The following is a 64,894-nucleotide window of genomic DNA, read 5'->3' on the forward strand; positions in this document are numbered from 1 at the left end:
TTGAGTCTGTGCAGGTTCCTCCAGGTTTCCAGAAGAGAGAGGAAGAGCAACCAAGAGGCATGGGTGAGGTGCAGTCTAGCACAGACAACGTAATTAAGTGCTTGCCTTCAGCGCACTAAGGGCAGATCCCATGCAGAACTTTTGTTCAGCATGACTCCTCAGATGACCACTAATACCTCTTGCACTAGATGACCACTAGTCACTCTTGCACTAGATGACCACTAGTCACTCTTGCACAACACTGCATAGAGCTGGTGAGTTTACCACAACCCACAGCCTGGCTGTCAGCATCAGCCAGTGCAGACATACACTGCTGGAGAGCCTGAGTTTAATCTCCACTGGTTCTCAACCTGGAGCAGTCAGTGTAAAGCAGTAATAACAAGGGGACACAGCCTCAAGATGTGCCAGGGGAAGTCTAGGCTGGATGTTAGGAGGAAGTTGTTGGCAGAGAGAGTGATTGGCATTGGAATGGGCTGCCCAGGGAGGTGGTGGAGTCACCATGCCTGGAGGTGTTCAAGCAAAGCCTGGCTGAGGCACTTAGTGCCATGGTCTAGATGACTGCACAGGCCTGGGTGCTAGGTTGGACTGGATGATCTTGGAGGTCTCTTCCAGCCCGGTTGATTCTATGGTTCTATGACTCTATGAATAACAATGTACAGGCTGTCAGGCTTCTAGCTAGTCCTCCTCAGGCCTGGGGCTGCCCCTGCCTTCTGGCAATCCAGCAGAAGAACTGAGTGGAGGCTTACCCAGAGGAGGCTGGATGGATCTCCTTGGCAGCTCTCACACCACTCACACTGTTCAGTGGACACCTAAGCTTATTCTTTGCACTCATGGATAACTATTTCTTCATGAAAACTCTGAAAGCCACGGAAAAGAGACTGCAACTTGGCAAAGTTCAACCTCCTCTGCCTACTGGAAATCCTTTTCCAAGGACATATGTCACAAGCAGCTGCTGCCCAGAGGAAAGGGTAATGTATTTCTGTTTCACTCAGGACTCTCTTAGCTAATTACTTCTAGCTCAGCATTCCTCTGAGCAGTTCAGGGTAGCCCTGAGACTGTCACTCTTCCAAAGATCTTCTTCCATATCTCAATAAGGAAAAAGTACAGGCACAATTTGTAGATGATTTTGAGTAATGATCCCTTTCAGTATCAGCTGATATTCTAAAAGATGTTATCAGCTCTGAAAAGGCCTCACTGCATTATTATTTTATGTTAGCTTATTGTTTAATTATTCATTTTTATTGCTGTAGTTTCCAGAGACCTCTCTGTGAGTCAGAAGTGTAGCATAGAAGGTGTGGTGGCATCTAGCTGTGTTTGTAGCCGACTCTCATTGCCAAAATCATAGAATCATATCATAGAATCATAGGATCAACCAGGTTGGAAGAGACCTCCAAGATCATCCAGTCCAACCTAGCACCCAGCCCTAGCCACTCAACCAGACCATGGCATCCAGGCTTTGCTTGAACACCTCCAGGGACAGTGCCTCCTGTCTGATGGGGATATGAATGAGCCTAATGTTTCTGTGGAAGATTCATTTCTCCAAGCTGAGGGAGGGACTCACATCTAACCTTAATCCTGACTCCTTAATCTCTAGAACTGGTGGCATCCAGTTCTGTGGTACAGTGACTTACCACAGTGTACTAGCAGAGACCCAAACTGATCCCTGTGAGTGTATCTAGTGAAAAGCAGAAGCAAAGACACAGGACTTGCCTGTACCCACCCTGTGCACTGGCACCAGGGGGGCTCACAGACCCTCGGTGAAGCCTCGCTGTCTCATGCCCTCAAAACACCCCAGCCTAAAAGTCAATGTTAGTAGACTTTGAGAGGAGAGTCTTAAAAGTCACCAAAGGCCAAGCCAGTTGCCTGACAGCTGTTATCTTCAAAGGTTGAAGCTGGGATTGTAAGAGGAAGGAATTATCTATGTAGGTTGCACTTGAGACTCTGGCTTCACCCTGAAGAGGTAGATGTAGCACTCTAGCTGCAGTCAGCTGGCCAGGCAGTCCAGTCTGAGAAGCAAGAGCCTTTCCAGATCTGTTTCATATGTGAAGGTGTTTGCTTCACTTTTTAAAGCAGTTTCCCTTGGTAGAGAAAAGAAGAATATCTGAGTTTCTCTTGAACTCAAGCCAGTGAGGAGTGACTGGCAGCAAAATGACTCTTGCTAGGCAGACATCCAGTCTGCAGCAGTAAGGAAAAGGTTTGTAAGATCACCTGAAAACTCTGCCCCACATCCCACGTTTGCATTTGAATGAGTTTATTTCTTTGTCTGAAAGTGCTGATTTTCCAGTCTGCACCACATGGATGTTGAAGCAGTTCATCACTGCTGTCATCAAAGTTCAAAGCCATTTATCTTCAATAAGGTTACTTGATGCGGTTTCTAACAGCAAGAACCCCTCAGTCCTGGAGCTTCCCACAAGATTAAGTGATCTATTCAGATAAGCAATGTCTCTGGAGGGTTTTCAGTACCTGGAAGATAGGAAGCTCATTTTAGTCCAAGGACAGCAGGCTTTGCAATTGGTATTTCCTATCTATCTCCCACGAAGGCTTGTTAGGCTGGTTGTTGGAGCCTGGCAGCCCTTCATGAAGGTACTGTGAGCGCAGCCATCTCTGCAATGCATGCTAGTCCTCCCCCTTCTCTCCAAGGTGAGCACTGACTGCTAATGCTTCTCTCAGGTGGCCAGCACCAGAACGAGAGGACACAGCCTCAGGCTGTGCCAGGGGAGATTTAGGCTGGAGGTGAGGAGAAAGTTCTTCACTGAGAGAGTCATTGGACACTGGAATGGGCTGCCCGGGGAGGTGGTGGAGTCGCCGTCCCTGGAGCTGTTCAAGGCAGGATTGGACGTGGCACTTGGTGCCATGGTCTGGCCTTGAGCTCTGTGGTAAAGGGTTGGACTTGATGATCTGTGAGGTCTCTTCCAACCCTGATGATACTGTGATACACATATTCTGGAGAGGCAGAGTTCAATCAAGGACAAAAAAGCCTTTGTGGAGAGAGAACAAATCAATCATCGTAGCTCTGACCAAGGATATGAGATACAGGTTGAATGTGATGCCCTGCTGAAGATTTTTTTTGGGGGGGAGGTTTTCAGTAAACTTTTCCTGCCTTGGTAGGAGAAGAAGAGGCTCAGGGGGGACCTCATTGCTGCCTACAACTACCTGAAGGGAGGTTGCAGCCAGGTGGGGTTGGTCTCTTCTGCCAGGCAACCAGCAACAGAACAAGGGGACACAGTCTCAAGCTGTGCCAAGGGAAGTCTAGGCTGGATGTTAGGAGGAAGTTGTTGGCAGAGAGAGTGATTGGCATTGGAACGGGCTGCCCAGGGAGGTGGTGGAGGCACCATCCCTGGAGGTGTTCAAGCAAAGCCTGGCTGAGGCACTTAGTGCTGTGGTTTAGTTGATGGCTAGGGCTGGGTGCTAGGTTGGAGTGGATGATCTTGGAGGTCTCTTCCAACCTGGCTGATTCTATGATTCTACGCAAGTGAAAGACACCAAAACTGCCAGGTTCTATGGCTTGAAGGAAGAGCTGGTAGCTGCTGGTGTATGAGAACCCAGCACAGCCAGAGAAGCTGTGAAACAGCAATGGGGCTAGGTGTCTGCAGTTACTATGCAGCATCAGGGCTATCAATACACAGACCCACAGTGCTAAGGGCTGAGCCTCTCATCTGCACTATGAGAACGAGAGCAGACTGGAGAGTGTTGTGCTGGTGGAAGGTGCTGGTGTAAGGAGACACATCACTGTGCAGACTCTCAGCTCCCCATTGGTTTGATGCTCTCATGAGGTTAAATAATTTTCCTGACAACCCCAGTGTGACCTCTCTCTGAGTGTTTCTTGTTGAGTAATGTTTCTGTCCAGAGAGTGAGCTCTGCCCTCAGTAGCGTATGTACATCTCTGGCGCCTGCAGGCACTGCCCTGCAGTCAAGCCCTCTCCTTTTATGCAGGGTCATCTCTGCAGAAGATGAATCATTTTTTTGTCTGAATGGTTCTGATGATGATGATGCATGTGGCAGTCTTTGTTTTCTGCCCTTCACTTATACAGTGTGAGCATGCAGAGTTAATTGGATTTAAAAAAACAAAAGAAAAGGGGAAAAAAAAGAAGAAAATACCAAAAGCCATAGGAAAAAAAAAAACCAGAAGACAATATTAAAAGCCATGCTTGGCTCTAAACAGTTCAGAAGAGGCAGCTCCTCCATATAAGAAGGTGTTTCTGATTCAGTTAGACTGTAAGTGCTTCTCTGAGTCTCTTCTGATGGACTCTTCTCTGATCAAAGTGTTTTTCAGACGTGCTTTGGTCTAGAAAAGCAGATAAATCACCTATACTCCAGTATTATCAACTGAGCTTCATTCCTCAGCTGTCCAAAAAGGAGAACCATGCATCAGTGCCTGGCAGTTTATTGTAAACCATTCATTTTGTTGTAACCCTTTCATTGCCCAGAGTTTACCGTTCCACCTTCTATCAGTGGCTTACTGTCCTGCATTCATAAAGGATATCTGGGCCCCTCAGTTCAAGAGAGATGTTGAGGTGCTGGAAGGTGTCCAGAGAAGAGCAACAAAGCTGGTGAGGGGCCTGGAACACAAAGCCCATGAGGAGAGGCTGAGGGAGCTGGGGGTGTGCAGCCTGCAGAAGAGAAGGCTCAGGGGGGACCTCATTGCTGTCTACAACTACCTGAAGGGAGGCTGTAGTCAGGTGGGGTTGGTCTCTTCTGCCAGGCAACCAGCAACAGAACAAGGGGACACAGTCTCAAGTTGTGCTGGGGGAAGTCTAGGCTGGATGTTAGGAGGAAGTTGTTGTCAGAGTGATTGGCATTGGAATGGGCTGCCCAGGGAGGTGGTGGAGTCACCATGCCTGGAGGTGTTCAAGCAAAGCCTGGCTGGGGCACTTAGTGCCATGGTCTAGATGACTGCACAGGGCTGGGTGCTAGGTTGGACTGGATGATCTTGGAGGTCTCTTCCAACCTGCTTGATTCTATGATATGAAATGGAGGATGCAAAATCAGAGTCCAGTGGGAAGAAGACTACTGCCCTACTTCTCAGCAAGCCCTCTGGCTGCTGCTGGCCCTGTTATAGCAAGATCCTTTATCACCTTTAAAATGATGAGGTTTGGGATGTTTCAGCTGATTTACAAGGAGTCATGGATGTATGATGTGAGCTTAATTCATAATGGGATTGAGTGGCAAGCACTAATTCTATTTTACTGAAGATCTAACATTAGCATTCACACTGTGTCTGCTGGATAGTGCAGAGGAACCAAAGGAGGTTTGCTAGTGAGTCTGGTAGCAATCCATCTGGCTCAGCCTGATTAAACTGCTGTTGCAGCTTATGAATCTAGGCACAAGAAAATCCATCCATGAACAGAGATATGCTAAAAATGGCAACCAAAAAACCCAAAAACCAACCACCAACCCCCCACCATTTTTTCCTGTGTATGTGTGTATACAGCAAGAACTCTGCTCTCAGGTAGATAGGAGAGTTTTGCAACAGCTGTGCAAGACCTCATTTTCTCCTGCACCAAATAAACGGTGCCTCCTTACTGCAAAGGCTATGTTCATGCTTTTCAGGCAATCTGGAATGAGTTGGTGTAAAACATTATGAAGGTTTCAGTTATTAGAGTATGACATGGATTTTAGAATCCCAAATTTCAACCCAACTTTGGGAAGATGAGCTACAGCTGCTTTTCAAACAGAAGCAGGGAGCTGTAAGAAGTGCTACATTAAGGAAAGAGAGTAAGCAAACTACATTTCACTGCTGAACACTCTTGCCAACATTTTAGGGTTTGTGTCCCACCATGCACAATATTTACTTCACCTTTGCTTTGTGGAAGTGAAGGATTGCTCATAGGCTTTGAATTATGGCAGAATTAGAATGTCTGTCCTGGTAGAAAGTCCTTAAACATACCCTCAAATAATTGAGTTTTATGCTGAGGTCCTTAAATATACCCTTAAATAGTTGAGGTTTATGTTGAGGTCCTTAAATACACCCCTAAATAGTTGAGGTTTATGTTGAGGTCCTTAAAAATACCCTTAAATAGTTGAGACTTATGTTGAGGTCCTTAAAAATACCCTTAAATAGTTGAGGTTTATGTTGAGGTCCTTAAATACACCCCTAAATAGTTGAGGTTTATGTTGAGGTCCTTAAAAATACCCTTAAATAGTTGAGGTTTATGTTGAGGTCCTTAAATACACCCCTAAATAGTTGAGGTTTATGTTGAGGTCCTTAAAAATACCCTTAAATAGTTGAGACTTATGTTGAGGTCCTTAAAAATACCCTTAAATAGTTGAGGTTTATGTTGAGGTCCTTAAAAATACCCTTAAATAGTTGAGGTTTATGTTGAGGTCCTTAAAAATACCCTTAAATAGTTGAGGTTTATGTTGAGGTCCTTAAAAATACCCTTTAATAGTTGAGTTTTATGTTGAGGTCCTTAAATACACCCTTAAATAGTTGAGGTTTATGTTGAGGTCCTTAAATACACCCTTAAATAGTTAAGGTTTATGTTGAGATGCTTATGAAGGCTGGATTTAGGCACCCATATCTCATTTCTCCCCAACTTGTGGGGTTTTTTTTCTGTGCTGGGAGTCTTTCTGGGCAGATTTTCATTGGTACTCCAATTTATCTGGATTTCTGAAATCCCTGACAGAACTGAGGAGAGTTTGCTGTGGAGAGACAGAGCAAGAAGCTGGCTGGTGGTGAAGAGCAGCAAGACCAATTTCAGAAGTGGGATCCAAGGGTCAAGAGTGGGAGGACACAGGCAGTGCCATGCAAGCCAAAAGGTGAACCCCTGGCTGAGAACTGGAGAACGTGCTGGGAAGGATGGTCACCAGACAAGGGAAAGAACTTGAAAGACTAAACTTTTGGCATGCTCTGGGAGAAGGACACAAAGTCACATGTCAGAAGGTCACATTTCCACTGTGCCTCCTGCTCCACTGAAACCAGAATGCTGGAAAGGAATGAAGATGCCCATCCCAGGGAACTCTTGGGACACACTCATCCTGCCAGAAATACACTGTTCTTTGGCAGGGGGCATGCCCTGAAATGCCAGTGGTGCATCTTCATTCCAGCTGATGTCTCAATTAAAAATGGTGCCAGCTAGGAAGACATACATAGCCTGGAACAAGAGAATATCCAAGGAGTATTTCTCTCCCCAGTACTGGTTATGATCAGGTAACAGAAGCAGCATTACAGTAGATCTTTACTGTGGTGTACAAAACGCTCAGGAATATTGAGCCAGAAGAACTGCTTTTATTGGGGTTTCATTGCTTTTGCTTTGTTTCAATTCCTCAGCAGAATATTTACTGAAGGAACTGGGGGAGCCAGTTGCAGTTAACAAAAATGCCAATGGTTTATTTATTGCCATCATTCAGGGAAAGGGCAGCAGTTCTGAATATTTAACATTGAAGGCAGCCGCTCTGAAGCCTGCGTGTTCCAGTGAAACACTGCAAGCCAGCATGCTCCCCCAGTCCCCCAGATTCAGAGCTGGGAGAGCTGGGAAGGTAGGCCACTGCATATTCCTATAGGGACTGAGTCATCTTCAGACCTCAGCTTGTCTGGTCATGAACAGCCTGTTGAAGAGACCTTAGCTTCTGTCTGAGCAGTGACCTGTTGTGAAAGCCCAAGTAAGCAGATGTGAGGTGCATCTGCAGCTCAGAGGGCATTTTCTGTGTAGCATTAATCTCAGGAGAACTACAATTTGTTTTACTTCATGCATCATTTATACTTGCTCCCAGGAGAGCAGCAGGCAGCAGAGGTGAGCAGTACAGGCTGGATGTTAGGAGGAAGTTGTTGGCAGAGAGAGTGATTGGCATTGGAATGGGCTGCCCAGGGAGGTGGTGGAGTCACCATGCCTGGAGGTGTTCAAGCAAAGCCTGGCTGAGGCACTTAGTGCCATGGTCTGGTTGAGTGGCTAGGGCTGGGTGCTAGGTTGGACTGGATGATCTTGGAGGTCTCTTCCAACCTGCTTGATTCTATGATTCTATGATCAGTGTTTTTCTCTACCCAAAGCTGACAACAGTGAGATGCCTTTTGAAACACTGAAGCACTGTTGTTAGCTCACTTCTTCTGCTTCCATGGCTTTCTGAGGAACCCCAGCAATGATCCTCAGTCTACCTTGGGCTAAATGACCCAAGTCCCCAGAGCTCTCTTGAAAAAAAGAGGTTCAGGAGCAGCCAGGCTGCAAACATAGACAGGTAGAAGAAAAACAGGTAAAGACCATTTGTGCCACACTGTGGAGTCCCCTTCCTCCAACACATCATCTGCTGTGGTGGGATTTCACCGTTGTTGTTGTTGGCTAAGGAGGAAATGCACCCTATTGCAGATGAGACTGTCAGGAGACTGCCTGCACTTGTCTCTGACTCTCCTTAAGGAGTCATCCAAGGGAGAAACCCTTAGAGAAGCCTCTGTGTTCTTGTGACCATTTTCATCCTTGAAAAATTTCCTTGGCAGAAGGAAAATTCCATCAGCATCATCACTCTCCAAGCATTTGGAAGGAGGCTGTTTAAAGTCTTGTAGCCAGTTCACAAACAGATATTCAGGCTGCATTGTTTAAAGTCAATATTTAGCATCACACTTTTTGGTCTAAGAGGCACAGAATTCAATACTAAGATCAGTACACAACTTAAGACTGTCCTGATACTTCATTTTCTGAAAATCTGGTTTTGAATGCTTAAGAAAATAGCATCTAGGAAGTTGAATAGCCTGATGACTGGCCACAGTTGTATCCATCCCAGAGTCAAACCAGCTAGCTAACATGCCCCTCACTGCCCTTCATGATACAAGAGTGGGATTTAACCATGCTCACACTGACCACCCACTGCTTAGAATCATAGAATTATAGAATCAACCAGCTGGAAGAGACCTCCAAGATCATCCAGTCCAACCTAGCACCCAGCCCTAGCCACTCAACTAGACCATGGCACTAAGTGCCTCAGCCAGGCTTTTCTTGGACACCTCCAGGGATGATGACTCCACCACCTCCCTGGGCAGCCCATTCCAATGCCAATCACTCTCTCTGCCAACAACTTCCTCCTAACATCCAGCCCATACTTCCCCTGGCACAACTTGAGACTGTGTCCCCTTGTTCTGTTGCTGGTTGTCTGGGAGAAGAGACCAACCCCCAGCTGGATGAGGCTTCCCAGGCCCCAGCTCAGCAGAGACAGTAGCTTTCTTCTGAAGCTTCCATTGTCTGGGTGGTAAAGGTTGTCTCTCAGAAGCTTGAAGGGAGCTCTGAAACTGCAGTGTCCTTGAGGCTTGGTTGTGACCACAGTGTAAGAGTTAAATCCCTGTCCCTAGTATGGAAAACTGGGCACTCCTTGCCATTGGTCAAATGCTTTGCCTTTTACCAGACATGGGGGCCTTCATTGGCAATTAGGCAATGAAGGAAACACATTTGCACAGCATGCTCAGACCAAAGCTTTCTGGAGGTCACCTTGGGTGCACATTCCAGGAGGAAAGTGTTGTTTCCATTGTTGTTGGAGGGTGAGTAATAAATCCATTAGCCTCTTTAAAATTTCTCATAAAATTGTATTAACAAAACAGTAAATACATTACACAGAGACTGTAACCACAGGATGTGTACATAATGCCCACTGTGGATGAGTACTAAATACCATAAAAGACCTGAGACCCCCCCAGGAAAGTCCACGAGTTCTGGCTCTCACGAGGCAGCTAGAGCACCATTTTTGTTCCCCCTCTTTCCCCTCACATTTCAGCTTCTGCACTGTGAGCTTTGCTGGTGGTTATTGCAATTCCTATTGCTAGGCTTCCGTTGTCAGCAAAGAGCTGAGCCAGGGAAGTGTTCAGCACAAGGCAATCCCCATCTGAAATGACAGAGTCAACGCACTCCAGCACCGACCTAGGGGTTGCCTCCCACTTAAGGCGCCTCTGGTTCCTGTTGAGCTCCAGCCGGTAGGTGAAGTTGTTGGCTTGGGTTGGTGTGCCAATCAGCATCATCGTGGCAAAGAACTGGGGGTGGCCTTCATATTTCTCCTGCTTCCTGAGAACCAGCAAAAACTGGTGGCCAAGGCAGGAGTGCATGATGATCCAGTCTGTGGGTGCGGGTAGGTGCATGTCTGTGGCCAGGAAGACAATCTCTGCTCCCTGAAGTATGTTGATGCGGTGGGTCTGTCTCAGGTGGGACACCACCACCTCCAGGTGCCCTTCCCATGAGCAGGAGAAGAGTGGGCATGTGCAGGGAACAAGCTGGGAGTCATGCACTGTCTCATGGTGATGGCAGGGAGGAAGGATGCCTTGCTCCGTGGAAGTCTGGGCAGCTGCACAACGGCTCGGTGCATACTACAAGAAGAGAGAAATTAGATGTAACAGCAGGTAAACCAGGGAGTCATGCAGATGTTCCAGTTGCAGGCTCCACAGACATCAGCCATCTAATACCCCACCTAAAACAGCGTGAGGAGGAATGGAGATCAAGGCAATCCAGACCTGGATCTGCATAGCAAGAAGTGGTGGCATTTACCTTGTTCTCCGAAAGGAGAAAGAGACTGCTTGAGCCATGATAAGCCACTTCGAATGAAAGTGATGTATCTGTTTAAAGAGCAATTTCATTACTTTGGTAGGAAAAATGTGATTAAAAAAGAAAAAGCCTAACAAAGCAAGGGCAGCATGGGGCATTTTATATAGTTAAGGCTCTTGCAGCTCAGAACAAGGAAATGAAATATGTATGGTTTTATTATTCTTTAATGAAACAAACTGGCAAATGCAGGCGTTCCTCCTCAAACAATGTGCTTTATAACACCCCTAAGTTGTGAAGTAAGTTGGGGTTTATTGTATACAGTGCTTTCCTCTTCTGTGTCTGCCTGTCAATGTATTTTGGCTTAATTGATGTGCTTACCTCCATAAATCTTAAACTGGTCTCAACTGCAGATGGATGACAAATATAGGGCACTTTTATACCTAAGTAAATTTGAATTGAAGCAGGGCAGCTGGTTAAAAAAGTAGCAGCTCTTGCAGAAGGGTTCTGCATGAGGACTAGGAAGCAAACCACTCTGCCTCTGTCAAGTGGATGTTGTTGAAGAGAAATGAGTCTTATTCAAGCAAAAGTATATTTACATGCAATGCTGTTCAGGAAGAGTAATGGCTCTCCACAATAACTCTGTGCATAGGCGAACCCTAAGGCACAGGCATGCTGGTCATGTTTCATCCTATCCAATTTTAAGTGTTTGCTTCACCCAATGAGATAAAAACCTGGTTACCTTGGGCTGCTTCTGTAGGCAATGAAAGGAGGCAGAACTTCCCAGTGGAAGCCTCAGATCTTAGCTGGAATAATTAATCGCATAGAGGTGCCACTGGCTGCCACCAGAGTGACTAAGGCTGAGAGGCAATCTGGCTAGTACTTAAATTTTAAATGCTTCAATGCAGGACAACATTGTTTCTGAGCTCATTTGGAGATGCTCGTAGGGAGTAGAAGAATTAAGGCTAGGTACATCTGTACATACACTTTGCATTAGCATATGTTTTAGGGAGATGCATGTAGTTCCCCAAATACTGGCCCTGATCTACTCATTTTAATGTATGGACCCAAAAGTACAGGAACAGTATGGTTCTAACAGGTTTTCTTCTCCATGTCACATCCCAGTCAGCTATTTTTTGAGCAGAGATTTGTTCTAACCAGACATGAGCATAATCCTGTACAGCAGGTGCCAGACAGGTTGCAAATGATGCATTGTCTCATCTGGTGAAGGGCTGGTGAAGAGCCTGGAACACAAAACCTATGAGGAGAGGCTGAGGGAGCTGGGGCTGTGCAGCCTGGAGAAGAGGAGGCTCAGGGGGGACCTCATTGCTGTCTACAACTACCTGAAGGGAGGCTGTAGCCAGGTGGGGGTTGGTCTCTTCTCCCAGGCAACCAGCAACAGAACGAGGGGACACAGTCTCAGCTGTGTGGCTGTGTGGCAACCAGCTGGGGGAAGTCTAGGCTGGATGTTAGGAGGAAGTTGTTGTCAGAGTGATTGGCATTGGAATGGGCTGCCGAGGGAGGTGGTGGAGTCACCGTCCCTGGGGCTGTTGAAGCCAAGCCTGGCTGAGGCACTTAGTGCCATGGTCTGGTTGAGTGTCTAGGGCTGGGTGCTAGGTTGGAGTGGATGATCTTGGAGGTCTCTTCCAACCTGGTTGATTCTCTGATTCTCTGATCTCTCTGTGGATAACCTAATGCCTTTCAGTACAGCCTTGACATGAGTCAGTGTTCTTACTGCGACTGCTTTTTCTCACTAGAACATGCACTTTTGCTTTCCAGGTTGTTTTGGAAGGCAATCTCTTGGGTCACCTGTCCTGATCAGAACTTCCTTGCCAACCAGAATGAAAAAATCCTAGATGTCCATCCTCATTTTGTCAGCAGCTGCTAAGGGATGTGATAGGCAGAGCAGAGCCGTGGTTTGGACTGCTGTGAAATGCATGATTGTTCCCAAAGCACCGGGTGTCAGAAGAAGCTGTTTCTTCCCCCTCTGACATTTAACATGAAGAATAATTGACTATTTAAGCCCTATTATTGAACCTTGCAGCTTTTTTCTATGGAGAATTATTATCACAGAATCATAGAATCAACCAGGTTGGAAGAGACCTCGAAGATCATCCAGTCCAACCTAGCACCCAGCCCTTTTCAGTAGTGCTGTACTGCTTCTTCTTTCCTCATTATTTTATTTGTTTTGCTGTATAAAATTCAAGGATAGAAACTCTCCAAGAAGATAATGAATTGAGGACAGAGAAATGACTACCATTGTCTGGGAAATAAAGCAGGTCATTATAATCTAATAGAGGTTTGTGGCTTTAGCAGCCTTCTTATCGTGCTGGGATTGCTGGTTCACACTTAATTCTACATTAATTTTTGCATCCCATTAGGATGAAAGTTATGGTTAATTTAAGCCCTTTTTGGTGAAGGAGGATGCTGCAATGGCAGATCATAAAAGCCTTTAAAAAAAAAAAGCCCTGAAATGCTAATTGCCTCATAAAATGAATTTTAATCTCCCAATCTAATACAGTGGGTGTGAGCAATTACTTTCTCTCACCAAACTGTTAATGCAACATTAGTGATTATACTAATTAAAACTAATGAACTCATACTCACGTGCTGATAAACCTCTCAACCACTTGACAAGTTCCAGCCTTCTATCAGTTTTTATTTAACTCCTCTTTAGGAAGATGAATCTTAAATTAACCTCTTGAATAACATTCAAAATCAGGTTTGGGAATGTGAAGCTTTATAGACTGTGCATAATTCTTCTCCAACGATTGCCAAAGTCAGAGAAACCACTTCCACTGAGGATGTAATTGAATTTAGACATTCATTCCCCTAATTCAATGAGCACTGGGAACAATGGGAGATCATCCATCTAAACTGCACCCAAGAAAATGCAAGTATCTCTGAAAATCACTTTCTAACAGACGTGTTTCTATGGCTGGCTAACTGGAAAAACAAATTACAATGACCCAACTCTTTGGTGCACCTTTCTTTTTTTTCACAGTATCACACAGTATCATCAGGGTTGGGAGAGACCTCACAGATCATCAAGTCCAACCCTTTACCACAAAGCTCAAGGCCAGACCATGGCACCAAGTGCCACGTCCAGTCCTGCCTTGAACAGCTCCAGGGACGGCGACTCCACCACCTCCCCGGGCAGCCCATTCCAGTGTCCAATGACTCTCTCAGTGAAGAACTTTCTCCTCTCCTCAAGCCTAAATCTCCCCTGGCATAGCTTGAGGCTGTGTCCTCTTGTTCTGGTGCTGGCCACCTGAGAGAAGAGAGCAACCTCCTCCTGGCCACAACCTCCCCTCAGGTAGTTGCAGACAGCAATAAGGTCTCCCCTGAGCCTCCTCTTCTCCAGGCTAACCAATCCCAGCTCCCTCAGCCTCTCCTCGTAGGGCTGTGCTCAAGGCCTCTCCCCAGCCTCGTCGCCCTTCTCTGGACATGCTCAAGCATCTCAATGTCCCTCCTAAACTGGGGGGCCCAGAACTGAACACAGCACTCAAGGTGTGGTCTAACCAGTGCAGAGTACAGGGGCAGAACGACCTCCCTGCTCCTGCTGGCCACACCATTCCTGATGCAGGCCAGGATGCCACTGGCTCTCTTGGCCACCTGGGCACACTGCTGGCTCATGTTCAGGCGGGTATCAATCAGCACCCCCAGATCCCTCTACTGTCTGGCTGCTCTCCAGCCACTCTGACCCCAGCCTGTATCTCTGCATGGGGTTGTTGTAGCCAAAGTGCAGCACCCTGCACTTGGAGCTATTATTTCCTTCAGTTGTGGCTCTGTGTGTAGAAATAATTGAGAATTCTCTTTCCCATCTCACATTTTCACAACGTTTCCATGAACCACTTCAAAAACAAGAAAGGAGTTTTTGTTCTGACTTTCTTCAGTTCAAGTTTACTGGAAATTCTGGAAATGCAGCACGAACCACATGATCTATTTTTAATCTCCCACTAGGTAAGAATCACCTTTAAAATCTGTGCTTTTTTTTTTTTAATTACTGAACATTTCTTTCCTTAAATTCTAATTTTTCCTATGTTCTGAAGGAATAGCTTTAACATTCTCTCTCTCTCTCGTCAACCAGAAAGAAGCAGTCAGAAAACATCTCACTGAAAGCTGCTGCTTTCAGTGACTTTTGAGGTCTGAGTGCAACTGTTGGGATTCCTGTTCCTTTCTTGGTCTTTCATGTGGCTGTGGATAGAACTTCTACAATGAAAATGCACAATGGGAATAAAATGGTCACCTTGACCACCTTTAAATACAATTTGAGTCTATTTAGATAGTTGGATAAATGCTTATGCATGTTCTAGTTTTTCCCCATGTTTAAGCTGGTATTTGCTTTCCGCCATTTATTGTCCAATTATCTAATAAAATGAGATCTGTGGTGTTGTTGAGTCAGTCTGGCATTATTCTCACTTATCTTTTAGCCTGTTGACCATTTTCAGTTAAATTTAACTGTATGACAGAAGGCTCAAAGGCTTCAATTCCTCTGTGAGAAGAGGGAGCAGGGCAGAGTGTGACCCTTTGGTGTCTCCAGGGAGGCTCAGCTTGCCACGTGGGCAATATTACATTGTCAGATAGGAGGGAATATAAACAATGCCAGTTTGATCCCAAAGGTATTACGGACACCAGAGAAGCCACATGAGACAGAGTCTTTATGAACAGGAGAGCAGGCTTCAGCCAGAGTGCTCCTCGTTAGACGCGAGCTAATCCCACCGCGAGACACTGAACCACAGGAACCCAGGTTCTGCTGCTCACAGAGAAATTACCTTTTAATGATGTAGCTTATTATAGCATCTAAGTCTTTTGAAGAGCAAGTCATCTGGCAAAGAGCAATTTATAAACACATGGTGCTGTTCTTAGGAAGAGAAAAAAGAAAGAGGGGGAAAAATAAAAGGAAAGGTTACATTTGAAGATGGAAGACAGGGCTTAGAGTCCTGCTCCGGGCTTTCTACAGCCTTGGTGCTGAAAATGCAACGAACCCCTCTAGGTGTGGTTAATCTGTTCTGCCTTTGATATCTGAAGAGTAGGTAGCTAACTCTGGAGAACATCAGCTCGTGTTATGGTCTACACAGAGCCCCAAGTGTGATTCGCTTCATCTCAAGAGATGCTAAAGAACTAAAGGCCTGGCTCAGGAGCAGTGTGGCCAGCAGGATGAGGGAGGTTATTCTGCCCCTGTACTCAACACTGGTCAAGCCACATCTTGAGTGCTGTGTCCAGTTCTGGGCTCCTCAATTCAGGAGAGATGTTGAGGTGCTGGAAGGTGTCCAGAGAAGGACAACAAGGATGGTGAGGGGCCTGGAGCACAAAGCCTATGAGGAGAGGCTGAGGGAGCTGGGGGTGTGCAGCCTGCAGAAGAGAAGGCTCAGGGGGGACCTCATTGCTGTCTACAACTACCTGAAGGGAGGCTGTAGCCAGGTGGGGGTTGGTCTCTTCTCCCAGGCAAGCAGCAACAGAACAAGGGGACACAGTCTCAAGTTGTGCTGGAGGAGGTCTAGGCTGGATGTTAGGAGGAAGTTGTTGGCAGAGAGAGTGATTGGCCCACTGCTCAGCTTCACAGAAGGGCTGAAGCCATTACAGTTTTGGAAGAAGCCAGACTGGAAGGTGGGATGTGCTTCTGGAATCTGATTTGCAACTCTATTTCTTTTTGCTGCATTTTTAGGACCAGGCGCAGCAAAGTGACAGCAAACTGTAGTGAGAAGTATTTGAGCTTGCATTGCAGCTGCTGATGCACTGGAGCATGGTGATGCCTACCCTCTCCTCTTTGGACTAGAACAATATTTCATACCTTGCTCTAAGCAAGGGTAATGCCTTTAAATGCCATCCCTTTTGACTGCATAAACCAAGTATCAGGAGTCAAAGCTATCAGCTGTTGCTGCAAAAGGGCAGAATACAAACACGTTTTATCACCAAATCACAGTATCACAGTATCACCAAGGTTGGAAGAGACCTCACAGATCATCAAGTCCAACCCTTTACCACAGAGCTCAAGGCTAGACCATGGCACCAAGTGCCACGTCCAATCCTGCCTTGAACAGCTCCAGGGACGGCGACTCCACCACCTCCCCGGGCAGCCCATTCCAGTGTCCAATGACTCTCTCGGCAGACAAATTGCCTACAAGGCAATGCTGTTTGTGGCTCTGGGCCCATATATGTAAACAGAGATAATCCAGAAAGTAAAACTATTTGAAGTTTCACCTCATCCTTTACCTTCTTTGTCTTTTGGATAAAGCCTTTTAACAGAGTGTAAAATCACTACTGGCCTTCATTAAAAGCAAAGTGGTTGTTCCATGCTGCATCTGCTCTCTCTGATAGAGCAGGCAGAGTTCACAAGAGCCCTGTATCTGCCCTGCTGATTTGGTGCATTACATTCACAGTGGAAAAGAAATTAATAAGGAAAAGAATTAAGGAAAAAAAAATAAAACAAGAGAAAGAGGAAAAAAAGGGCAAAGGAAGAAATTCTTTCTCCCTGTGCTCATAAACTTGCCACTTCAGACTGGCTCTAATAACTCATCATCCAATATTCATTTTCGAGTTACTACAGTAACAGCATGTCTCCAAGAGGAGTAGATTTGCTGGTGTCACCTGAGAGAATTAGACCAAATGCACCCTGAGACAATTGAAGTGCTACCCTTCCATCAGGCATCCTCCAGCTATCACAACTGCATGACATTTAAATCCACTCACTGCTCCTTCAGAAATGCACCCCAGGAGTGCCAAAGGACAGCACAAGCATTACTGGGCTGGTGGAAGGAGAGAAGGGAAGAGATGATGGTTGTTGTGCCAGCCTGCAACCTCTTTTGGTAGGACCAATATCTCCATTCCTGTCCACACACACCCCCTGGCTAAGAACTGGTCTGTGGTCTGTGACCTGGTGGTTTAAGGCTCATTGGAAAATTCCAATAAGAGATTTGCCATTGGAATGGGCTGCCCAGGGAGGTGGTGGAGTCACCGTGCCTGGAGGTGTTCAAGCAAAGCCTGGCTGAGGCACTTAGTGCCATGGTCTGGTTGAGTGTCTAGGGCTGGGTGCTAGGTTGGAGTGGATGATCTTGGAGGTCTCTTCCTCTATGATTCTATGATTCTAATTGTGACTTGCCTGAAAGTTCAATGCAGAATCTAAATAAATCAGAGCACTGGTTGGAAAAGAATAATAATGATAAAGTCTGTATCTGTCATGGGTTTGCTAAGAGGGATAAAAAAGCCAATACATAAACTATTTTGTTCTCCTGGATTTTGAGCACTGTCTCTGCTGTTCCTTTGCTCCTCTCTGACTCCTCTGCAGTGAATATTAACCTTGACTGAGCAGACAACAGGTGAGGTCTTGCTGGTTTTCTATCTGGGGAGAGAGGAAAAAGTGGTGTTGACCTCTCCTGGGCTTTTTTCCTTTGTCTGAGGGGGAAGGTTGGGTTTTGGTGTTATTTCTAAACTGTATCTAACTGTAAATACATTCAAATATATCCTGCATACATGCTTGTAAATGTAGCTTTGCTGTGAATATAGCTTTGTCTTCCAAACTGTCTGAGCAAACTTCAGTTTGGGGAGCCATTTCCTAAACCCACCACATGTGGCATGTTGTTCTTCACAGTATTTCACAGTATCACAGTATCTTGCAACTGTCAAAGAGTGATGGACAATTTAAACCCATGCCAGGCAGGTCACAGGTGAGTGTAGACCCTGGACTGGGGCACAGGAGCAGGTGAAGCAGGGAGGGAGGACATGGCACACAGTGCTGGTTCCCTGTCCTGGATCATAGGCTGTGCTTGTGCCTACATCACTGAACACAGAGTGAGCCAGAAGACACTCCTCATTTTTGATTAAGACCTTCTCCTGAGATGTGTATCTGGGGAAATGCAAGAGTGGTCTAGAATCACATCTGACTCTCTCCTGGTGAGGCATTGCTGGGACCAGTGGGTAATGAGCATCTCAAACACATCCACAATGGCCTGATGTGGTGGAGTTCATGCTCTGGTCACAGAAGCATTAGAAAGAAACAAAGAGGGAAATAAACTGTGCCAAGCTTGGAGTAACTCTTTTTCCCTGCACACCCCTTCCTCTTCTTCAGTAGTGACCTAGCCCTGAGCTTCCAGCTCACCCCTGCTCTGGGGACATGAAATTTGAGTGTGACATTGAATGACAAAAGTCTGCCTGCTACAGAACAATCCAAAGTGCATCATTATTCAACTGTCACCTGAAAGTGTGTCTTGAGTTTGTGCAGCCAGTCTCGAGTAAGGGGAGAAAGCAGTTGAACACCCAGAAGATCAACACGAGTCATGAGCCATGGGCATGAACAGCAAACTGAAAACCTGGGGAAATGATTTTAGCTTGTGCAATGTATGCTGGTGCTTCACTGGCATGTTCTTTGCAGTAAGGACAGGGACATTGCTGTGGGAACATTTGGCCTCTATCACAAAGAGTTCTTTTAATTTCATGCAAATCATAGCCTGTTCCTTCTTTTTCCACCCCCTCAAGTCCTCAAAGAATAGTTCTCCTAGGAGTTTTCTCCACACTGAGAGGGTGCAGGTAGAAAGAAAGAACAGAAGGGGAGGCTTAGCTTCACCAGAGAAGACAATGTTCACCTAGCACAAGAAAATTATCTCTATTAATAGAGTGAAAGTTTAAAGGCTTTTGTTGAAGAAGAAAAAAACCCCAAGCACAAACCCAACAACCTGCTAACTTAATCATAGAATCAACCAGGCTGGGAGAGACCTCCAAGATCATCCAGTCCATCTTAGCACCCAGCCCTAGCCACTCAACCAGACCATGGCACTAAGTGCCTCATCCAGGCTTTGCTTGAACACCTCCAGGGATGGTGACTCCACCACCTCCCTGGGCAGCCCATTCCAATGCCAATCACTCTCTCTGCCAACAACTTCCTCCTAACATCCAGCCTAGACTTCCCCTGGCACAACTTGAGACTGTGTCCCCTTGTTCTGTTGCTGCTTGCCTGGGAGAAGAGACCAACCCCACCTGGCTACAGCCTCCCTTCAGGTAGTTGTAGACAGCAATGAGGTCTGCTCTGAGCCTCCTCTTCTGCAGGCTGCACACCCCCAGCTCCCTCAGCCTCTCCTCACAGGGCTGTGCTCCAGGCCCCTCACCAGCTTTGTTGCCCTTCTCTGGACACCTCCAAGTTTAGTGGAGTTTGGTTTAGCTCTTGGTTTAGTCTTTGTTATGTCAGTGGCCTTCATGCCCCTGTCAACACAGCTTCCATCTGTGTTTAAAACCCTTCATTTCCCTTCTTTCCACCCTATGAACATTCAGCAATGGCTTCCCTACAATTCCCTAATCCACAGCAAGGCCATGTTAACTTGGAATATCAACTTTTAGACCCCCAGGGCTTGCAAAAACTTCAAGGAGAAAGCTAGAACTACATCTGTGACAAAGAGCTGGATAAGTTTTTGGGTGGGATTTGTCTTGTCTAAATGTATATGTCTAAAAGATGGGTTCACATCTGAGCTGCTCACCTGAAACTCCCTTAATGATGTAGCTAAGGTGTACTCCACAGAGCAACGAACCTCTTTTGAGCATGGCCATCTTCAGGGAAACATGGAATTACTGTGCAGCACCTGCAGGAGATGTTTGCTTCTCTTCCTTGGCTAGAAGTGTAGCTGGGGTGACTGCCCCAGGAGTGGACCTCAGACCTGAAAAGTTTCACCACCTTCTGTGCAGCAGGAGAGTCATTACTTCAGCTAAAAAAAAGGGCACCAGGAAACAATAACTGTGGGTGTTTGATGGGTGATTATGAGCTGCCTATTTGCCTAATACAGAAAATCCCTTGAGCTGACACATTTTCTTCCTAACTAAGGGCTGGTCATCCTAATTTTCACTGGATTTAACAGTGGAATAAAACTAATTTACAGCTCTTACCATTAGGAGGATAAATTTTCATCTCTGTCCTTCAGGTGAGAGGCACTATAACAGATGAGTGATTGCTGACCCATGATACCTATTAGAGATTGCAGCTGGGTCATCTCATTTGTTGTTTTAACAGAAGAAATTAAGAGCCCTAGCAGGGCTGTCACAGAAGTGGAATTGCTAATGAGATGGACACTGCCTTTATCAGAACCTCTGAAGGCTGCCAGGAGTGGGGGACAGGCTCTGCTCACTGCTCCCTGGGAAAGCACAAGGAGCAATGGATGTAAGCTGCAGCACAGGAGGCTCTGCCTCAACACAAGGGGGAACTTCTTTACTGTAAGGGTCACAGAGCACTGAAATAGTCTTCCCAGAGAGGTTGTGGAGTCTCCTTGTGTGGAGACTTTCAAGGCCTGTCTGGATGTGTTGCTCTGTGATCTGTGTTAGACTGTGTGGTCCTGCTTTGGCAGGGGGGGTTGGACTCGATGATCTCTTTGGGTCCCTTCCAACCCCTAACATCCTATGATCCTATGATCCTCTTTCCAGAATTATATGAGGACAAAGCTCAGTGATGACAGGACCTTGAGCTGTGTGCCCAAATCAAGGAACCTAGCAGAACTTCCTGCTTGTACTGACTTCTTCCTCCCACTGCTACCTGCAAGTGCTGCCTGGCTGCCACATGTTGGATTTTATATAGCCACAGGGGCAATTACCTATGTGCTTGTTTGGTCCTTTACCCCTCCCCATCACCTCCTGCAGCTTATTGTCCACTGAAGATGTTTTGAATCAAACAGGGTAAGTGAACAGGGCAGTTCACTCCCAACAGCATCTGCTAGAGCACACTTCTGGTGCTGAACTAGATGAAAAAGCTGGTCTGCCTCAATAGCATCCTCTGTACTGGGAAACAAATAGCTTTCAAGTTTCAGGGTAAATAGTGATGAGCATCATGGATAACCTGACACTGAGCTGTGTGAAGGAAAAATTAGACCCTACAGAGTCTCAAGCTCAGCATGTCTGTATCTGGCTTCTGCTCAGACACTCCTGCCCCTAGACTGGGAGCTGTACTTCATGCACAGAATCACAGAATCACTGAGGCTGGAAAGCTCAGGAAAGGGCAGAGATGCAATAAAAGCACTAACTTGAAGAAAGGCATGGAGACAACAAAGGGGATAGTTCTGGAAGCAAGAGAACAGTGTTGGAGGCAAGAGAGCCATGCTGGAGGCAGCATGGGAAAAAGCCAGTGCAGGGCAGATGGATCAGGAAGAGACTGCTTTCAGGAACCTCAACTAGTTAGCCCTCTCTTTTCCATGTCATTATGTGTCTTGGCACTAGTTATCTAGCTGATGAACTCTATACCACCAGGTTCCTCCTGTGAAAGACTGCAAAGCACAAATTAGATGGAAAAGCTCATTTTACCCTCAAACCTACAAGGTAGGGTACATCAGCACAAAGCAAATATGATGTGTGAGAAAGCTTAGCTTTGTTTCTGGCAGGCTGAGCTTTGGGTGAGGTTAGCTGTGTACCCTCTCAAGTACACCCTGCCTTCAAGCACAAAACCAAGCAGGTGGGCAAGTGAGGATTCTGCTAGCTTTTGAAATGAGCTTGTGTGGCAGCCTGTATGGTGCATCATACCTTGTAGCACACACACACACACTGCCTGTGTCCTACAATTTATGCACTAAGTATTTCTAATACAGCAACAACATTGATTTCAAGGGCAGCTTGCAGAGCAGCGTGACTCTTCAGCTGACAAGGAAGGTAAAACCTGAATGCCCTCTTCTCATCTTAGAAGAGCTGTGGTGTAGCCAGAGAGTTGAAATCATTCCAAACCAGCTGCTGTCACGAGGTGCACTTGAACAAGAAGATGTTTCTTCCATGGTGCCTTACGAAAACAAGCACGTACCTGACACCGTAACTGCATCTTGACACAAGATGCCAGAAGCAAAAGCCTTCCACAGGAAAGCACTTATTATTTTCCCTTCCAAATGACTGAGTCCTTAGGAAAGATGCCAAAAGATGTCCCTGAAGGCTGATAGTCTCTGTGAAAACATTAACCTTCCAGGGCCTGAGAAGGGACACGCCAACTCCCCAGCTGTGGTGTTCTGTCTCTTGCCTGCACAAGCTGAGCCACCTCTGGGTGGGGGGAATTGGAGTGTGTCTGTGTGCACCAAGCTGCAGCAGGTCACAGCCACAGAACTAACCTGCAATCATGGATGCTGTGGGAAGGGCAGCACTCTCCCCTGGTCTGTCCTGTGCCAGCAAAGCACTCTCCTTGATGAACTTGGAGACCCCAGAGACTGCTCCCACTGGGCACAATGCGGAGGTCCCCCCATGCGACAAGAGTTGAACCACAGGAGCACTGAGATGTATCACTTGCCCTCGGGGCCAGGGAGTGCTTCCTGCTTTGTTTTATTGACCTCTATAGAGGTAGCCTAGGCTGATAAACCAGAAATTAGGTCTGTGTTTGCAATCTGGACCTTCAGCACCTGCATCACTTTTTCCTTGGTGTGAGTCCAGGCTGCCCTAGTTCCCCTCCAAAACTGTGTGTCTGTAAGACAGATTGTGTCACCTGAGCTGAGGACCACAGATCTGTCCCTTTCTTTAGCAATTTGGGCCTTGCACGTAAGATCTGTGTGTCTTTGTGCCAGGGGAGGTCTGGGCTGGATGTTAGGAGGAAGTTGTTGTCAGAGAGAGTGATTGGCATTGGAATGGGCTGCCCAGGGAGGTGGTGGAGTCACCATCCCTGGAGGTGTTCAAGCAAAGCCTGGCTGAGGCACTTAGTGCCATGGTCTGGTTGAGTGGCTAGGGCTGGGTGCTAAGATGGACTGGATGCTCTTGGAGGTCTTTTCCAACCTGGTTGATTCTATGACTCTATGAACAAAAGGGAAATAGGAACAGAAGTGGCATAGTCACATTTCAGCAGGTGCCTCCACAAGGCATGATCGTGTACACGCAGGCAAACAGCTACATGGACACCTTACCTTGGAACAGTCAGACAGTGAGGGAACGAGTGGGTGCTATCTGTGCAAGCTTTCATGTGCCTAGGCAGTTGAAAGCCAAGCAGACCACGGTAAGAAAGCACCCTAAAAGTGTTTTTATCTCCAGGACCACCATGGAGAGCTACATCTGTGCACGTAACTCTGAAAGGCAGATCTTCCACGTTCACAGACCCAAGTCTATAAAAGGACCAGCTCATTCACCAGGGAAAACCTTCCCCTCTGAAAAACCTAAAGGCTCTTTACATGTGCCAAATTGATTTCTTTGTTTTCAAGCACGAATATCAATTAAGCTGAGGTTATGTCCTAGCTTAAAAGCAGGGTGAGATTTATGTGAACCATCGTTTTCAGTTACAGGGAATTAATTTTAAGTGTAATGTGTGGGCACAGGGCACATTACTTTCCTTCCATATAGTTTGTTTCCTGATGCTAGCACTCTGGAGCAAGGGGATCTCAAGCAAATTTGGCTTCTCATTAGATATCCAAAGCCCATCAGCCTAGACCTCACCCAGCACAACTTGAGACTGTGTCCCCTTGTTCTGTTGCTGGTTGCCTAGGAGAAGAGACCAACCCCACCTGGCTACAGCCTCCCTTCAGGTAGTTGTAGACAGCAATGAGGTCCCCCCTGAGCCTCCTCTTCTCCAGGCTGCACACCCCCAGCTCCCTCAGCCTCTCCTCACAGGCTTTGTGTTCTGTTTGTTCTCTTCTGTTTGTTCTCTTTCTAACACTTACAAAACATTTATTAGGAGGTCTGGTAGGCAGAAGTATTGTGTCAACACTGCAGCAGCTTGCTGCCCAAGTCACTGGGCTGCTTGTGGTACTCCACTACTAGAGTGAAGCTGAATGATAAAGCAGAGGTGATGAGCCCAGCCTGGCCTGGTGCAACCACAGCAACAAGGTTTCAGAGTCTCTCTGTAAAAAGTGCACTTATGAAGATGTGGCAACCCTATTGCTCACATATAAGAGCAAATAAAGAAGGAAAGACTAAAGTGGGTGTCTCCTCTGCTGTTGGAAGCAATGAAGGACATTGCATTAACAAGTCTCCTAGCTGCCATGATAACATTTCTGAGCATGGAGCCAGCACTGGCACCCTCAGAGTCTCCTTTCCCTACCTACTCTGAGACAAATTGAGTCTGCCTAAGTAAGAAAGGACTTTCCTAATCGCATTAGGATCAGCTTAGATGGCAGAGAGGGTAACAAAATTACAGCTTTTAAACCATTATCTCTTCCTCAGGAACATCTGCGTTGATACAAGCCTGCAGAGAGTCAAGGAAAGCTGAGCTATGGCTGATCTCATTATAGCTTTGAAAAACAAAACATGCTATGAAGAGCTGGTCTGTGGCTCCAAGAAAGCCATCAGGCTTTTTGCAAGAGGCAAAAAAGGGCTCTCCTCAAGCCAAGAGTGGATCAACTCTTATTCCTGGATGTTAGGAGGAAGTTGTTGGCAGAGAGGGTGATTGGCATTGGAATGGGCTGCCCAGGGAGGTGGTGGAGGCACCATCCCTGGAGGTGTTGAAGAAAAGCCTGGATGAGGCATTTAGTGCCGTGGTCTAGTTGTGTGGCTGGGGCTGGGTGCTAGGTTGTAGTGGATGATCATAGAATCATAGAATCAGCCAGGCTGGAAGAGACCTCCAAGATCATCCACTCCAACCTAGCACCCAGCCCTAGCCACTCAACCAGACCATGCCACCAAGTAGCCTCATCCAGGCTTTGCTTGAACACCTCCAGGGACGGTGACTCCACCACCTCCCTGGGCAGATCTTGGAGGTCTCTTCCAACCTGGTTGATTCTATGATTCTATGAATAAAATGATGAAAGAATAAAATGCTCCTCCAACAAAATTCCACAGGTCTTTTTCTAGGCCCCATAGTAACGAATACATGCACACATAACTAGTCAGGTTGTGCACCTATCATTTGATACTCTCTGTGTCATGGCACAGTGTGTTAAACTTGTTGTCTGCATACTGTTTGATGCAATAATTTGTTGTGCTATTTTACATAACTGGAGTTGATGTATTGTATGGAGAAGGCAGGGAGCGTGTCTGATCTCCTGGCTGTGACAGCAGCAGCAGAAGTGATATGGTTGTTGGACTCAGAGAGCAAAGTGAACTCTGCAGAAAAACTGGACTGGATGAAATAGGGCTTAGGATTGGATTTTGCTCAGTGCAAAGCTGACACCTATATGACAGATTATTGAGGTGGTCAGGAGTTTTACTGTGTGACATTTTTTTTTCCCTTAAAAAGCACTAAATAGGAGCTGATCACATATTTCTTAGCATAAATTAGAAACACAAATTCAGGCTTTCCTGTCCATTTATTCACAACATAATTTACTGTGGACAAAACACTCATTTTCTTCATACATTTACATATATGAATAAACTAAGAAGGTCAAAAGAAAACCCAGAATATTCTGAGTTTGTTTACATCAGACAGATGGGTCCAAAACACAAAGCCAGCTTCTGGAGCTGAGTATATTCAGTGCAGAATTTCTAGAACCCCCGGACACGAGCTTCTAGTGAGGTGGGGGGGGGAGTTATCTCTTCATCCTAAAATCAGATGGCAGAATGAGAAGAAATGGCCTGAAATTGTGCCAGGTGAGGTTTAGATGGGATATTAGGGAATTTTTCTTTACTGAGAGAGTTCTCAGGCACTGGAGTAAGTTGCCCAGGGAGGTGGTAGACATCCCTGGAAGTGTTCAAGTAACATGTGGAGATGGCACTTCTGGACATGGTTTAATGGTAGTCTTAGGTTGGAAGTTGGACTTGATGACCTTAAAGGTGTTTTCCAACTGAACCAATTCTATGATGATATGATTCTATATGGCCACATCCAGAGAAAGGAGATCAAGTAATGAATGCAAGCATTGGACTTCTGGACATGGTTTAATGGCAGTCTTAGGTTAGAAGTTGGACTTGATGATCCTAAAGGTATTTTCCAACTGAAACAGTTCTATGATGATATGGTTCTACATGGCTACATCCAGCAAAAGAAGATCAAGTAATGAACGCAGGCATTGGACTTCTGGACACAGTTTAATGGCAGTCTTAGGTTGGAAGTTGGACTTGATGACCTTAAAGGTATTTTCCAACTGAAACAATTCTATGATGATATGGTTCTATATGGCCACATGCAGCAAAAGAAGATTAAGTAATGGATGCAAGCATTGGACTCCTGAACATGCACACATCTGATTACCAGCTCACTCCCTAGCTCTGTTTGCACCACTCCAGCTACATTTCCTCAAGGTAAAAATTTCTAACCCTAACCCTGAAAAAAAAAAGTCATTGACATTTAGCTTCTGGCAAGAGGTTGTTTCCCAGCCCTCTGTGATTTAGCAGTATAGCCATAAGCTGCCAGTCTTGGACTCTGATGCTGTGCAAACATCACTTCAGCAGTGTGCTTATGCTGATGTGCATAAATGCACACGTGCACGCAGGCACACACATGCCTCTTCCTCCTTGCTCCAATCTGGCAGCAACCTGAGTTTTGAAATGTCACAGCTCAGATATAATCCCCTAAACGAGTCTGCAATGCAGATCACTTCAGTAATCCAGTTCACAGCACAGCCCCCAAATGGTAAAATTGGTAAGAGACTACTATAAGAGCTGAAAAACTTTTAAAGACAGCCTTACCACTGAAGTCTATTATGAAACTACCCTTTCCATCTACAGGCATTTAATTGCTGCCTGGCTTTTGGCCTCATTAAATTGCAGATAATTAATCCCCAAGCACTAGACTTTCACTCTGCCCCAAGCTGCCTCAACAGGTTTTCTTAGCAGTGGCCCTGAAATGATCATTACCTCCTCTCAGTGCTGAACACGCTGTGCCAGGCGGTTTAATGCATGTCCATTAACAGTGGACCACTTTACTATATTAAAGGGAAGAAACAGACAGGAGAAAAGTACAAGTCCTGCACTGTCATCAGTTTTGCAGTAAATCTGAGTGATCAGAAAAATGCAGATTCAACCACTCACAGGACCATTACCCTGTTTTTTCTCCAGGGACCTGGGGACCAGGTTGAGCTTCAGAGCTGCTGCCACCAGAATATCACCATGTGCCTCTCTGGCTGCAGGGTCATCGCCTACCCTGCAGGGAAATGACTACCACTCATCTGAAGGGAAGTGACTGAAATCTAATGCCTTTTCTTTGGTGTTTAAGCCACCCCCCCACTTCTCTTAGTTCTCCAATCCTGGTTCGAAGGCGGAAATAATCCAAAGGAAACAAGCACAGTGCACTCCTGTTGTGAAACAGGGGCACAAAGCTTAGCTGCAATTTAGTCCTAAGCAAATTCTATCACAGATTTAATTCAAACTTCCCTTTCCTTCTTAAATAATCAGCAGAAGGCATTTGCTGTGGGTCTCTCCTTCATGACCATCATCATTAGAATCACAGAATCATAGAATCAGCCAGGTTGGAAGAGACCTCCAAGCTCATCCAGTCCAACCTAGCACCCAGCCCTAACCACTCAACCAGACCATGGCACTAAGTGCCTCAGCCAGGCTGTTCTTGAAGACCCCCAGGGACGGTTCCTCCACTACCTCCCTGGGCAGCCCATTCCAATGCCAATCACTCTCTCTGTGAAGAACTTCTTCCTAACATCCAGCCTATACCTACCCTGACACAACTTGAGACTGTGTCCCCTTGTTCTATTGCTGGTTGCCTGGGAGAAGAGGCCACCCCCCACCTGGCTACAATGCCCCTTCAGGTAGTTGTAGACAGTAATAAGATCACCCCTGAGCCTCCTCTTCTCCAGGCTAAACAGGCCCAGCTCCTTCAACCTGTCCTCATAGGATTTGTGCTCCAGGCCCCTCACCCATGGCATAGCTGAAAGCCTGCATGCCATGGGTGCTGCCCAAGCGCTGCCCCCAGGGACAAACAGAAGGCATCTTACACGAGATTTGCACTTTTGCCCCTGTAGACTCAAAAGCATCTCTGATTCGTCTATGTTGTGGAGAACAAGTTTAATGCAATCTTGGGCATGATGCAGCACAAACTCAAAAGTAACTTTCTTAATTTCTTTTGTGCCCAGCCCTGCCAGGGACTGAAATGTCCTCGCAGAGCTCCTGGTTGATGTATTTTGAGATCACAGAATCATAGAATCATAGAATCATAGAATCACAGAATCAACCAGGTTGGAAGAGACCTCCAAGATCATCCACTCCAACCTAGCACCCAGCCCTAGCCACTCATTGAGACCATGGCACTAAGTGCCTCAGCCAGGCTTTGCTTGAACACCTCCAGGGATGGTGACTCCACCACCTCCCTGGGCAGCCCATTCCTCTGTCCTTCAACAGGCACCTTTTTTTCCTGGACTATAAATGCTATCAGCTTACACTTACCCTTCCCCTCCCATTTCCCCCCTTTTTTTACCTTTTTTTTTAGCACTGTATTTCTGTTTGTTGCATGTGACAAGTGCCTGAACTGAGCATCTCCAAACCCAGCATAATTAATGACTTTCTGTAACTCCAAAATCAAAGTTGTTTTGATCAACTTTAAGGAAAAAAAAACTAATCACCTTTCTTTCTGCTGATGGGAGGTGTGAAGTGCTGAGCCCCTGAGACTTTCCTTGACTTCAGAAGAGGTTTCATCTCTCGTGCCTCAGAATTGCTGAGAATGCCTTCTTAATGAAAGGAGAGGAGACTGAAACCTTCTCCTTTCTGCATTGCAGACCTTGCTTTAACCTCAGCAAGGCCTTGGTTTTTCCAGCTCTAAAAGGTAGGTGACAGTATTTATAAGCAGACTGGGAGTTTCTGCTTGAAGAACATTTTATGAAAGCCTGGCTGTTTGCCCAAGACAAGCATGATATTTTCCAGACCAATGAGCCATGGACTCTCTACTGCAGAGAGAGAAAAAAAAAAGGGGGAAAAAAGGGGGGAAAAAAAGAGGGGGAAAAAGGGGGTGGGGAAAGGGGGTGGGGAAAGGGGGGGGAAAGAAAAAAAGGGGGAAAAAAGAAGGAAAAAAGGGGGAAAAGAAAAAAAGAAGGAAAAAAGGGGTAAAAGAAAAAAGAAGGAAAAAAGAGGGAAAAGAAAAAAAAGAAGGAAAAAAGGGGGGAAAGAAAAAAAAAGAAGGAAAAAAGGGGGGAAAGAAAAAAAAAGAAGGAAAAAGGGGGGGAAAGAAAAAAGAAGGAAAAAGGGGGGGAAAGAAAAAAGAAGGAAAAAAGGGGGAAAAGAAAAAAAAAGAAGGCAAAAAGAGGGAAAAGGAAAATAGAAAAAAGGAGGGAAAAGGGGGGGAATTAAAAAAAAGGAAAAAAGATAAAAGAAAAAGTGGGGGAAAAGGGGGGAAAAGGAAAAAAAGGATGAAAGAGGGGGAAAGGAAAACAAAGAAAAAAGGGAAAAAAGGGAGAAAAGGGGGAAAAGGAAAAAAAAGAAAAAAGAAAAAGAAAAGGGGGGAAAAGGAGGGAAAAGGGGGGGAAAGTGGAAAAAGGGGGAGAAAAGGGAAAATGGGGGGAAAAGGGGGAAAAAGGGGAAAAAGGGGGGAAAAGGGGGAAAAAGGGGGAAAAGGGGGAAAAAGGGGAAGAGGGGAAAAGAGGGGGAAAAGAGGGGGAAAAGAGGGGGAAAAGAGGGGGAAAAAGGGGGAAAAAGGGGGAAAAGGGGGGGAAAGGGGGGGAAAGGGGGAAAAAGGTGGAAAAAGGGGGGAAAGGGGGAAAAAGGGGAAAGGGGGGAAAGGGGGGAAAGGGGGGAAAGGGGGAGAAAAGGGGAGAAAAGGGGAAAAAAGGGGAAGAGGGGAAAAGAGGGGGAAAAGGGGGGAAAAGGGGGAAAAAGGAAAGAAAAGGGAAAAGGTAAAAAAGGGGGGGGAGGGGGGAAAAGGGAAAAAGAAAGGAAGAAAAAAAAAAGACCAAAGAAACCAAAATTTAAAAACAAAATAACCCCCCAAACAATCAACCAAACACAAGGAACAAAACTAACCCAAACAAGTCAAAGAAGACCCAGTGCCCTGAAACATGAGTGTCAATGTTTCATTAGAGCAGAAGTGAGTGGCTGAGGCATTGTACCACTGCCAGGCTGGTACCCCCCAGGCTGAGGGAGCAGGAAGCTCAGAGCTGATATCCCTGATGGGGAATGATGATGTCTGGTTAAGGAGCCCACAGGAGCATATGCTTTGCAGGGAGAGTGTTCTTTGTCTTCCCCTGGATGGAGAAACCATCTGGATGGGTCAGGATGTGAATGATGGAGAAGCAAAGGAGCAGCCTGGGAAATGGGCAGCAGGAGGATGCTGTAGCTACTGTGGAAAGCAGCGGGGAGAGCTGGAACTCTGCTGTGGGGGATAAGCGGTGTGTGCAGACACGGCTGGCATTCAGAGTGCTGAAGCACCAGTCAGTGGCTTTGTGAGCTAGGGTGACTTTCACAAAGCCTCAGAGAGCAAAATGTGCTGATCCAGCAGCTGAGACGAGCTGCAACCGCACCTGTAAAAGCTGGTAGAGAGAAGAGCACCAGGAAAAGCCACCATGGAGGGAGCAGGCTGATCTGATGAGCATCGAGGGAACGTAAGGCCATTGCAAAACTACCCTGAGTCTCACCACATCAATAGAATCCTCTGTTGTCAATCAACAGTCATTGACTTTTCTGGGGCTGTTCCTTTGCCTCCCCTGCAACCCCCAGCAAAGTTACCCTGTTTTGTACACCAGCCATGGTGTCTCTATGGGGATATTAAAGTTCTCCCTAGCAGGAAGGAGGGCATAGTTAATTGCCAGGCTATTGTGAGCAGTCTCAAGTTGCTGCTAGTTCCTTAACATTCAGGAAGAAGAAAGCACTGAATGCAATCTTCCCACAAAGCACTGAATGAAGTCTTCCCAGCTTCCCTGAAGCCTTCCAGGGTAATAATTCTTAGGTGGTTTTAATTTGTTTTGTCCCTGCTGACACTACCCTTTCTTAAAATGTTATATTTTACCTGTTGATCTGTGATCTCCATTGATGAAGGTCACTGTGTCCAAACTAGAGGCCTTTCTAAGAGACATCAGGGAGCTGAAGTTCGGACCTTAGGCTCCCAAGAAAGGATTTTGGCTTTGGATTTCTGCAGCTGGCATGGTTAGGTTACCATAAGAGCCTCTTGTAGCTTTATAAGATGCAAATTTATGTCTGAGAAGAAAGGAAATGTCACTGTACCCTTACCAAACCATCGTCTTCATTGGGTCAGTGAAGTTTCAAACCCATATCACTCCTTCTGCCTGTGCCTGCCAAGCTTTGTGGGCTCCTTCCAGATACTTGTTCTCAGTGATGGATGAACATGCTGGGAGTATATGGTAAGGAGCAGTGGAAAATCCTCAGCCATGTGACTTACGCTTCACTTAGACCCAAGAAGTTGTAAGCATGATGCTATGCAGTTGCTGGGGCTGGTGGCTAAAAGGCAGACCCAGGAGATGATGTTATAAGCCTCATTTGAGAGCCCAGTGCTGCCCTTCCCTGGAGAGCTATATCCATATGCATGCTTCAGAAATGGAGGAGACTACCTTGTGCAATTTTCGTCTTGTCCAGGGAGCTACAGCAGAAGGAACACTCGAGGGACCACACTGCTGCTAGGTCCTGACAGACACAAACTCACTTCCCAATAACATGTGGTAGTGGGTTTATATTGCTTAACCCAGACCTGATGCACACAGATGTGTTGTTCACAGTAACAATCATAGAATCAGCCAGGTTGGAAGAGACCTCCAAGATCATCCAGTCCAACCTAGCACCCAGCCCTGGCCACTCAACCAGACCATGGCACTAAGTGCCTCAGCCAGGCTTTGCTTGAACACCTCCAGGGATGGTGACTCCACCACCTCCCTGGGCAGCCCATTCCAATGCCAATCACTCTCTCTGCCAACAACTTCCTCCTCACATCCAGCCTAGACCTCCCCCAGAACAACTTGAGACTGTGTCCCCTTGTTCTGTTGCTGGTTGCCTGGGAGAAGAGACCAACCCCCACCTGGCTACAGCCTCCCTTCAGGTAGTTGTAGACAGCAATGAGGTCCCCCCTGAGCCTCCTCTTCTCCAGGCTGCACACCCCCAGCTCCCTCAGCCTCTGCTCACAGGGTTTGTGTTCCAGGCCCCTCACCAGCTTTGGCGCCCTCCTGTGGACACCTTCCAGCACCTCAACATCTCTCTTGAATTGAGGGGCTCAGAACTGGACAATCTCCTCTTCTTTGATCACAACAGGCCAGGATTCTTATGAAAGTCCTCAATACCTGCTGTGTCTACAGAAGAGTTGATTTATGGGCCTCTTAATGAGTGTTGTTCTATTGCATATTGACTTTCTGCATGGCTAATAGTTTAACTCAAAAATTATGTGAAGGTCATAACTCTGTTAAGTCTATATGAACAGCAAAATATCCCAACATAATAAAGCAAATAATTGCTGCTGACCTGCAGCTGGTGCATCCTCACTCTGAGAACCTGCTTAAGCCTCACAGCTACCACATTCTCTGAAATAATTTTTCTCAGAGGTGAGCTCATGAGCAAGATAATTAAGTACCAAATTGGTTATTGTGGCTTCATTTACCGGCCACGCAGAACTGATGCGTCTCTGATACTTCCCTCTGTAAATATGCTTTAAATAAGTTGTTGGCAGTTCATTACCATGCTGTAAAATTAAGGCAAATAGATGTATTTTGGATGCTAGAAGGCAGCTGCATTATGGTAATTAAATAACAGAAATGGATTATGCTTAGATAAAAATTGTGGGAGATCAGGAGCATCACATCATGGTGTGGCATTTATTGCTTCCCCAGGCACAGCTTGGGGAGTAGAGGAGGTACAGAGGATATGTCCCCACTAGCTATAAGGACAGCACAGCTCAGTATGGAGTGAGTTGATCTGCAGCAAGCTACTGTATTTTAAGGATGACCTGTCCACGGGCTCCTATTTCCACAGCTCCTGGGCATGAGATCTGGAGCGGCTGCAATGCTGCACACGCATCACAGGTCACTTCCCACTGGGGCAGCATCCATGCGTGAGCTGCAGGACACAGCTGCAAGTTTGAGACTTCGTGAGTCCCTGCACTCATGCCACTGCTGTCCAGAGAAGGATTACCCTCATTAAGCACACACATTTATTTTCCCCTTCTTCAGCTTTGAGAAGTAAGGCCACCAGAGAGACAGGTTTCCTGCTCTTGCTCCTAGTTTTGCTTTGTGACTTGAGCAAACACACTGGGGTGATGGGATTTGGGCCTTTTGGGATATTTGGCCATCACTCTGTGATGCATGCAGCTGGCCACGTAGCTTGGGCAGCACATGAATGGTGTTAGCCTCATCTCACACACTGGAAGGGAAGGTAATACACACACACAAAGTATTTGGAACTGTGACAGCTTCAGTATTCATTTCCTGTGGTGGCAATATCTGGAAAATTCAGTTCTCTGACAGGACAGAGGAAGACCTTGTATTTGACCACAAAGCACACTTGCATCTACTGCTGCCCAACCTGCCCCTCCATTCTTGTTTTACCCCATCCTAAGGCAGTGAACAATACCCTCCTGAATTTTCTGGTGCATAAGAAATTCCTGGAGATCACTAGGCTGACAAGTTGTCTTATTCTTCTTTACTGTGTGACAATCATAGAATCATAGAATCAGCCAGGTTGGAAGAGACCTCTAAGATCATCCAGTCCAACCTAGCACCCAGCCCTAGCCAGTCAACTAGACCATGGCACTGAGTGCCTCAGCCAGGCTTTTCTTGACGCACGCCTTCCCAAAGTACCACCTTCTGCTTTGACCAAGGTGGCTGAATTTTACTCTGGCCAGATGCTGAAAGGAAAGGGTGACAACTTGGCTGTCTTTGTTAGAAGGAAAGGGTGACAACTTGGCTGTCTTTGTTAGAAGCAAAGGGTGACAACTTGGCTGTCTTTGTTAGAAGGAAAGGGTGACAACTTGGCTGTCTTTGTTAGAAGCAAAGGGTGACAACTTAGCTGTCTTTGTTAGAAGCAAAGGGTGACAACTTAGCTGTCTTTGTTAGAAGCAAAGGGTGACAACTTGGCTGTCTTTGTTAGAAGCAAAGGGTGACAACTTGGCTGTCTTTGTTAGAAGCAAAGGGTGACAACTTAGCTGTCTTTGTTAGAAGCAAAGGGTGACAACTTGGCTGTCTTTGTTAGAAGCAAAGGGTGACAACTTAGCTCAACTTGGCTGTTTTTGTTAGAAGCAAAGGGTGACAACTTGGCTGTCTTTGTTAGAAGCAAAGGGTGACAACTTGGCTGTCTTTGTTAGAAGCAAAGGGTGACAACTTGGCTGTTTTTGTTAGAAGCAAAGGGTGACAACTTGGCTGTCTTTGTTAGAAGCAAAGGGTGACAACTTGGCTGTCTTTGTTAGAAGCAAAGGGTGACAACTTGGCTGTCTTTGTTAGAAGCAAAGGGTGACAACTTGGCTGTCTGTTAGAAGGAAAGGGTGACAACTTGGCTGTTTTTGTTAGAAGCAAAGGGTGACAACTTGGCTGTCTTTGTTAGAAGCAAAGGGTGACAACTTGGCTGTCTTTGTTAGAAGCAAAGGGTGACAGCTGTCTTTGTTAGAAGGAAAGGGTGACAACTTGGCTGTCTTTGTTAGAAGCAAAGGGTGACAACTTGGCTGTCTTTGTTAGAAGCAAAGGGTGACAACTTGGCTGTCTTTGTTAGAAGCAAAGGGTGACAACTTGGCTGTCTTTGTTAGAAGCAAAGGGTGACAACTTGGCTGTCTTTGTTAGAAGCAAAGGGTGACAGCTGTCTTTGTTAGAAGGAAAGGGTGACAACTTGGCTGTCTTTGTTAGAAGCAAAGGGTGACAACTTAGCTGTCTTTGTTAGAAGCAAAGGGTGACAACTTGGCTGTCTTTGTTAGGGAAACAGTCAAGAAGTCAGCATAAACCTGGGTCAAAACCCCAAGGCACAATGACAGCTTAGGTTAGGAGAGTGCACATGGCCTGTGTGGTGTCGATCTCAGAGCAGAGTTTTTTGTCTGCCTATGCCTTCTTCCATGCTCTCAGGTGAAGCAGCCATTCTTTGACCCCCTCCTGAAGGCAGGCAGGGATGATGTGCTGCGTGATGCTGAGGAGGATTCATTGCTTCTTTCCCTCTCAGCGGTGGCTGCATATTAACCATGGATTAATGAGCCCTCCAAGTGTTACTTAATGCTCCTAAAATGCTTTGCATCTTCTACTTGCAGAATGATCATCATTAAGGGATTAAGGTGAAAAAAATTACAAATTTAGGTGGCTACAATTACGTTTCAGACTCCTCACAAGCTCCTGGCAAAGCTGGCAGCTCCTGGCTTGGACAGATTCACTCTGAAATGGGTCAAGAACTGACTGGAAGGCAGGGCCCAGAGAGTGATGGTGAATGGTGCCACGTCCAGTTGGCAGCTGTCACTAGTGGTGTGCTCCAAGGATCAGTGCTGTGTCTTTATTGATGATCTAAACAAGGGGACTAAGTCTATCATCAGTAATATTGCAGGTGACACCAAGCTAGGAGCAGGTGTGGATCTGTTGGAGGGTAGGAGAGCCCTGCAGGGGGACCTGGACAGGCTGGATGGGTGGGCAGAGGCCAATGGGATGAGATTTAACAAGGCCAAGTGCAGGGTTCTGCACTTTGGCCACAACAACCTCATGCAGCACTACAGGCTGGGGATGGGGTGGCTCATATCCACCTCTGCTGCATCTCCACTCTATCCTTTCTTGCACCCCAGCATGCTGGTGCTGACGTGATCACAAAGTCTGTGTTTGTACACAGAGGGGGAAAGAAGTTTTGGATACAGAGGTAAGCACAGCAAACTCTCTGTCACCTTTGTCTGAGGCTTGTGCTCAGAGCATTGGGTCAGTCATCACTGAGTGCTCTCCAGGGAGCTCAGCCTGATTTTGATGATGAACTCAGTGAATTGGTCTTGGGGAAGTCTGGTAATACTCAGCAAGAGGTAAGTTTGTTCCTCACCTGAGAAACAAATTATCCTCAAAACTGGATTAAAGACTGCAGGGCTTTTTGACTGCAGAGGGCTGGACTAGGTTCTTGCTCTTCTTCCAACACTCTGCTATTTGCAAACATCAGGTGGCACTTACTGGAGTGCCTGAGCTGTAATTAGGGGTCAGCCAGGACTGGAGAAGGCTGCAGCCTCCTGCGTGACTTGCCTGTAGAGAGCATCAGGCCCTTTTTTTCCATGAAAAACAGCTCAGAAATGACTTGATCTGAAAGCTTCTTCAACAATGTGAAAGTCAAGAAGCAAAAGTTACTATTAAAAAAAAAAAATGCTGAGAGGCAGCTTTCAGCATCAATTAATTTTCCCTATGAGTGAGTAAAGAAAAAGTCTTCTCTTCCCCAGCATCTGTTTCATCAGATTGAGTTCTCTTGCTATCGGCTGCTCTGATCTGCCTCTGGCAAGCTGAAGTTGCCTTAGTTAAAACAGCAAACAGGAAAAACACTCAGACACTGCCTGGGTTTGTATGTGAACAGAGATCATAGAATCACAGAATCAACCAGGTTGGAAGAGACCTCCAAGGTCATCCACTCCAACCTAGCACCCAGCCCTAGCCACTCAACCAGACCATGGCACTAAGTGCCTCAGCCAGGCTTTGCTTGAACACCTCCAGGGACGGTGACTCCACCACCTCCCTGGGCAGCCCATTCCAATGCCAATCACTCTCTCTGACAACAACTTCCTCCTAACATCCAGCCTAGACCTCCCCTGGCACAACTTGAGACTGTGTCCCCTTGTTCTGTTGCTGAGTGCCTGGGAGAAGAGACCAACCCCACCTGGCTACAGCCTCCCTTCAGGTAGTTGTAGACAGCAATGAGGTCCCCCCTCAGCCTCCTCTTCTCCAGGCTGCACACCCCCAGCTCCCTCAACCTCTCCTCATTGCCTTTGTGTTCCAGGCCCCTCACCAGCTTTGGCGCCCTCCTGTGGACACCTTCCAGCACCTCAACATCTCTCTTGAATTGAGGGGTCCAAAACTGGACACAGCACTCAAGGTGTAGCCTGACCAGTGCTGAATACAGGGGCAGAATAACCTCCCTTGTCCTACTGTTGTTTTCTAACCATTGGCTCACTGTGAAACAATCCTTACAAGCCTCACCATTAATAAATAGCTCACCAATAAGCCCAGGTTCAGCTGCAGCACTAAATTATCTCCAATTGCCTCATGAAGCTTCTGGAGATTAAACTGGCTTCAGGTCTGTTTTCTGATAGTGCCTTCATCTTCTACCAACAGCCTGAAAGGAAATTCAGCCTTTCTAATCAGTTATTTACAAACCACTAGTCATGTTTGGACAACCTTGCATGACCTTAACGTTTTTGAGTCTATTTTTATAGCAGAAGAACGCCCAGAAAAACAGTTCTGGTTTCATTTTGAAAGCTGTAGTATTTCCCATATGATTTAGCCCCTTGAGATTCCAGGCAGGAATTACAGTTGGGCAAAAGATTTTGGTTTTGGCCTTAAGGAGGAAACCAGATGAAATGAAACAAGTATTTGTGTCTGTGTGCTTGCCACACTTTAAATGTTAGCCTGGGCATAGCCTTGAATTGTCTGCAGGTGCACACAGCCCTCTTTGTAAGGATCATGCTCCTGCTGCATTGCTGCCTCCTCTGAATTTGCATTCTGCCAAGCTTGGTAGGTGGCTGTGTAAAACAGGTCTTTTCCCTCACTTCCCAAAAGCACAGATAGCAGGAAGAGCTCTAAACCTCGGTCTGTGTCTTGAGGCACATTTATGTGTGATACTGCTTCACTCATCAGGGGGAAAAATGCCACCAAAAAAAAGTATTTGCCAGAGTGATGGCAGAAAGGAAACTAAATGAGCCAGAGAAGCTCCCAACTGTTGCAGCGTGGTGCTGCTCGTAAATCTCCGCTTGCCGCGGGAACCGCCGTAACCAGGCCTATAGACCACTGTGATTCCCATGCTGGGGAAAGCCTAGGCTGGGTGCCAGGAGGAAGTTCTTCACAGAGAGAGTGATTGGCACTGGAATGGGCTGCCCAGGGAGGTGGTGGAGTTGCCGTCCCTGGAGGTGTTCAAGCAAAGCCTGGCTGAGGCACTTAGTGCCATGGTCTAGTTGAGTGGCTAGGGCTGGGTGCTAGGTTGGACTGGATGATCTTGGAGATCTCTTCCAACCTGGTTGATTCTATGGTTCTATGATCTGAGGCCTGCCATGAAGGACTCCAGCTGATTCGATGTGCATTATGCTAAAGCCACTTTATTACATACAGCCCAAGTATATAAGCACTCAGCCAGTAGAGCACACACCTACACATCAGCATAATTAGCCAAGGACACCCCACTACATCCACATAAACCATGCCTTGTTATTCTCACTAACGAGGTGTCCGTTATCTACCTCTTCTGAGATAAGTTAGCCAGCTGCTTGTGAGAAGCAGGTTTGTCACTGTAAGGATCTGCCTGCTGTTCATTCTTCTTCACACCGTTCCCACGGCTCTTCTGCACCTGCACCCTACAACTCTATTCGAGTTGTGCTGGGGTAGGTCTAGGCTGGATGTTAGGAGGAAGTTGTTGGCAGAGAGAGTGATTGGCATTGGAATGGGCTGCCCAGGGAGGTGGTGGAGTTGCTGTCCCTGGAGGTGTTCAAGCAAAGCCTGGCTGAGGCACTTAGTGCCATGGTCTAGTTGAGTGGCTAGGGCTGGGTGCTAGGTTGGACTGGATGAGGTTGGATGTCTCTTCCAGCCTGGTGGATTCTATGATTCTGTGATTCTTCTGCGTTCTGCATTCCCACACCCGAGCACATCTCAAGTATTATGTAGGAATGCAAGAAAAGAGAATGAAATATGAACCTCTCCATCAAGTCAACAAACCTTAAACACCACGAAAACATTCTTCAAGAACCAATACCTCAGGGTCCTGTCAGATACCCTCGGGTGAAGCTTCCTCCAGTGGTCTAGGACATTCCTGATCCCACTGTCCACAGGCCACTGCCAGGAGTCACGTTCCCACAGCCATGGCAGCAAAGAGCAGCACATGCCTACGTTTTGGCTGCCTCTTCAGTCTGACACACCCATGAAAAATCTTTAGGATTTGGGGTGGTGCAGGGACCAAGCAGAACAATGACAACTTTAAGGGACAAACTTGTGTGGGATGACAATATTTTTAATCACCCAACAAATCACAGGTCTCACACAGAGTTCCATACTGAAAACTAAGAGCTGGTCTAAAAGGGCTGAGTAAATAGGCATTTCCTCACCTTTAGTGATGCTGCCTCATCCTAAGTCCCCAAAAATCTGTGTAGCACCTCTGGCTTCCACACGCTGAAGATAAACAGAAACAGATTCCATCAAGCCTGGAAGTGAACCCAGAATCCAGGCAGAGAAGAGAAACCAAACTATCTAAGTAGCATCTCTGCTCTGTGCCAGTTTGCACAGATAATTAACACAACCCGTGTGCCAAAAGCAGGTCTGAAGCATTCGGAGTCCTGCCATAGGGGGGAAGCAATCATGAAGCAGTTAATTGAATAAACTCAGGGCAAGTTTTTTCTGCTAGCAGCCACCCCGTAAGGAGAACAAAAGGCAGATTTGTCCAAGTGGATTATTTGCTCCATGTGACTTGCTCCACATTATCTGCTCCGCTCAGTGTTCTTTGGGAACATGTTTACTTTTGTGTCATGGTGCAAAGGCTTTTCTGACAGATGCTGAATAATCTCTCCTCTCCTTTTCAGAGTTTATTTTCTATTGCTTGTAATTACCAACAAGGATGCTTATCCCAAAGCATATTTTGAAGTACAGCTTGCTTTCTTTTGCCATCCCCCATCTACCACAGCAACCTCCTTTCCAGCCCAGACTGATTTCATTAGCTAGTAATATCCCTGGGCTTTGAACTAGCATAAGGATTTGCATTTCAGACAAGTTTAAATTAGTAGGTGCTTGTGTAACTGGCATAGCTCCATACTTCTTCACTGCTGTCAGTCTCCTGTGCTGATCCTTGTATTCCTGAGTGTCCCACATGTCTGTCTGTCTGCCTTCCCTCTTTGCAGATATGTTCTTCAGCTATGACCTTGGCTTGGTCACTGTTGTTGCAAACATTTGATGTCCCTCAAGCAAAGCCTGTCTCCACTTGTAAGGTGCCTCTTGATTCTATGAGGGTCCAACCAGCAAAGATAACACAACCCTGTGTGTAACCAGGCACTCTCGTCTGAGCAAACATTGCAATGCAGCAATGAGGCATTTAGGTTAAATTCCCTATTAAAGAGGAAGAGGTTGCCATCCCTGGAGCTGTTCAAGGCAAGGTTGGACGTGGCACTTGGTGCCATGGTCTGGCCTTGAGCTCTGTGGTAAAGGGTTGGACTTGATGATCTGTGAGGTCTCTTCCAACCCTGATGATACTGTGATACTGTGATGTCCCCAGTCTGCCCTGTTCTCTTTGAAAGAGATGGATCAGTTTATTGGCCCCAAGCATGTTATTCATGTGGTCTTTTGTTGGATCAAGTTTGATGGAATAAGTTTGCCTGAATAATACTCTGATCCTGCAAAACAGGAGTGGTCTTCCTGAGGACCTCACTTGCTGTCATCCTGCCATTTCAGCATCTTGCTCCTGCAAAGTCTGAAGGTGACCTTAACCATCCCCTTACCCCAGCCGCCCTATGCAATCCTCGTGTGGTGCTTATTTACTCCATTTTCACACTTATTACCTTGCTATTTTCCACATGGCAGTCCCTAAGAGTGGAAGAACATTTTCATCCTCTGCTGATGTGTTTTTTCTGCTCCGTAGCATCCGCCTCCTTGCTCATCTATAGTGTTTGTTCTCTGTACAAGAGTACATTACTGATTTAATCTTTTTTTCTGTCTCATTTATGCTCCATTTCTCTGTTTCTCTCTCCATTTCAGCTGGCACTTGATGTGAAAGTGTGTGTGATCTTGTGTTTAAGATATTCACAAGGGCTGGTGTCTCTTCTCTCCACTGCATATTTCCCAGGAGTTGATGGGCAATTCGCCAACCAGTTTGAAGCTTAATATTTTCATATGTAAAATACTGGGAACGTCCCTAAAGCTGTGCAGATGGCAGTTCACTTTGTAACAGCTCAAAATGAAATTGCTTCAGAGGAAAAAGGCTAGAACCAGAAGCACTACATCTGATGTGGAAAGAACTGATTAAGTCCTTTTCAAAGTTGCTTCAAATATTTCTACTTTTAAAAAAAGAGTACACTGAAATTAACATGCAAAGTACTCAGAGGCCTCTGCTATTCTTCCCCAGTGATGCTTTCATGTTGTTGCTGAGACTAAATGTCTAAGCTAGAGATAAATCCATTAATGTTATATAAGATGCTCAAAACTGCCTCTAAATAAATAAAAGTGCTTTGAATTGCACCCTGTGTATGTGCCAGGCAATTCATCAGTAGTGCCAGAATACTCTTCTCTGCTTGGAGGATAATGCTGTGAGCAGCTAAGCAGGAGCATTGCAGGTGGCTATTAACAGCAGGTCACCCAGAGCAGTTTTCAGGAGATCTCTATGCACCACTGACAATTTGCTACTCAGCAAGGATCTCAATAATCTCTAGGGGAAAGAGCTTCGTGGGAGGCTGCTGAAACCATCTGTGGCCACAGCCCTGCCCAGGTACTTGGTCCTGCAGTACAGATGTAGAAGAAATGTGCCTACTTTGGCAGCAAATGCACCAGACTGCCAAGCTTAAATCCATGCTGAAATAGGTCCTACTCCATCATACCAAAGGAGAGGCAAGAAATAGGATTTACTCCATCATACCAAAGGAGAGGCAAGAAACAGGATTTACTCCATCATACCAAAGGAGAGGCAAGAAATAGGATTTACTCCATCACACCAAAGGAGAGGCAAGAAACAGGATTTACTCCATCACACCAAAGGAGAGGCAAGAAACAGGATTTACTCCATCACACCAAAGGAGAGGCAAGAAATAGGATTTACTCCATCATACCAAAGGAGAGGCAAGAAATAGGATTTACTCCATCATACCAAAGGAGAGGCAAGAAATAGGATTTACTCCATCATACCAAAGGAGAGGCAAGAAATAGGATTTACTCCATCACACCAAAGGAGAGGCAAGAAACAGGATTTACTCCATCACACCAAAGGAGAGGCAAGAAATAGGATTTACTCCATCATACCAAAGGAGAGGCAAGAAATAGGATTTACTCCATCATACCAAAGGAGAGGCAAGAAATAGGATTTACTCCATCACACCAAAGGAGAGGCAAGAAATAGGATTTACTCCATCACACCAAAGGAGAGGCAAGAAATAGGATTTACTCCACCATACCAAAGGAGAGGCAAGAAATAGGATTTACTCCACCATACCAAAGGAGAGGCAAGATATTCTCTTTCACCATCACTGGTGCTGAGCAGACAAGAGGAATTTGTGGCACCTCCAGCTGGACCTGTCTGCTCAAGCCCCAGCCCAATGCAGCAGGGAAATAAGGTTTAGCAGGCACGTAAGGCACTTGGCTTCCTCAGCAGCCTCATCCATGATTGGTGAGAGCAATGTTTGCCTGCTTTTTGTAGCTCTCCTCATCTTGCTGGTGATTGTTTCAAAATGGGACTTCAGCTGTCAATAGGGAAATCGGCAGAATCAAACAAGCTGAGCATTGAATGATTGTGATTTCTGCTGAAGTAGCTTAGAGGAAAATAAGAGATCCAAAGTTGCAACGAAATTAGTGATGATTTACATTCAGTGGGAGTAAAAAAAAACACAGCCCAAAATTAGGTTATTGAACTGCCAGAGTAGAAGAATTTTTTTTCCTTTAAGACTTTAAATAGAATGGGCAGAATGAGAAAGAACAATGGTGCAGAAGAAAAGGTACTTAACAAAATCAGACAAGCTATGGAAAGAAAGAAAAATAGCCCAGTCTGATAAGGTGTTTAGTGTCTCAAGATCTCTGCTTTTCATTTTCAGATACAGTATGGGCCTGGATAGGTGGTCTGGGAAGTTAGTGCCAGGTTCACCCAGACCCAGGTAGAGACTTCAGGCCCAGGCTCTCCCCAGTTCTGTCAGAAGCTGGACCCAGATTGTCAAGTGTGGTGGCTCAACTCTGCTTGCCACTGCTTGCCCAGCCCATTACCTCAATCTTGTTCATCTCTCTAAATGAATTCTTCCCTTTCTGGCTCACGTGCCTCCTGGCACCCACCTCCAGCAGCTCCAAGGATGACCATGTCTCTGCACCACACTGTGCCATGCATTGCCATGTCACCTTGGTGGCAGTGCCACCAAGAGACCCTGAGGGCAGCATGTCTTGGTCATGGCTTCCATGGTCATTGCTCCCATCAGTAGTCCTTGCTACCCTAGCCTGACACAGCCAGAAGAGCACAGCTGTGTCCTCCCTGGTTGCTCACTGCCTTACACAGCCACCAGTAGAGCTGGGTAAAGTTTACTGTCCTCCAACCCAACACTGTGAAATTGTCACTGCTGAGGGGAGATGCATTCCTCTGGATACTAAGTATTCTAATAACAGTGCCACCTTCCACTGATAACACCTGACTCAAAACATCCCACAGCCAGCTTGGGTTTATTGTTAAAGTTCACCCACAAAAATCACACGTGGATAGGAAAGGATTCAAGGCATCCCCACTCTATCCTGTCTTCAGAGCTGTAGCAAGTCAGGGAGAGTTAACAGTGGTAATTAAATTTCAGCAGAGTGTTTGGGGCTGCAGTTGGGGAGAAGGAAGCCAGAGCATATTAACACAGAAACTTCTGAGGCAGTGGCTCTTCCCCTCCTTCTCCCTCCGCTGAGGAGATGCTGTGATTGCCATTCTGAGAGACCATGCTTGAAGCTCAGAGCTGCCCTGCTTTGCAGTGTGCTTGGAGCACATCCCAGGCTGTGCTGCAGCTCTGGGGTTCAATAGCTCCAAGTGCAGGGTGCTGCACTTTGGCCACAACAACCCCATGCAGAGATACAGGCTGGGGTCGGAGTGGCTGGAGAGCAGCCAGACAGAGAGGGATCTGGGGGTGCTGATTGATACCCACCTGAACATGAGCCAGCAGTGTGCCCAGGTGGCCAAGAGAGCCAGTGGCATCCTGGCCTGCATCAGGAATGGTGTGGTCAGCAGGAGCAGGGAGGTCATTCTGCCCCTGTACTCTGCACTGGTTAGACCACACCTTGAGTGCTGTGTTCAGTTCTGGGCCCCCAGTTTAGGAGGGACATTGAGATGCTTGAGCGTGTCCAGAGAAGGGCAACGAGGCTGGGGAGAGGCCTTGAGCACAGCCCTACGAGGAGAGGCTGAGGGAGCTGGGATTGGTTAGCCTGGAGAAGAGGAGGCTCAGGGGAGACCTTATTGCTGTCTACAACTACCTGAGGGGTGGTTGTGGCCAGGAGGAGGTTGCTCTCTTCTCTCAGGTGGCCAGCACCAGAACAAGAGGACACAGCCTCAGGCTGCGCCAGGGGAAATTTAGGCTGGAGGTGAGGAGAAAGTTCTTCCCTGAGAGAGTCATTGGACACTGGAATGGGCTGCCCGGGGAGGTGGTGGAGTCGCTGTCCCTGGAGCTGTTCAAGGCAGGATTGGACGTGGCACTTGGTGCCATGGTCTGGCCTTGAGCTCTGTGGTAAAGGGTTGGACTTGATGATCTGTGAGGTCTCTTCCAACCCTGATGATACTGTGATACTGTGACTGGGTTGTGTAGGTATGTGGGTCTGTGGGCTCAGGGTTAATGGTTTATGGGAGAGGGGAGCTCCTGGGACCAAGCAGTGGCATCGGTGAACGGACGAAGTGCCTCGGCAGAGCTGCTAGAGTGCCCTCTGAGGACCAGCACTGACACAGGGTTCTGGGCTGCTTGTAGTCAACTTGGTTTCCAGTTTTGCCCACTGAAATTCCTTCAAACACAGGCAGAGCTGAAGGAGGGGTGGCAGTACAGTGCTGCTTTCTGCTGTTTGCCTCCCTACAAGAGCATTTCAAAGTCCGAGGTGTACAGTGCTTACAGAGCCCTGGCCACAGCCCAAATGGGACCCAGGCGCCCTGCTAGCAGCCTGAGTTTGCAGGCATCAGGAGTTTTGCAGCCTTTCTCAACATGTTTTTCATGATTCTGCTGGGCAATAGGGCCAAATGCCACCTGGGCTCCCCACATCACAGCCCTGAACAGGAGATTCAAGGCTGTATGTGCCAAGACAGTAGCAGAGGATGTCTGGGAGTTGTTAGAAGCAAGTTTCAGAGTCACTCTCCTCCCCTGCACCAAACAAAGGAATACATCTCATAGGGGGGTGATGCACCATAGCTCCTGCTGGGGATAAAGTGGATTACAATGCTATTTGGCTGGCCACTGCACAGAGTCAGACTGTTATAACAGGATCCAAATCTCTTCCCTAACTCAGAGCAGATCTGCTAGTTGCTTTGACAAATAACTAGAAGACACTTTGGCCCCATAAACCATGCTTCAATCCTGTTGGAACATAAAGCTGAACTATTTATGCCTTCTCTTAAACACGACTCTTTTTGTAACTCAGTGAATTCCTTGAAGTCCTACAGAGATGGAGACAAGTGTTTCATACAAGAACACTGTAAGTGCCCTTTTCTACTCTTTACAAGAACCTTGTTCCCACTCTACAAAGAGTTAAAGTTGAGTGTGAAAAGGTAGTAAGTAACTCCTTGAACAAGCACCTCACCAGGCATCAGTGCCTGGCTGGGCAGTGACTGCTCTGCAGTTCCCTGCTGTGCATGGCTGGGTCAGGGACCAATGCCAGCTAAGGAGTGAGGATGTATAGCCCACCTTTGCCTTCTCCCTGGGATGCAATTAACAGCACTGGGGAGAACTGCTATTTACTGGGGGAGAATGCAGAGGAGTTCACTGATCTTCATCTCCACAGGACCATCAAACCCTGCTTATTTCTTCTACAAACAAGGAGCATCTTAAATCTTTCCTTGCATGCTGTGGCCAGCAGCATAAGCAGTGCTCCTCTAATTAATATGGCCTTGGAGGGAGCAGCCACTTGGCTGAGGAGCTCTGCTGCCTGGATGTGCTTCTCCAAGGGGAGATGTTAGAGCAGCCACACGCTTGAAGTGAGACAGGTTACAAGGAAATGCACATAATATGGTCAGGAATGAAGGTGACCTATGGAAGTGTGGTGAATATGTGGTTTTCTCTGCTTGGCAAGTGAATTTTGATCCCAGCATAGCACTGCCTAGTAATGTGTTGCTGCCATGCCTGGGGAAGCTTGTAAGAGGACAAAGAACAGCAAATGGCAAGGAGGACAAAGAGGCTGTGAGACAACACACACCTCCCCACGCCCCTCGCCATCCCCTTGCCAAACTGCCAAAACAGAGTGAGACAGTTGCAGAATTGTCCTTCCTTGTTCAGAGTGGCCTGTGCCAGCCTATTGCACACAGGGAAAACAGCAGCAGATCGATAGAGGTGTCTGAGCTGCCACTCTTGCTGTCCTCTCTGTGAAGATAAACCAAATCACTCATCAGCCTTGCCAGCTAATGAGCCTTTCTGTGAGACAAAACCACGGGTTCCTTTCTAAGCCTGTACTTCTCTGCCAACCTTCGGACTGAAGAGGCAAGTGATGGGCTCTGCTCACGGCCAGAGGTCCAGCTGACAGTACCAGAGCCCCCTCTTGGTCTAGCTATGAGTCTGTGACATCAGAACCTGGTGCAACGTTTCCCTGGAGGCTACCAGGGCTCCCCTGACCTCTGCCACTCACCAAGTGCTTTACCTGTCCTTCAATCTGTACTACACATATGGGATTACTAATCGTGGATCCCATCACCATCCCTGAGCACCATCCTGGATGGAAAGAGAGGGAGTGGAGCTCTTTTGAAACTTGACTCCAAGGGAATTAGGCACTGCTTGAGGACCTGACCCGTGTGAGGGATGTCAGCGTGCGTAACCACAACAGGATGCGACGCCTGTCATTTATCATCCTCGCCACTCAGTCTGCAGCCTCCTCCCCTGTGTGCTGTGCAGGCACAGAGCAAAACAATCCCCTTGCAAAGAGGCCACAGCTTTGGAGTAAGCACAAAACGTTTAAGCCTTGAATGGAAGGGAGAGAAATGACATTGCTCCCAGCCCTTGCTTCCTAACGGCTGGTATTCATCGACCGTGGCCCTTAATACAGTCTTCACTCCACTTGTCAACTGTTAAGATAGATCTGGGGGCTGTCAGCAGAGTGTTACAGTTGAAATGACCCATCTAGAAATAATAGACTATGGACCACCTAAGTAGTCGTGATGCTGTAAGCCACCACAGAGGAATATCTTTGTCTCTCTCACTTTCAATGGTCCCTCAGGTGCCATTTGGATTACAGGTCAGTTTGGGGGGGGCATTCCTCTGTCCCAGCTTCAGAGGTCTGGAGAGAGAAATCACAGCTTCCCTGCGCATCCCTGTTCATCCTGGGGTGAAACTGGCATCCCAAGAAGCAAATTCATCTGGCTTGTTTCTGACTTCAGTCTTTGGACAAGCTGCCTTGTGAGCTGGTGGTGATTCCTTCTCAACTAGGAAAAATAGGTGTCACTCAGAGACAACTGGTGTTGACCTGCAGGCTCCTTGCCTGGCACTGGTGGGTAGGCATCACTGGTGCCATGCTGAGCAGAAAGGGATCTAACCTACCAGTCCTTTCTGGCACAAAGCTTTAACATGATCCTGGGTGGGAAACACGTGCAGTTGAGTTCCCACTGCAGCCCTCTTGTGTCAGCAGTTCCCACCCAGATCAAGATGAACCTCACTGGGCTTCACTGGCACGTGATACCCTTTTTCTGGAGGTTCCCATTTGTTTCCAAGAGAGTTTTTCATCCAGTGCCTGCTTTCAAGAGCTTCCAAGACTGTTCTGGGGTCACACATCTCTCTGGGCTTTGAGTTTGAGCAAATCTGCAACTTGAGAGGGTTTGAAGTGCTGAATTCAAGTCTAGCCTTAGCTATCAGCATAGAAATCAGTGGACATGCCTCTGTGTGCTTATGGGACCTCACCAGACAGTGCTGCTGATACTGAAATGGTATTGTGACCTTCAGTGACCTTTTTGCTACTCTGTTCTTTTAAAATAATAATTTAAATTATAGATGAAAGTAGCAGGAGGCAATCACATTGTAGACAGCAATGAGGTCCCCCCTGAGCCTCCTCTTCTCCAGGCTAAACACCCCCAGCTCCCTCAGCCTCTCCTCATAGGGTCTGTAGTAAGGCCAAGCAGATAAACTTTTGTACTAAAGCTTCTGCCCCCCAGGAATTACTGAAGAGGGAATATAAAGAACAGGGAATGAAAGGGAAAGCTACAATATTAGTCACAAAGACTCCAAGTGTCCAAGAGGTCCCATGGTTTCCAGGTTCTGCAGTGATTGGAGAATCCAAACGCTGGCACACCTGAAAAGAGCTTTGTGGTGCACAATGCATGCTTTTAGAACAGCCATTGAGTCCCTGGCCTGGCTCACCGGGGGGCCACCAGGCCCCCCGGCCTTTAGAATCCCTTCACCATTCACCCAGTGCATGCCAGGGGCACTCACCAGTGACGATGGGAGGAGGATCCCTCTGCCCAGTTGGGCAAACTTAGAGCTGCTGCCCCTCCCGGGCCCCGTTATAAAGAGGAGTGAGTGGGTGGGGAGGGCAAATAGGTCACACCTGGGGTGGGAGGAGACTCCAATAGCACCCAGGTGCTCTGGGTTTGGGGGATAAAAGGGGGAAATGCAGCGTGGGCTGGGAAAAGGGCAGGTATGGTGGGACAGTGGAGCTGAGGAGGGACTTTTCAGGCTATCAGGGAGGGACAGAACCAGGGGCAATGGAGTGAAGCTGAAGATGGATCGGTTCAAGCTGGCTGTGAAGAGAAAGTTGCTCAGCATGAGAGTGGTGAGAGCCTGCAATGGGTGGAGGTGGTTGAGACCCTGTCCCTGGAGATGTTTAAGGCCAGGCTGGATGGGGATCTAGCCAGCCTGATGTAGGGTAGGGTAGGGTGTCCCTGCCCATGGCAGGGGGGATGAAACCAGATGATCCTTGTGATCCCTTCCAACCCGGACTGACTCCATGATTCTATTGAACATAACAGGGGTCAGGCACAGAAGCAGTCACTTACAAAATCTCCCCAAGCCCATAGGAGTGTGGCTGTTTCTTTTATCTCTTTGGATGGCCAGATCCTTTCCAATAATGACAGGGCTGTGGGCTTTTCAAGGAACTTGTGTCTGATGCTGGGAGAGGTGAGCCCACATGCGAGCAGACCATCCCCCTGGGAGACCCTGGCCCAGACAGCTGGCAGTGCTTGCTTGAGTAGAACAGAAGGAAGATTTCCCCACAGCCTTGGAGGGAAATTCTCCCAGAGATGGAGTCCTGCAACAAACAATCTCTCTCTGCCTGAGAAAAGCCTGAGACTGGAGATACAACTCCAGGAAGTCTGCTTGTTTTTAGGGGAAGGATGTTGTTCTGAACAGGAATTTACCCCGTCCATGGCTTTCCCAGGGATCCACAGTCTGAGAAAGATGCTCCCCACAACCCCTCCAAGTTCCTCACAGAAACCTCAGCAGAGCCAACCTTAATTAAATTTATCTCCATGCTTGTGCCAGGCTACAGGGAGCTACATCTCAAGTCAGGTCTGGAGGGCTTTGCACAAAAAATAGGAGTCACTTTGTTAAAGTTGGTCACTCACTACTGTGATAAAGTAATTAAATCCTCTCAGTTGCTTTCTCCCCCTGCTGCTCTTCCGAGACACACAAACATCAGGGCTCTGGCATAGATGGAGCTGTTAACACTTTGTCAGTGAGAATCCAGAACTGTGCAAGTACAAGAAATGTTTTCTGGGGGCTATAAATAGCTTTGCATTAAGGCAAATTTATTCTCTTGCCCAAAATAGATTCACCTTGCAAACGGCTGGAGGACAGTTTCACTGCCAAAGGAACACCTTGGGACTCCCCTCGGGAGCTGGAGATAGCTCTTTAGCCCTCAAAGAAACAAACGAGACCAGCAGCAGGAGACCCTCTGCTGCTATCCCCCTCTGCCCCTCTCTTTGCTCCCCACTGCCTGGCAGCATCCTGCTGTGCTTGGATGTCAGCCTGGGAGACCCAACAGCAGCCTTCCACTGAAAACCATTATTTCATCTAACTAACTTTTCCAGTCCTCTTTTTTCCAGCTGCTTCCAACATGCATGCTCATTATAGGGGTGCAAGGGATGAGGAAACTTCGCGGAAGGGGAGCAGTGACTTCCCGCGATTGCTTGGAGCAGCTGCTTGCCTCTCCTCCGCTCCGAAGGGAATGATGCAGCCAGACAATGCACGCAGAGTCTCTGCCAGAGCTGCAATGTGTTAACAGCACTCTACCCTTGCTGCCAGAGGATCGTATCGCTCCCTGCAGAGAAACGCCAGTGCTGGTGAAGGGGGAAGATGAGAGGATGTCAGAAAAGATTAACAATAATGAAATTAACTCACCTTTAGGCTGTGTGTTGGGTTGACAACGCAGACAAGCTGCCCAGCAGCTGAGAAAACCCTCTTTGCCTTGTAGTGCTGAAAACGCAGGTGAATGAGATCTAACACAGCCCCAAAGCACTGGGTGAAGAAAAGCATCACAACTTTTAGCGTTGCTGCTGCTGCTGCTGCTGCTGGTGGTAGGCAGGAGAAGCAGCGAGGGAGCCCCTCGGTCCTTGAGCCCGGGGAGGGAGTGCAGTGGATGAGAGCTGCGCTCCGGCACGGCTTAGCATGCCTTCATATTCATCATCAAAATAAGACGGGAAGAGGCTTGCAGCAGCAGGGCGGCCAATGGAAAGGACAGAAATGTTATCCTTGAGGTCCAGAGACAGCCAATAACAAATGCCTCCCCCCCAGAAACTCCCTGATGAATAGAGCCTGGTGGAGAATGTATTATTGAACATTACCATACATCAGCACATTGCATTTATCTTGTGATTACAGCCAGTCACACGTAAGGCTGTGCAGATATGCAGGCAGAATGGATTGCTTAACGTCTCTATTTATTAATTGCCTTAATTTAACAAAAGAGCTCTAAGATAAGCTAAATGGAAGGCTCAGGGAAGAAGCCACCAGTGGAACTGGTCGAAAGCATCAAAAAACAGATTGAGTAGACTATGTTTTACTGAGACAGAAAAAAATCAGGCATGCCAAGTGAGACACAATTCCTCGCAGGGGTTAAGCAGAAGTAGAGCTCACTATATAAATAGAGTCACGTCTGTGCATTCACAGGCTTTGGTTGGGATTTTCACCACTCTGAAGTTCGCTGAATTTTACATTCTGCTTCTCTATGAGAGTCCCAGCAGACAAATAACATTTCCCCCCAAGTAATATTCCACCCCCCCACACCCTAAAAATAGGAGAGGTCATGTCTCAGGTCTGGTGTAAGTTGGAATAACTCCGTTTAAAGTCAGCAGTGTGTTCCTGATTTACGCTTGCCAGTGGATCAGGTCTGTTGGACACAAACCACTGAAACTGCTGGCTACTGGAACCACAAGAGCATAAAAAAGACACAGAGCATGCTTCTAAAAATAATGAAATACATGATGCATGAGAGCACACACAGGAAAAAAACTTGCACTGAGGGAGAAGTGGCTTTCTAACTCAACAGAATAATGAAACACGCAGAAGGGTTTGGCTTGTCACTCATCTGCATATGGGTGGGCAGGAACTTGCAAATTAGCCATTTGATCGTCCTAGGCATTAAAAAGGACTTAGGGGAGTGCAAGGGAAACAGTATGCTTCTGTGCCTTATTGCCGGTGCCTGTCTCTGCTGGTGGGCAGGGATCCCCTTCAAGCCATCGAGTCTCATTAAACCTGAGTTCCCAGAACCAGCTTTTCTGGGAGGTGACTGCACCGGGGCAGCCAAGGGAATTGGAAAGCACATTCATTTCATGGGACAGTCCTGTGTGATATGTTGCTCAGCTTGTTAATAAATCAAAGAGGGCTAATTTAATTAGCTCTCTGCCAGAACTTCCTATCAGGGTGCTATTTAGGCTTGCTAGCTAAGTACTCAGATGGCTTATTTAGCCTTGGTAATCCTTTTTTCCTTCAAAGCAGAGCAGATAAAAGTAGGGTTTCTTTTTTTCCCTTTCCCCCCCCATATTTCCCCCCCTTGCTTCTTTTTAAATGCAAGTGAGGCTTGTGCTCTGGTTGGAGCAGCCTGCAGGTCTCAGCCTGAACCTGGATTGTCACAACTGGCTCTTCCTCAATCAATACTGCAATACTGGCTCTGCCAGACTGCAGAGATTCTGTGTGTGAAAGAAAAAGGAAAGAAAAAAGAGGCCCTGAGTAGATAAATAAGTGGGAAATTGTGACTGCTGAAACACTTAACCACACAGCTGCCCCCCAAAACATTAAAGATGGGAGGAATACATATCTCTTAGTTCTTAACGTTTGCTTGCAAATTAGAGCAGGAGATAATTTTTGCAGTGCTGAGAGACAGTGTGAGGATATTTTCAGGCTGACTTGAGGACAAGTGAGCCAATTGATTTGCTTAAATGTATCCTTTTCTTCCTCCCCAAAGTAGCTGTGAGCATCCAGCTATTTATTATTTATTTCTGCCTGATTTGCAGTCGGCAGCTGCACGAGCACTTTATACCAGCAAATTTCAGTCTGCAAGTTATCAGTGCGAGTGTTCTGCCATCAGAGCCTTAAATGAAGAAAAAGGTCCTTGCTATTTACGTTGATTATCACCACCTCAACCCCCTGGCGTTATTTCTCTTTGACTGATTGACTCAACTGAACGCTTAGACTTGAGGACATTGACCACATCTAGCAGGGCAGGAGGAGGTGTCTCTGATCCAACAGGTGCACAGGGACATCTTCAACCTAAATATAGATCCTGGCCACTGGTAGACAAAAAAGGTTGTTGTGCTTGCAAAAAAAAAACCCAAAATCTTCAAGTGTTGGTGAGGGATCTTTGCAGTGCACAAATCCCCATATGTATCTGTCCTGTCTTGCTTTCTACATGTGACTTTCTGAGAAGCACCTCCCCACAAGCATCCCTTTGTGAAAAGGGATGAAAAGAGGTGATCAGTGTACCTCAAAGTAATTCCTTCCCAGTGCATGAACTCACATTGTAGTTTAAGCCCAGCCAGCCACTAATGACCACGCAGCCACCCACTCACTCACTCCTCTCCCTTCCCAGTGAGATGCAAAATCAAAAAAAAAAAGAAAGAAACAAAAATCATGGACTGAGATAAAAGAAGTTAAACAATTAAACTAATGATAATAACAACAACTGTAATGAAGAGGAATATAACAAAATGAGAGGAAGAGAAATGAAACCCAAGAAAGACAAATGATGTGCAATCCAATTGCTCGCCACCTGCTGACTGATGCCCAAGCAGTGATCTGACCTCACATTCAACTCCCCCAGTTTATATACTGAGCATCATTTTCTGTAGTATGGATTATGCCTTTGGCTAGTTTGGGTCAGTTGTCCTGCTGTCCTGACCATGGTCCTCCTGAGCTTCATGCACACCTGCTTCCTGGCAGAGCTTGGGAAACAGAAATCCTTGACTTAAGCACTCCTTAGCAACAACTAGAACATCACAGAATCATAGAATCAACCAGGTTGGTAGAGACCTCCAAGATCAGTGTGTTATCAGTATTGTCCTCTCACTACATCCAAACCACAGCACTCTACCAGCTACTAGGAAGACAATTAGCTCTCCCCCCACTGAAACAAGAACACATGTTCATCATTCAGAACATGGTTTATTCCCTGTGGTGGTTGCATTCTGAGACTCATGTGCTGCACCCACTTGCATATCAACATGCAGCATAGCATTGGCTTGACAAAGGACCCTACATCTGCCAAGCTGCCATAGCTGTCCATGTGTGGAGCCTCACCTGCAAGCAGGAGCTCAGCAGTGTGGTCTGGTGTGTGAGCATGAATCCAGGCCTTTTCTGCTTTCACATCAAAGGGCTCTTGGTTGGCCTGGATGTTAGGAGGAGATTCTTAACAGAGAGAGTGATTGGCATTGGAATGGGCTGCCCAGGGAGGTGGTGGAGTCACCATCCCTGGAGGTGTTCAAGCAAAGCCTGGCTGAGGCACTTAGTGCCATGGTCTGGTTGAGTGGCCAGGGCTGGGTGCTAGGTTGGCCTGGATGATCTTGGAGGTCTCTTCCAACCTGGTTGATTCTATGATTCTGTGATCAATGTAACTCAGTCACTGAGTTTGTGGTGGCTTTACCCAGGCTTGGGGATGCAAGTTTTGTAGCTCTACCCATTCTCAAATCATGCAGTAGACCCTCAGCAGCATGCTTTAGCTGCATGGATGGATCCAGAGAGAGGAGAAATGAATCCACACGCAAGGGGCACTTGATAAACCCCATTTAACTCTTGGCTGCAGATTTCTGATGACAAGTAATTATTTTCAATGTAGTTAATTCTGTAGCATGCAAGTGTGCCATGGCAAAAGGACATAGGTTAAATCTTCATTAGGATCCAGACCTTTTCTCAGATGAGCAGCTCCAGTGGCATCACAGCAACACACATGGGATTATAGTGCTGGTGCAGCTGCATCAGGGCAGCACAATAATAGGATCAACTAGACATAAAAAGTGGCTGCAGCAGTGCTAGTTCCCCAGTTTGCTCGCTTTGCTTTCAGTCCAAGCCACTGAGATGAAAGGGAAATGCTCCTGGGGAAACAGCGGGTGTCCAGACTCTGTGTGACTTGGCAGAATGAGAGAGAGCCTGGGAGATACCTCCCTCACTCCAAACTCAGAAGTTAAATTGCAGGGCTTGGGTTTCAATCAGATTTCTTTATTTTTCAGATTGGGTAGTTTTGGGAGTGAATCTTCCTGCGTGTTGCTCGCTCTCCCTTTCTGCTGTGGGTATAGCAAACCAAAGCTGCTTCTCATCTCTACCTGTGTGTCTTGCAGACATCCACAGGCTGATTTCCATGTAGATGGCACCAGGCTGCTCTCCATTATCAACAGACACAGAGGCAACCTAATGTAGCCTTTATCTCAAGGACAGGCAAAGTGGATGATGCTCATGGCAGCACAAGTATTGGTTTGGGCAGCTTACCAGCCCGTTTGGCAAGGCTGGCTGACATGAGACATATTCTGGCTCCAGAATTTATATGTCCTTGGGGAGCCAGTTAGATCAAGCTAAGTTGCCACTGTCTTCTTGCAGGGACAGCCTGCATGGGCACTTTGGGATAGGGAAGGGTTCCTTTCACAGTCTCAGCCCTGCCTCCTAGGGATGCTAGCTGGATATCTAAACAGATCACTACCCCAGTCATGCTAAGGTTCAAGTCAATTTTCTGCCTGGTCAGGGGCTGGTGGAGCAGGATCTGTGCCAACTAGGTATCTCTCCTGTGAGTGTCTGTGTGTAAGTGCATCATCCCAGCTCCCACCATAGTTGTGGGGAGGAATGGGACACACTGAGGATGCATTTCACCTGACCTGACTGTGACATCAGTGAGTTTTTTGCATCCTCTGCATGCAGACTTCCTGTGTGAAGCTTCATCTGCTTTCCTGGGTCTCATGGCACATTTTGAGGAGAGGTGTCTGCCCTTTTGATTATCTTTCCCCTCTCTTGTCCCTCAGACATTTTAAGCAAGAACATAAAGACCAGCTCAGGAGCATGGTTTCTCCAGCACCCAGTCCCTAGCAGTAACTACAGCAGACAGCACATCGACTCAACTTCTAGGCAGGGGCCACCACCTGCTGTGCATTCTCCTGGTGTTCCCTCAGCACCTGCAATTGAGCATTGGAGAACACATCCCTTGGGAAGCAGAACCAGAGATTTTTAGCCCTTCAACCTGTCCCCTGTAAAGCACATGTCACTTCAGACTGCTTTGTGCTTTGATTGGAGTCTGTCCTTTCCCAGAAGCCTGGCTTTGTCATTTCCTATAAGAGAGACCAGTGGCACCTCTTGATAAGTTCTTCCAAAGGATGTTTATCTTCACCACCAGCACTTTTTATTGCATTTCCAGTCTGAATTATTTACCTGCATAAGCCTCTTCCTCCAGAAAGTCATTGTTCTTCCCCATGCTGAGATGAGAGAGCATCTGACATCACAGACCTTCTCCTTGTGAAGACACTTCCTGCCTAAAACCTGCTTCAGCAAACCCAACAGGCAGGTACTGTTTCATTTGTAAAGTCTCTTCCTTGCTCAAGAACCTTGCCTTGCCTCTTGCATTTTCTTTGCACATTTCCTCTTCATCTCTTCTTGAGCCTGATCACCACTGATGAGTGCAGAAGCCAAATGACCCATTTAGCTCACAGCATCACGATGTGCTGGTAGCAGGCATGACACTCCCCTTCTTTAGGATGCCATTCTCCACACCTGCTTTTCATTCGTAGGGTAGATTTGACATCACTTCAGCACAGCCACATGGGAACCAGTTGCCTGTGGGCAGGAAAGAGAACTGCCAATCTGCCTGGGAAATGCATTCCTTGCTCCCCTCTTCTCTGATGCCCATAATGATGAGAGGCAAGGACATCAGTGAATCTTTTTTCCCCTCTTTCAAAAAATTATCTGCTCTTTTTTTTTTTTTTTCAAAAGCAAGTGCTGTCAAGAGTTGTTTGCTTTACAAAGTACTTCATCTGTGGAATTATTTTGCCAAATGTCTTTTCCAAACTCCATTTTTGACCCCATACTGCCATGTAAGCAATAGCTGCATGGGGATTGTATGGATGCTTTAAGCAGGAACTGATATGAAACTTATTAACAACTTTCATTTTCTCTAAAGGACAGGGGTTTTTTGGGTGGGAACTGTCAAAAGCAGCCTTTAGAGCAGTTAAATAACATGCCAGTTAAGATATCAGTGACAAATGCCACAGATCAGCTTACAAAACTAGGGAGAAAATGGAATTTGCCCAACTGGAACCAGGTTCATAGTCCTGAGGTTCTTATTAACATTTCCTCAGTGCTGGCTCCTCCCTCTGGGTTGCTTGCTTTCAACCATGCATAGTCCTTGCCCTCAGAAGTACTTTGCAACTCTGCACACCCAACATCATCACTGGAATAACCATGAATGTATGTGACCATCGTTTGCATGCCTGGGCCAAGTCTCCTCCATCTGTCACAGGGCAGAAGGCATTTTCACACCTTCTGGCCACCTGCAGAGAGCATCATCAGTGAGCAGCTGCTGAGCTGGGATTTTCCTGCTAATCTCCCTTGGGCAGGTACTTACATTTCCCTCCGGTACTGAAGGACACTAAGGTGGCAAGATGTGCTCTTCTTTCATTCCTTCCAAAGCCATTCCTTCCTGCATTGTAATGAGGAGGCTCAGGGGTGACCTTATTGCTGTCTACAACTACCTGAGGGGTGGTTGTGGCCAGGAGGAGGTTGCTCTCTTCTCTCAGGTGGCCAGCACCAGAACAAGGGGACACAGTCTCAGGCTATGCCGGGGGAAATTTAGGCTGGAGGTGAGGAGAAAGTCCTTCACTGAGAGAGTCATTGGACACTGGAATGGGCTGCCCAGGGAGGTGGTGGAGTCCCTGGGGCTGTTCAAGGCAGGATTGGACGTGGCACTTGGTGCCATGGTCTGGCCTTGAGCTCTGTGCTAAAGGGTTGAACTTGATCTGTGAGGTCTCTTCCAACCCTGATGATACTGTGATACTGTGAGCAGTACATGAGCTTTGCAGGCATCGTGTCAAGAGGGAAATCCTCCATTTCTCCTTGGGGGACATCTGCTGCCAAGGGAAAAAGGTTGCTGCCTCCACCTTCTTTATGTTGTGCCTTCACACTGCTGCGTTTGGTATGCTCTCCCTTTCTCTGCTCACTTATTTACTGGAGAGTTTATGGCCATCTCTCATGGCTGCTCCGTCGGCAAGTGTTATACCCGAGAGAGCATCTCCTTTAATTCTCACCAGCAAGCCAACAGCTCAATAAAGACACTTCCACTTTCATGCTGTTATTAGATAAAGTAACTGCCATCATTTCCTATTCATAGTGCCTGCCTGGTGCCTACATTACCATAAAGACGTGTTGCTTTCAATTGCCAGCTTAACGCAGCAGCCAGCAGAGATCTTCTTGCCCCAGGCCGTACCAGCATGGGGCTGGATGGACTGCAGCCACCCGCCTTGGTTGATAAAAAGCACAGGGAAGGAGGAAGCTATTTTTCCTGCCGGCAGCCCGGTTAGTGGCTTCTTCAGAGGTAGCCTCTAATCCCGAGCAGGTTTTTAAGGGCTGGAGAGTGCCGGGGAGCCCACCCGAGAGGCTGCCGCTGGGAACGCGTTGAGGTCTCAGAGCTGCGCTCAGCCAGCAGCAAGCCGCAGCAGCAGCAGCGTCGTTGTCACCGTTTAATCGCAGCGTGCGCTCAGCCCCAGCGCTGTTTGTGATCAGGATGCTGGGCGCCTCCCCAGGAGCCTGCCAGGCTCACGATGCGCGGCTTTTCCCCGGTATCTGCTGTAAAGCAGGCACGGGGACACATGCGGAGACGTGCAGAGGGCAGGCAGGCTCTCTGCTCTCACAGAGGTCCCTTCCAACCCAGACCGTTCTGCGGCTCTTTGAGCAAAGCATGAGCTGCGTCTGGGCATGCAGATGAGCCCTGCTGAGCCAGGTCGTGCTGCTCCCACTTCTGCCATGGAGGAGAGGTTGAGGACTGTGTCCAAGTGACCCAGAAAAACAGACTGAAGTCTCTTCCCTTCTGGGTCAAAAGAATGGTAAATAATTCAGACTTGCTTCAGAGCTTTGGATTCCACATCCACATTTGCTTTGGCAGGAGGTTTGGGCTGGATGACCTCAGGAGGTCCCTCCCAGCTTCTAAGGTTTTGTGATTCTGTTTTCCTGGCGTTGGTCCTTTCTGTCCTCAAAATCTGCTTGAGGTAGATTTAGTAGACATTCACCAAAGGCTTCCCAGCCACCAGAGGTGGCACATGTTGTTCTCTAGTAGATGCTTCTGCCTGAGTTGGTCAGCTGTGCATCCCGAGCCAGTGAGGAGAAGCAGGTCTGAGGCTTCTCAGGTTAAAGGACGTATCTAAACCAGGTTAGATGACTCACCACCTGAAAGTGCAAGATGTCTCCACTGGCTGCACACCTGTTACTCTCACTGATGTAGCATCATGTACCTCTGTAACCAAGTGAGATGAATCCCAAGCCCAGTAAGCTGGGTATTGGCACACAATTAGTACTGACTACAACACCTGATATTCTGCTACCTCATAGAAGCCCCCAAACATCCCACCTGGGCAGTGGGTGCCACGGCAGGGACTGTCTCAGCAAGCACTCATTTGTCACTGACACTGCTCAGCCGCTGTGGAGGAAGGCCAGCCCTGGTCACGTTAGGGGAGCAGTCTCTGCAAGGGTTCCTGTCTGCTGTAGAGGTATGTGTACAGCCCACACTGTTCCCCCTGGCCACAGCATGCCCCTGGCCTGGCCCTAAATTAGTCTAAATAGACACCAGGGCAAGAGCCTGTGTCCTCTACAGTCCTCATTCTGCTTTGGGCAGTAAAGCTCCTCATTGCCAGCCGTAACCCTGACCAACACAGGCATGCTGAGAATACCTGGATAAGCATCAATTAGGCCTAAATTTCAGACCCCTTTCTGAATTTGAAAGCCCTTTTCATGAGAGTCTCCTGGGCAGGTCTGAGCAGTAGTCTCCCATGTCAGCCCACTGAGCTCAGAAGCCACCATCGCTATTTGAAGGTCTCACCAACTCCTGCCATCTAAAGGCTCACGGATCCACCTGATGACACCTGGATGGGTAGGACACATGGGGATTCAAAACCTGCATTTGAGGTGACCCCCCCATTTGAAAAGAGTGCCTTCCAATGCCAGTGTTGCTGCAATAGTACTGTGAGGCTCAGCTAACGGCAGAGAGAGTCAGAGAGCACTGCGGCTGGGAAGCAGTGCTCAGTGCCAAGTGCTGTTAAGATCATTACCACATCTCAGTGTATTGCCACAGGCATCCATTGTTCATGAGCTGTACCTGCTAACAGCTTCCCCAGATCATGTCCTTTCACCTTTGTGCATACACAAGAGGCAGCTTGGCAACCAGTGGCACTTTTTCAACTAAGATAAAGCCCACCTAAGTCAGAGATTGTGCAGGAGCTCATCTGCCCAGCAGGCCTCCACAAAACAGTATGCTTAGCAAGAAGGGCCTCACCTGGAGCAGCAAATCTTCCCCCCATGTTCATATGCAGTACCCCTATGACACTGATGGCATTTGTAGACAGGTATCTGGTGGCAGGATTTCACTCTTAGACCATTTATGCCACCTTCGAGATCTCTTTAGGAGACAGAAATAGACATGGCTAGTCCTGCCTGAGATGAATTGTTGGTCTGTCCTTCACCTTAATATACCCTTACAATGATGCTGATGTCAGCATAGATGAAGCAGACTGATGTCTGCCATCGCCAACTGGACAGCGTAGTGAAAGCCACTCAGATCCCTTCAGGCTACATCCTGCAGCGACTGTTTCTTTCTCTGCAGCTGGACTAGCATCTCATGAGCTAGAGACATGCTGTGATGTCCAGGACTCCCACCACATCTGCCTTGCCTTGGCTGACATGGGAAACAGCAAAGTGAGGCAAGCTGGGCAGTGCTGTATGACTATATCACAGTATCACCAGGGTTGGAAGAGACCTCACAGATCATCAAGTCCAACCCTTTACCACAGAGCTCAAGGCCAGACTATGGCACCAAGTGCCACGTCCAATCCTGCCTTGAACAGCTCCAGGGACGGCGACTCCACCACCCCCCCGGGCAGCCCATTCCAGTGTCCAATGACTCTCTCAGTGAAGAACTTTCTCCTCACCTCCAGCCTAAATCTCCCCTGGCACAGCCTGAGGCTGTGTCCTCTTGTTCTGGTGCTGGCCACCTGAGAGAAGAGAGCAACCTCCTCCTGGCCACAACCTCCCCTCAGGTAGTTGTAGACAGCAATTAGGTCACCCCTTCTTTAACCACAGATGTAAAAGTGACACTGTGCCATGCTTCAAACGTGGTTAGTGACGGACAGGGCAGATAATGTTGGTACAGCAGTGCAGAAGGGTAGCAGGTGAGAGTTAGGGCACCAGAACATGATCCCTTCTCTTTGTGTGCAAGAAGAACATATATCTGGAGTTATTAATCTTGGTTAAAACCTCTCAATTCTCTATTTGCTTGGAGCAAGACAGCACAACTCTCCTTCATGCTGGTGGGCATGTCACAAACCCCCACTGGGTCCCTCTAGGCAGGTGGTTTCTCACTGGTGGAGGCTTCCAGCAGTGCTTGAAGTAAGTTTAAAATATGTAGTGCTGGAAATGACAACAAGCAAATGAATCCCTGCAGCCACATCTCCCTCTTAGTTTCCCTGGAGAGAGCAGGTTTAATCCTGACGTCGCCTCTGGTTTGGGGCACAGCCATAGGATAGACCTTATTGCTTTTCCTCCTGCCCTTGTAAATGTAACCAAATTAATTTGATTTATCTAGCTAATAAACAGGCAGTTCTGTCCTCTGCTCTCAGACACAGTTGTCAAATGGACTGCTCCTGCAGCCACCTCTTCTCCAGCAGCAATGTCTTTTAGTTGGAAAAAAAATGTCTATCATCCTAATTGCCTAAGGTCTTAAGTCCAGGTCTGTTTGCCAGAGAATAGCTGCTGCTTTTCATGATGAGATCTGTTGTTATCTTTGGGCATACAACCACCTTCTTCCTGGAATGCTTTTCACGCTGGAGGATGTGTGTGGAAGGCCAGAGGGATGCTGCCAGGGAAAATCCCAGACGCTGCCACGTGTTTCTGGCTGTGATACAACCAATGCCCCAGGGGCCAGCAAAGCCTGGCCTCAGTGAAGCCAGCAGAGATCAGGGCTGCAAGCTCTCAGCCTGGGATTCAGCTCTACCACTTTAGACTGAAGAGAAAACTTCCAGAGCCTGATCTCCAAGATATTTCCAGCAAAGCAACTCTTGAGTTAAACATCCAAACTTGACAACATCCCTCTGCTGGCAGCAGTGGCTGAGGGAGAGTTCCCGGTGTGATTTGTGTGCGATAGCACTGCGGCTAAAGCTGCATGCGCTGCTAATCATGGCACACCAAAGAGTCAGGCAGTGACTCAGGGCTTGAGTTCCTTTTTTTCTACAGGGGGTCACTGTTTCAATTTCTATTTGGCAGTTCCCTGCCCCCCTCTCCCCCCACGCTGTGGAAATCAGCTGGGCCTGTTTAGCCTGGAGAAGAGGAGGCTCAGGGGTGATCTTATTACTGTCTACAACTACCTGAAGGGGCATTGTAGCCAGGTGGGGGGTGGCCTCTTCTCCCAGGCAACCAGCAATAGAACAAGGGGACACAGTCTCAAGTTGTGCCAGGGTAGGTATAGGCTGGATATTAGGAAGAAGTTCTTCACAGAGAGAGTGATTGGCATTGGAATGGGCTGCCCAGGGAGGTGGTGGAGGCACCGTCCCTGGGGGTCTTCAAGAAAAGACTGGATGAGGCACTTAGTGCCATGGTCTGGTTGATTGGTTAGGGCTGGGTGCTAGGTTGGACTGGATGATCTTGGAGGTCTCTTCCAACCTGGTTGATTCTATGATTCACCCAGACTAGACTCAGCCAGCTCTGGAAATTGAATGAAGCTTATTAGTTACAGCTTAGCACAATATACAGGCAGATATTTACAGTAGATACAGTTATAGACAGAAATAGACAAGGGAAAAGGTAATACAGAAACACAGCAGCCCTCCCAGAAACCTGAGTCCCCAGGAGGGGCTCCCAACTGCCCTTTCACCTTCTCCCACCCCTCTCAACCTTACCCCAGTGCCAAGGAAGAATGGAGGTTCGGCCAGGGGGTTAGGAAGCAAAGTGGAATAATCAGAGAAGCAACAGAGAGGCTAGAAAGACATGCAGCTCAGAGCTCCCAGGCAGAGCAACTCCCTGATCCATGTTTGGATTCTTGTTCTTACACCTCTCAGCAAGCCTATGAGTGAATTTGACATCACCACCATTTCTCTTCCACGTCCTATAATCTAATCCTTCTCACCAAAACATCCTAGCTTGCTACAAACTAGCACACTTACCTAAAGATTCTGAGCATCCAGATAGCTCAGTACAAAACCTAAAAGCAGGTTATCAAGACCATCCTGACTATATCTGGGCTCAGTACTGAAAAACAAACAATGCCTGTGGATCTTTTGCCGGCAATTAGCTATGAAAGCAGCAAACCACTGCTGCCTGCCCACCAAGCTATGGCATTCAATCAAGGAAAGCCTCACTGAGCAGATGAGCCCTGACCTGCAGCCCCGGGGTCACTGTGCTCCAGCTCTGGAGGTCTTAAGGGGTTTTCTTGCAGGACACATTGCTACATTTCAAATGGCAACTGATAAAGTGGCTACGCAGCGAACACCAAAAGCTCAGCGTGCTCAAACAGTCCCTGGCACACCGCAACGTGACAATGGCACACCGCGACGTGACAATGGCACACCGCGACGTGACAACGGCACACCGCGACGTGACAACGGCACACCGCGACGTGACAACGGCACACCGCGACGTGACAACGGCACACCGCGACGTGACAACGGCACACCGCGACGTGACAACGGCACACCGTGACGTTTGCCTTCTTTTTGAATTAAAGGTATCAGTTGACCAGCTGACTCTTCTGGGGTTGTTTCACCTCTCTGTATGAAGTCAGCCCATCAGAGGCACTCTTCTTAATTACTCAGCAATCCCACTGAGATTCATTTATCTCCAGGGTTAAAACACACCAGGCATTTAAAGAGCAGACCAAACGACTGCATTCAAACTTTGCCAGAAGGACCAGCAGCGTTTCCTGCGTGTAGCATCCCTGTTTGAATGATTTGGAAAGCTGGCTGTGATCACAGAATCATAGAATCAACCAGGTTGGAAGAGACCTCCAAGATCATCCAGTCCAACCTAGCACCCAGCCCTAGCCACTCAACTAGACCATGGCACTAAGTGCCTCAGCCAGGCTTTGCTTGAATATATTCCATTTAATTATTTCTTTTGATGGTTGTATAAATGTGTTCTCTGTGATCTACCAGCAGTATACACCTCAATTGTATACGACCTGTAGTTGTTTATTTTTTAGACTAAAAGCAAATCAATAAAGAGATTCTACTTTTTATTTCACGTTGCTGTTGGATGGCTGCTCACAGTAAAAAAACCAAACAAACCCACAAATACTTGTGGAATCATAAAAATCCAAACAAGCTACTTAATAAAACATAAAAATAGATGCCAATCTTTGTTTTGGAGGTAGGTTATAAACCATGGCCCTGCATCTAAAAATGCAAAGGAGTAGAATCATAGAATCAGGTTGGAAGAGACCTCCAAGCTCATCCAGTCCAACCTAGCACCCAGCCCTAGCCACTCAACCAGACCATGGCAGGAATTATTAAACAGTGTGCTAGTTTGAAGCAGGCTGGAATGTTTTGGTGAGAAGAACAAGATTACAGGCTGTGAAAGGGAAACAGTGGTGATGGCTACTTCCCTCACAGCCTCACTGAGATGTATGGGAACAAGAAAGAAAAACATTAGATAACACTCTCCCCATTTTCTCTCTGACTCTTGCTTGGGCTGCTGACTGAGCTGCATCTCTCTAACACACCCTTCCATTTGGCCTAACCCCACTTTGCTTCCTAACCTCTTGGCTGAACCTCAGTTACTTCCTTGGGACTGGGGTAAGGTTGAGAGGGGCAGGGGGAAGGTGAAGGGGCAGTTGGGAGCCCCTCCTCGGGACTCAGGTTTCTGGGAGGGCTGTTGTGTTTCTGTGTTACCTTTTACCTTGTCTATTTCTGTCTATAACTGTATATGCTGTACATATCTGCTTGTCTATTGTGCCAGCTGTAACTAATAAGCTTCATTCATATTCCCAGAGCCAGCTGAGTCTAGTCTGGGTGATTTCTAACGTGTGGGGGGTGGGGAACACCCAAACCATCACAAA

The 64,894-nt window shown here is 47.2% G+C and overlaps 1 protein-coding gene and 1 long non-coding RNA gene across 2 annotated transcripts; one reads left to right on the forward strand and one right to left on the reverse strand.

The window, feature by feature from the left end:
• Positions 1 to 9,484: 9,484 nt before the first annotated feature.
• On the reverse strand, positions 9,485 to 50,897 carry SIAH3 (siah E3 ubiquitin protein ligase family member 3). The gene is made up of 2 exons (XM_064175200.1): positions 50,521 to 50,897; positions 9,485 to 10,276 (listed from the first exon to the last, which is right to left on the reverse strand). The coding sequence occupies exons 1-2, from the start codon at positions 50,653 to 50,655 to the stop codon at positions 9,683 to 9,685; spliced, it is 729 nt and encodes a 242-aa protein (XP_064031270.1). The 5' UTR covers positions 50,656 to 50,897; the 3' UTR covers positions 9,485 to 9,682.
• LOC135192226 (uncharacterized) lies at positions 48,826 to 50,120 on the forward strand. The gene is made up of 2 exons (XR_010308932.1): positions 48,826 to 48,955; positions 49,950 to 50,120. It is a non-coding gene; the product is annotated as an uncharacterized LOC135192226 (long non-coding RNA).
• Positions 50,898 to 64,894: the final 13,997 nt, after the last annotated feature.

This window comes from Pogoniulus pusillus, chromosome 3 (assembly GCF_015220805.1).
Source record: "Pogoniulus pusillus isolate bPogPus1 chromosome 3, bPogPus1.pri, whole genome shotgun sequence".
Taxonomy (NCBI): domain Eukaryota; kingdom Metazoa; phylum Chordata; class Aves; order Piciformes; family Lybiidae; genus Pogoniulus; species Pogoniulus pusillus.

Bases quoted from the DNA above. Each gene is read 5' to 3' on its own strand.
- SIAH3 (XM_064175200.1), bottom strand. From the start codon at position 50,655: ATGCTTTTCTTCACCCAGTGCTTTGGGGCTGTGTTAGATCTCATTCAC. The intron at 10,277-50,520 runs GTGAGTTAATTT...CTCTTCTTGTAG, and splicing joins ACCCAACACACAGCCTAAAG to TATGCACCGAGCCGTTGTGC.